Consider the following 72089-nt stretch of genomic DNA (forward strand, 5'->3'; position numbering starts at 1 on the left):
AGCACTAAAATTATCAGTAACAGATAGTTTTGTGATAAGGTAATTTGTAGCGAGCAACAAGTAACAAAAGTAAATAAGTGCATAAAGGTGGCCCAATCCTTTTTGTAGCAAAGGACAAGCCTAGAAAAACTCTTATATAGAGAAAAGCGCTCCCGATGACACATAGGAATTATCGTCAAGCTAGTTTTCAACACGTTCATATGATTCGCGTTTGGTACTTTGATAATTTGATATGTGGGTGGACCGGTGCTTGGGTGCCATCCTTACTTGTACAAGAATCCAACTTATGATTAACTCCTATTGCAAGTATCCGCAACTACAAAAGAAGTATTAAGGTAAACCTAACCATGGCATGAAACATATGGATCCAAATCAGCCCCTTACGAAGCAACGCATAAACTAGGGTTTGAGCTTCTGTCACTCTAGCAACCCATCATCTACTTATTACTTCCCAATGCCTTCCTGTAGGCCCAAATAATGGTGAAGTGTCATGTAGTCGACGTTCACATAACACCACTAGAGGAGAGACAACATACATCTCATCAAAACATCGAACGAATACCAAATTCACATGACTACTAATAGCAAGACTTCTCCCATGTCCTCAGGAACAAACGTAACTACTCACAAAGCATATTCATGTTCTTAATCAGAGGAGTATTAATATGCATATAGGATCTGAACATATGATCTTCCACCAAATAAACCAACTAGCATCAACTACAAGGAGTAATCTACACTACTAGCAACCTACAAGTACCAATCTCAGACTTAGAGACAAGAATTGGATACAAGAGATGAACTAGGGTTTGAGAGAAGATGGTGCTCGTGAAGATGTTGACGGAGATTGGGCCCCTCCCGATGAGAGGAGCATTGGTGATGACGATGGCGATGATTTCCCCCTCCCGGAGGGAAGTTTCCCCGGCATAACAGCTCCGCCAGAGCCCTAGATTGGTTCCGCCAAGGTTCCGCCTCGTGGCGGTGGAGTCTCGTCCCGAAAGCTTGCTTATGATTTTTGTTCGGACGAAAGACTTCATATAGCAGAAGATGGGCACCGGAGGGCCACCAGGGGGCCCACAAGGCAGGGGGCGCGCCCAAGGGGGTAGGGCACGCCTCCCACCCTCGTGGACAGGGTATGGGCCCCCTCTGGTATTTCTTCCACTCAATATTTTTTATTAATTCCAAAAATGACTTTCGTGGAGTTTCAGGACTTTTGGAGTTGTGCAGAATAGGTCTATAATATTTGCTCATTTTCTAGCCCAGAATTCCAGCTGCCGGCATTCTCCCTCTTTATGTAAACCTTGTAAAATAAGAGAGAATAGGCATAAGTATTGTGACATAACGTGTAATAACATCCCATAATGCAATAAATATCAATATAAAAGCATGATGCAAAATGGACGTATCAACCCACGCCTTCATGTTCTCAATACAATTATCGCGAATCAAACCACCACAATTCTTTGTTATTATTGTTTTTCATTTGAACTTTTTGTGTGATGGTAAGCGGTGCATGTTAACAACATACAGGGGTTCGCTTAATTCACTAGAGTTTTGGGATGGATTGAGAGTACAGGGATACAAGCACAACTGTGCAAAAAAATGAAAGAAATAGGAGGAAGAAAGGTTGAGAGCCGGAGTTGGGAGAGGAAGTCGCCATGCCATTTTGTCCTGATCCAACTAGAACGTGTTGGTCGCTGCCTTCGGGGAGTATTTGTGGCTGTCCTCCTGTGCTTGCAATTGGGCTAAGCCCATTGACAAAGAAAACACCAACCTAGTAGGGGCCCAGGATAGGCTCCCTAACACTCCACCCTGCTTGAAACTTGGCTTGACCTCAAGTCGACGTCGTCCCCTCGATGCCTGGGTCCCACGACACACGGCATTCCTTGGTATTGATATCGTCATAGTGGTAGCTGTTGTAGAGGTAGACTTGATCAAGGTCGAAGGAGGCGGCATCATGAAGTTGGTCATCGTTGCCGCTAGGGACCAAGTCAAAGTAGAACTTGTGGTCAACAGGAACTTGCTTGAAGGAACAAGTGAGGTCAAAGCAGAAAACTAGTGGTCACAATAGGCTGCGGACTTGTTGTTTATCCCCCCTTTAGTTTCGGTCTTTATGAAGATCCTCGCCACCATGAAAAGGAATATCCAGACTGGTATGTTCATTCCTCTCTTGAGCTCCGGTAAATTCTGCTCCAAGAGGAATGACATATACCTGCTCGAGTAGGATGGCTAGAGCAATGACAACCCCCCTCCTTGCAAATATTCTTGATCAAAACAGGTAGCAAACATACCATCCATTCACTCTGTGAATTTTAAAACCAAACCAAAAATAAACCGAATCGAACCAATTTTATGGTTTCTGCTTTCAGTATGGTATGAAGTTTCCATACCGTTTTGAATTTTAGTTTTTATGGTATATATCAAAAAAACTAGATGGTTAACCGAATAAACCAAAGTAAAATATTTATTTATATTTCTTGAGGCAAACAATTATACAAGTTATAATTTTTCTTGTACAGGAGCCAAATTGCCTGCTAAGCACGTTCATTTCTCCTGTAAAGTAGTCATTTCTTTCTCTTAAAAAATGCTAAGCATGTCCATAACTATCAAGCCATGAATATATGCATGCAGGACTAGATCCGCGATGGATCCGTGCCCGCGCCGCTGCCCGGGAGCCAGCCCCACGCGCAGCCGCCGCGGCCTGGCCGTCTGCCCGCGCCGCCGTCTGGCCGCCATGCCGCCCGACGCGCCCTCGCCGCATCAGCACCAAGACTCCGTCGTGCCGCTGCATCTCGCGCTACAGCCGCACGCCGGGAGGATAAGAAGGGCCCTGCCACCGCCGACACACACCGAGCTTCGCCTGGCGGCGCCTTCTAGCGGCGGCGAGGGGAGGAGATGGTGCAGGAGCACTACAAAAAAAATACACTTCCGTGATGATACGTGTTTGTCACAGTAGGTTGCGTTTTCTATCATGCATGTACATCCATGACAAATTTATGACAGAATCAAGATAGTCATACATGTGCTGTCGTAGAAGTGTTCCATGACATTACCAAAATTATCATCATGGAAGTGTCCACTTCCATGATGATAAATCGCGCGTCACAGAAGTGCTTTCGTCAAGGGTGACCGACACATGGCATCCACCGTAACGGGACGCCGTTAAGCTATCGGGTCGGGTTTTGGATCCGATAACCCGTTAACAGCCCCGACCAATGGGGATTTTCCACGTGTAAAATCATCATTGGCTGGAGGAAACACGTGTCGGCTCATCGCTGGGACAGATGTCATCCACTCATTGGACAAAAGGCGCCTATGATACGTCGACACGTGGCACGGCCCAACAGAGGCCCATTCCTATGAAAAGGCCGGCCCATTTGACTTGGTCAAAAGGTGGCGGGCCGGCCCATGGAAAGCCTGTTAACGGCATGTTCGCATATAGCCCATTTACAGCCCGCTAACCCAAGGCCCATTACATCCTATTCCAATTAGGCCCAGTAGCGTCATCTGGGCCATCCAATATGATTCCAGCCTGTTTTCACTTCTGGCCCATGTATGGCCCATGACGTCTTTCGGCCCATATGAGGCCCTATGTAACTCTTGGCCTATTAACGGTTCGCGATGAAACTAGCCCGTAATGAACAGTGTATCACTTTACACCCATTAACGGCCCGTGGTGAAACTGGCCCGTAAAGAACAGTGTATCACTTTATACCCATTAACGGCCCGTTATTCCGTTGGGCCGTTTCCAGCCCATGTTATCTTTCGGCCTTCTTAGAGCCCATTTATTCTTGGACTATTTTCCAGCATTCGTTTACTTACAGCCCGTTACTGTCATTTTCTGCTTGTGGGCCAAATTCATCTCGTGGTTACAGTCGGCCCGTTTGTGGTCCGTTAATACGTTGGGCCATTTTCATAGCATCATCAAATACGGCCTATTAACGATGGCCCGTTATGGTCGGCCCATGAACGGACGATTCCAACTCTAGCCCGTTTATGGCCAGAATGCGGTCTGTTTGTCCCATGTTTGGCCAATCGATCATATGGCCCGTATAAGGCCCATTGATGATACGGCCCGTAGAAAGCCCATTGTTTCTACGGCCCGTAGAAGGCCCATTGTTTCTACGGCCCATAGAAGGCCCACTGTTTCTACGGCCCGTAGAAGGCCCACTGTTTATACGGCCCATAGAAGGCCCACTGTTTCTACGGCCCGTAGGAGGCCCAGTGTCACTACAGTAAATATTAGCCCATGGTTATTGTGGCCTAGTTTTAAAAAATAGGTTATTGCAGCCACTAGCAAACCGCAAAAAAAGAACTGCACTGACTACAAGCAAACAAATAAACAAGACAACAAGGAAATAAATAAGCAATCAACTTACACTAGACTATCACGGCTATTACACATATTACATCCACTGGGCATCAAAGTTCGCCACCAGTGCAAATATAGGGAACACAGCAGCATATAATCGCCGCAGCAAAACAAGTCCAGAACTGAAACCACTTTAGAAGAGCTCAAGAAACAATATCCTGGGTACCCATGATGCTGGCAAGATGCTTAGCAAGCTTATTAACTTTCTCTTGTTAGGCGCTTAAGTCCTCCAGTGCTTGCTGTTGCACCAGAAAGTATGCATCTGAATTCTGCAGGGACTTCCTCAGTCCTTCGGCTTCCTGTCGCATAACATCTGATCGATGTATTTCAACTTGAAGTTGAGACTCAAGAAGCCGAACTGATTCAGGCAACGAGTTCGAAGAGCTGGTGCCAGCAGTGGTAGCCAGTAACTCGAACACTACATCAAGACAGGACTTTGGGGTTGTCTCAGTGTCTTCAATATAGTTTTTATCAACTTTCTTGGAGACCAACAGGGATGTCTCACTATCTTGAACCTTATCTGCATTACTTCCTTTACCATTGCATAACAGGGTACTCTTCTCCAATATTTTATCCGCGTTCTAAAAGAGAAACAAACAAACACATCTCAGGTTTACAATGTAGTATATGAAACTCATTTTGGTAAACCAGTTCAGTAGTAAGGTGGACAGGATAACAGCATGAAACAAACATATATCTATGTAGTATGGTCACTGTATGGTCTATATCATTCTAGTTTATGTTGCCAAATCAAGATAGATACAGTTCGAATCATATCTATTTAAGACAAAGCAGCATAGACAGAATATAAGTGTGGGAAACTACACAGCAATAACAACACTTGTAATGTGCATGGCATGAGAACATAAATGTTTATTCAATTGAAACTGAAATCAACATAGAGCAAGTTACAACAGCAAACAGCCAAACACGTTAAAGAAATAGGTTTAAAACATACCTGTTGCGCCATTGGAGTTTCAATTGCATCCTTCAAATTTGAAATTAGTTGGTATCAGTAAATAAAGTGATGCAAGAGCAAAGTAGTATGAACCATAGCTACGGAACCTGACCTGAGAACAATTCTTCTTCTGCTTTAAGCGTTGACTTCAGGTTCGGAGTGGTGGTCCTCGTGATTTGGGCACTGCAGTTGCCTTACTAACTGCTCGTGTTTGGGTGCTCTGTGGTGGAGACGGTGTTGTGTCAACGGGAACTGGGTGTCTATCTGCTGGGGTTGGGGTTAGAAGGGGTGTAGCTGGTTCTCTGTCCAACTGGGTAGGGGTACAATCTGCATGAGTGTGGGTTATGTGTGGTGGGGCTGGTTCTTGGGCAAGTACAACCGTGGTTCTATCTGCATCGACAGGTAGCATGATCTTTTCTGAAGACCGTGTTTTTACTCCCACAGATACTGCCATCACTCCCTCCAATTGAAATGGCTGATAAACAAGAAAAGTAATTGAATGTACATACATTGTAAGATAGACAGGTGCAATGGATAGTAGGGAAGAAAACAGGGCATGAAATAATTCACATTTATGTTGTCTAAGCAAACAGAATAGCAGGACATAATTTCACATATATGATGGCTAATTAAACAGGATAGCATGACACAATTTCACATGTATGATGGCTAACTAAACAGGATAGAATGACATACTTCAAAATATGATGACTATGTAAACAGGATGACATGATATAACTATACGATGTGTCTATTAAAGTGGTTGGCATGCCATAAATCACAAACATGCCGTCGATGGAAACATGATGGCATGATATAATTCACGGATAGAATGACATAATTTAAAATATGATGACTATGTAAACAGGATGAGATGATATAACTATATTATGTCTTTAGAAAATGGGTTGGCATGCCATAATTCAGATACATGCTGTCTATGTAAACATCATGGCATGACATAATTCAAATATATGATTTATATACTAAGGAAGTGAGCAGAGGGCAATCGCATATATGATGTGTCAACTAAGGAGATGGCATTCAATATTGTGTATATGATGTAAAAACTAAGCATTGCAATACAACATATGCATTATATGAGTAATATAACCCTGCCAAGTTTGAGCATACACCTCAAGGGGATAATAGGACTGGTCGTCTGCCTCTGAATCCTCCTCTGAAGAGCTATCTGTAAGCAGCAAGATATCTGCTTCAGCAGGTAGCATTGTCTGCTCTGAAGACCTTGTTTTCACTCCAGATTTCTCCATCACCAATTCAAATGGCTGATGCACAGGAAGAGCAGTTGAATATACAAACATTGTCGACAAAAGCAATGAGAAATACAAAAAAAGGACGGCATGATATAATTCACATATATGACGCTTGCCTAAACAGCATGCATTGCATAATTCACATACATAATGCCTTGCAACAAGATAACATTGCATAATTCACATATATAATGTCTTGCAACAAGATGGCATTGCATAATTCACATATATGGTAATTAGACACTAAACAGGTGGAATTCACACAAAGCATCTCTAAACTGAGCAAATGACATAGCAATGAAAGATACCATACGCACGATATGAGCAACATAACCCTGCCAAGTTAGGGCATGCACCTCGAGGGGGGGGGGCGATATGACTGGCCATCTGTCTCTGAATCCTCCTCCGAGGAGCTATTGGTAACCAGCAAGACATGCGCTTCGTCAGATAGCATTGTCTACTCTGAAGACCTTGTTTCCACTCCAGATTTTTCCATGACCGTGTCGAATGGCTGATGCACAGGAAGAGTAATTGAATGTACTAAAATTGTTGACAAATTTAACACGCAATAAAAAAATGATGGCATGATATAATTCACATATAAGATGACTGGCTAACCAGAGTGGCATTGCAAAATTCACATATATGATGCCTGGCTAGACAAGATGGCATTGCATGATTCACATATACGATAAAGAAACTAAACAGATGGCATTGACACAAAGCATGTCTAAACTAAGCAGATGACATCTTTAATGTATACAGTAAGCAATGCAAGGCACCATATGCATGATATTACCAACATCAGCATGCCAAGTTAGAGAGAAGACCTCATGGGGTAAATAGGAGTGGTCTTCTCCTTCTGAATCCCCCTCAGAACAGTTATCTTCCTCTTGATTATGATCCGAAATGGGTGGAGAGGGGGCTGCCTTTGCGCCCACCATGGAACGACGTCTGCATGAAATTATATTGCCACGCAAGGCTCGTCTCTTTTGGTCTACATGATTAGTTCCATTGTGTACAATAACCGGCATGCATAGGAATAAAACATAGTGAGATTATGTAAGGAGTGCATGCACAAATCTAGAGTGATGGTAGCAAACTGTGGATAGACCCAAAACCAATGATAGCAGGCAGATAATAGTTTTAGTTAAAAAATACAGATAATGGCTCCTTTAATGTTTGTTTGCACCTAACATGAAACTCATAGTAGACACCGGAGATTAATCAGATAGTAGATAGATAGTACTGATTGCTGCCCCAATATGTACCCCACAACCATTTAAAAACTCAAGTTTCAACATTAGTTTGGACCTGACTTGGAGTCTAATAGGTGAACACGATGATAATGTAGCATGTCATCATATTAAGCAATGCATAACGTAAGCAGACATGGAAGAGTGCGACCTCTCTTGCGGCCCGTGTAGTCCTCAAGGTCATCTGCTCAGTTGATGATGGTAATGCAGTTGTGGTGGATGCCGGCGGTGGGGAAGAAGATCTGAGGCGGCGAAAGACAGTCTGGAGAGCGGATCCCTGCTATGGTGAACCCTTCCGTCGTTGGAGCAGCTGAGCTGGGGTGGAACACAGCGCCGCAGGAGCAGGACAAACCACATAAGATTTTCTTTGACACATATCTGTAACAAAAGTAATTGAGTAAGGGCTTGTTTGAATTTGAGGATTCTAACAATGCAGGGATAGGAAATAGACAGGAATAGGATAGGAATGCACGTGCAAAACAGAGAATTTAAAAACACAGGATTTCTGCCAATCTGGGTGTTTGATTCACAACAATTGGAAGATCACAGGATGCAAAAAAGCATTGTGAGATTAAGTCAAACCACAAGAAAATGTACGGTTATAATGCTATTATGCTACTATCTCTTAGTCTTGTGCTTGATGAATAGGAATATGAAAAGGAGGAGAAGTGGAAATTAGAATTCCTACGGTTTTTCTTTCAAGGAGACACAAAAGGAACAAATCCTACAGTTTTCCTTTGCTCCATTCCTTTGCACCAAATTCATGAAAAGTAGTACCATAGGAAACTTTCCAATTCCGATGTTTTTCATTCACTTTTCCTTTCAAGCACTGGCGATTCTAGTAGGCAGGCTTGAGCAAGGAAAATCCTACACTAAAAAAATGTTTTTGTGCTACTTCTATTACTTTGGACCCAGGCCACTGCCATACTAGCTCAACTCCCAGGCCCATCGACAAATGCACAGCTCAAACGCGCAGAGATAAATAATGATGGCGTTCAAGAGAGTCCATCACGGATAGCTAAGTTGCATGCTACCTCACTGCTTGTCATATAGTAGGATAAAATAATCGTATTTCCCGTTACTACGAGTGCTTAGTGGACAATATATATAACATGTAGAGTAAAAAAGAGATGCAACAAGTGTACAACCTCTTTGGCGAAGCCATGTCGATCTCAGCGTGATTGGGTTAGCCAGTGAGGATGCTCTGGATGACTTTGCTGTCGGAGGAGGGGAAGAAGATCTTAGGTGTCTGGAGATGGAGCCCGAGGTACTGCTCCGCTGTGATGGAGGGTTTCGTCGTTGGAGTAGCTCCGGTGAGTTGTACAACGCCGAGGCTGAAGCAGGACAAGAGAGACAACGAACAACGTTAACCAGAGTGGAATTCTAATAGCATATCCAATACATGACGTAAAATACATAACCACAAAGTGCTAGATGTAAAATAATAAGCCGCTCATCTCTGAACTTAACTGTCAAAACTGAACTTAACTGTCGAAACTGAATTTTGTTGTCGAAACTGAATTTTGCTGTCGAAACTGAACACACTAGCAAGGTGAGGCTACACGTCGGTCGACTGACTTTTTCATCTCTGGTCAGTCGATTTTGCAGCCATTGGATACGAAATCAAGGGCCTGCGGTTCATATTCAACCTCCACCCCCCTGAGCCGCCAGCCACCACCGGCCAAACAGCAGCCCCCCGCCGCCCGTGGTCGGCGGTGCGCCGCCCCGCCCCCTGAAAACACTCCCCACCGCCGGTCCGCCGCCGCCCCGGCCATCCCTCTAGCCCCCCCCCCCCCCGTGCCGAGCTTTTTCTCCGGCGATCCCCACGCCACCGCCCCGCCAACACCCCGCCACCACCGGCGACCACCGCCCCCACCCTGAACCCTAAGATATAGTGGGGTACCTCTCCAGCGAGCCCCCCTCCCTGTTGAGGCTGGTTCTTCCTTCACCCCGGTGAGCCCCCCCCCACCCCTGAAAATCGACTGACCCAAAAGTCGATTCAGTCGACTGAAGTGTAGCTAAATCGGTGCAACATCGCAAGCAAGAGCAAGAGCGAGAGCAGCAGCGCGAGCAAGAGCAATAGCAAGAGCAGACCAGGCAGGGGACCGAGAGCAAGAGTAGAGCACCAGCGCGAGCAAGAGCTAAAGCAGCAGTAGCTCCTACCGATGTGGACGTCACCGCCGAGGGAGCGATGCCGTGGAGGAAGTAGCCGGCGACGCCGCCATGGATGGAGTCGCGCCGTGTCGGCTCGGGACCGAGCGCCGACAGCACCATGAGATCGAATCAAGAAGAAAATGCGGCGATTAGTGTACAACCTCTTTGGTGGCACCGATTAGGCTGCAGCTTCATCCGAGGAAACGGTGATGATGATGCTCTTCCGGTGGTGCAGGTAAAGACGGCGGTGTGGGAATGGAGGTGGCGCAAAAGACGAGGGGAACATCGGGGCAACTCCTTGGAGGTGGAGGACGGGGTGGCTGAACCGGCGGGATGATGAGATCGACGACGGATCCTCATCCAGAACGGTGGATGAGGGACGTCGAGGTGTTGATGTGGACGACATCGTCGGGGAAGAGGCTCCGGCTGGGTGGCGGGCGGAGCAGGGTGTGGGGTTTCCTCGCGGGTTTTCGCGGCCTCGGTGTATGAATGGGTGGGCGCATGGGATGGCAGTGGGCAACCATGGCTTAGAGACGCGCTTGTCCGAAATGTGGGGTAAGTTACGAAAGTACCCCCACCGATTTGAGGCGGTTCTTTCGGTTCAGGGGTACCACGGGCATTTCGCGTGTCGGGATTTCGCAGGAGGTGGGAGTTTTCGCGCGCGTTGTAATTTCGGAATAGCAAGGCGCGGATTGAGATGGAGGGAGTTGTCGGAGCACAATGAGACAAAGATATATCTTAAATATTTCGGGCTAGCAAGGCGCGGGTTGAAGAGGCGGGAGTTTCGCAGCACGATAGACAGAGACGCTAGCTTGAATTTTTGGCATAACAAGGCGCGGCTTGAAATTTCGAAAGAACAAGCTTAACGTGTACCCAAAAAAGACAATTTTCACCTCAACACGCACAACACACACACAAACACCATTTAGACTAGAGTAAGGTACACGTGCATTGCACGCATGAGATTTGGCAACCAAATTATGAATAAATACCACATTATAGCATGCAAGCTTTGAGGCATATATGCATGATGTAGATGTTCGTTTAATTCTTATAGTTCATTTCATTCAAAATAATCTAGTTTTTATAAGAAAGCTAATCTATTTTAAGATTCATGGAATTGTGCGTCGTAAGACATAAAGTAAAAACAAATAATGGCAAATCATGTAGAAAAACATTTGGGCAATTCTGATACGGAAGATTCTAGAACAAATAAGAAGTGTTTGTGTTTTGATGTTTGTGCATTATGCTTAAGTTCAACCATGGAGTCTTCTAGATTATACATGTGGCGAAATCTGGTGGAATCTAGATGATATCCAACGGCCAGTAGTGCTCAAATTTGCCATCTTTGGACCATCGGATTCGCCTCATCCAACGACCATCTTTCAAAGTTAAAGTTACCCGCACACAATATAAAAAAATATAAAATATAATATATATATAGGGGTATAGATATAGATATGTGATGCGAAAGCCGCCCATCATCTCCAATTATAATAGTGTGTCCATGCACGGATGCGATGTGGCCAAATGATGTCTGCCATCGGTATCTCAAATTCAAATCAGTCTGACCTTGTTCAATGTGTATACATTATAGCATGCTCATTTCCAAACCACACCGCACAGATCTCCGTTATATTCATGCATGCATGGGTTTCAAACATCAGGATCTCTTATTCAAATATTTGAATTCAACTTTACATTGATTATGACCTCACCTATTATTTTACACCCACACAGTATTATTCTCTTTATAATTGTACCACTAACTTTCCCTCGTGCATGCATGCACACACACTACCAGTCGGCATTATCCATCGCACGCATGCAATCTTTTTCTTTAGGTCGGTCTCCCATGAAGGCACACACCCACACACATCCCCCTCTCCATCATATCGGGCATTCTTTATCTCTCACGCGTGCATGCGCAACGATCGATGTTCCCCTATGTATGTGTGTATATAGCTAGGTCATTCATAGTTTTCCACACAAACCGATCAATCGATATATCCAGTGAGGTCTCACCCTCTTTCCCACGTCCACATCGATCAATCTATACCTCTCTATATAGGATTAACATATATAGCTAATACACCCACATTAATTATATATCCAACGTCCCCCTCTCATCATCCATGCCTTCCGCTTCATCTCTCATACGTGTGCACAATGGCGAAGACAGGGGGCAGTAAGGGCCATGCCCCCCTCCCCCCTAACATCACTATATATCGAGGCTAATATGAATGTGATCATTAGACAATTGCTGCTACAAATGGTTTAAGTTCATGAATTGACCCTCCTCGTAAAGGATTAGCATTGCTTGGCCCCCTAGCTCATTTATTTTTCATGGCTCTGCCACTACGCGCAACAGCGCACATGTTTGCCCCCTCTCTCTAAATATCGATCTCGCACTTGTGCATTCCTTCATAGTCTCCCTCCACTCGGCCCCTCGCACCATCTTCTAGCCCCCCACCGGATTTTGCCACATGTACAATCTAGCAGACTCCATGGTTGAACTTAAGCATAATGCACAAACCTCAAAACAACAGTGGTTCTCTTCTATTCTAGAATCTTCCGTATCATAACTGCCCAAACTTTTTTCTAGTTGAATTGCCATTATTTGTTTTTACTTTATGCTTTACAACGCACAATTCCATGAATCATAAAATAGATTAAGGGCTTCTTTGATTCAAAGTATTCTCAAAGGAATTTTGGAGGATTCTAATCATTATGAATTTTTCCTATCTTGGTTGTTTGATTCGTAGGATTGTAAACCATAGGAATTTTTCCATATGATTCATTTGCACTAGATTTCATAGGAAACATCCCATCCACTCAAACCTCTTTGAAAGAATTCCGCGTTTTTTCTATGCACAATCAAACACTCGTACAATCCTGTAGGATTCAAGATGACATTACACTATAATCCCATGTTTTTCATATTCCCGTGTTCTTAGCTTTTTTTATAAAAACTAATTGATTTTGAATGAGATGGACTATAAGAATTAAACGAAGGGCTACATCAGGCATATATGACTCAGAGCTTACATGCTATAGTGTGGTATTTATTCATAATTTGGTTGCAAAATCTGATGCATGCAATGCACGTGTACCTTACTAGTGCTTCGAGTATGTGCAAAACACGTAAATTAGAATACCAATGGCACGCTACACAGTGTCTCTCTTACAGTTCATGAAGCCACATGGCACATGTGGAGGCGTTGTCGCGACCTCCTTGTGTGGATTGATCACAGTGACGTGCTGCTGGTTCTAGAAGAATGTACTCGTCCTCCCTGAGCCATACTGGCGGTACATGCACGAAGCGAAGATGTGCACGCACGCCACGCACACACTCATTCCCTCGCACGCACACGCGGGTACACGGGCGGACGCAATTTTGTACCAAGATCCACCCCATGTGATAATTTGACGCGTGTGAAGTCGTTCACTTCATTGATGGTCAATTAATGCAGCGCATGCAAATTGAGTGGACGTGAGGGCGGAAGAAAGACATTATTACTCCACTACGCGCATGCGAGTAGTTAAATCGTGGGTTGCTAGTAGTACTTCCATTGGTCTCCTTCGTATTTTGTGCCAATTTTTTATAGTAACATAATATTTACGCATTTGAGCAGTGTAGTACTTGAAATTTATGTTCCGCTAAACTCACCGGGAGCCGTTTCGGGCCTCGAAACCAAAACCATCAATTAATCTTTACCTTGTTCCCATCACATTCGAAAGCCTGCTCACACCTACTAGTACGTACCAAACCTGAACGTGTTCCCACTATGCAGGTATTAGTACTAGTGCTAGTACTTAGGTTATAAAAAGGGGGACTACCTAACCGAAAATTACTCCACCTTTCCTCATAAGTGCTTCTTCTTCGTCCGTCGTTGCCATGGCCGATAAGCAGAGCTCTAGGTCGAGAACTACTTGTAACAAGGGAGCGGCAACCAAGGCTGCGGAAAAAAAGAGGGCTCGCCGCCACGCAGAACCTCGAAAGATCTCTCACGGGCAGGCGATGGCTCCCAGGAGCGCCCTAGCCGCGGAGGCGAACATGCCGAGCCGGCGGAGCTGGAGTCGTTATCCCTCGACGACATGCCCGATCAGCTCAATAAGCACCTCAATAAGCAGAAGGGGTTCATCCAAGGCTTGATGGAGTTACTGAAGGAGAGCCTCGATGACATGCCCGCTGAGCTCAATCAGCAGGGGGAGTTGACTGCCGGCTTGGTGATGCTGCTAAAGAAGAGCTTTGCCTCAGAGAAGAAGGCAACCGGCGAAATCCTGCGACTTCAGGAGGACAAGGCGAAGCTCTGCCACGAGATCGACCTGTTGAAGGAGAAGAACGCCGGCTGGAAGAAGCTACATGAGAATAGTAGTTCCTCGATGAAGATGCTGCAGGCCCTCGTCATGGAACAGAAGGAGGAGTTGGCGAAGCTCCGCATCGAGCACCCGGCTGCTGTCAAGGTACATAATGTGGCCGTGGAACAGATGATGAAGGCTCGCGTCGAGAAATCCCGCGTCATGGATTAGAATGAAGAAGATGGCGGAGGAGACGTGCAAGGAGATGGAGGTCGTGGAGGCGATGAAGAAGCAGTTACGACTCCGCGGCGAATCAAATCATTTGGGGTGATAATCTTCCTTCTTCTTTTGCTCCTGTGTTTCATCTTTTGCTTCGGGTGTTTCGCCAGATCTAAATACGACAGCGGTGGCCACTCTCTCTCTCTCTCTCTCTGCTCACCGCTGGTCACAAATCCAGCCGGATCCTCTCCGCCGGGGAAGGTGAGAAGGTGAAATGTTCACGCGGTCGTCCTCAGCGACGGCTCTTACCCACTATTGGGCGCGTCCCGATCAGCCTGCCTTGTCGTTCTCTCCCAAGCACCGCTGGCGAGGGAGGGCCTCCGACCCCTTCTTCCTTGCTGTCGTAGTGTGGGCAAATCCGGCCTCCCGCCACCCACCTAGCGACATCCCGGTGACCATCAGGTATAACTTCCTTCGAAACCGGCCTTGCTCTACTTCCCGAGCTCCTGACGTCGCTGCATTTGTATCTTTTACTATTTCTCAGGCCCCCTCATAGATAGGATCGATCGGCTGTTCGAAAACCACCTAATTTTTTTACGTTTAAGAGGTAAAACTAGTTCATGCACTCGAATCTAGTACTACTTGGTACAAACAAGGAAGAAAGGGGGTGGGGGTGGGGGAGGATTTGTTACCTGAATCTAGGACTTGGTCGAAAGAGGAAATAATGGGGGTGAAAAGTAGCACAGACTGGCTATCCAACTGGTCTCTAGGTCTAATAGGGAAATAAAGGGAAACGCAGTACAAACTCAATATAAACCCGATCTATTGGTTGAAAAAGGAAAGAAAGTGGGGACTGGGGGACAAGTCAATAGAGTAAGTCCAGCACTAGATTTGCTAGCCTCACACAGTATAAGGTGGCTATACCGAACAAAAATGGGACCAACCCAGATATCCTGTTCTGATGTTTGTTGCCCCGAGCCACTCTTATGTAATGCCACTGGTAAAATGTAGCAGTCGCACTATTAAAAGTAAGGACACGTTAAACCAATGTTGTTTTCAATGTAATGCCTCCAGTAATATGAATCAATGGCACTTCTTTACATGTCCTGCTAAAATTTCCCATTAAGATAAGTTGGTTCTTTTCGTTAGAAATGCAACTATCCTGGTCTGCCTACTCTCCCGTGCCCAAAGTAATGTCGTATTTAACGGTTGTCATAGTTAATCCTAATGCCCACACTAATATCTAGCAATGCCAGTGCTTTAGAAATTGCTACTGTCCTTGTAGGATTGCCATTCAGATAAGGAACATGCTTCTTTTCATTTGATGCATGTTTCATCACTTGTTAGTAACCCTCCTTTCCACCTTTTTTGTGCTCGATCTTAGTTGAACTGCACAGATGATATCCAAATTATAGTTGAGCATTCCAGGAGCTTCACAACCAACCTTGATGTTGCTCAATTTTATTGCAACTAATGACGAAGAAGCTCTGTGGGTTTCGTTTTCTGATGGAAATGAAACTGGGGCTGGAGCCCTTTTCTTAAAAAAATTGAAGAAGAAGCTGCTAGCTCACGGGACATTGCTTCATTTTAGGTGAACTGCACCAAAAGGTCCCATGAATTGAATCATCCATGTTGCTGACTGAAAGAGCCAGCTTCAGCATCCCAGTCTAAGCACCCCCGGCCTCCATCCTTGCGACGCACGGTACACCTTGTTTGCCACCTGCTCGACCCTAGTGTCACTGATAAAATGAAGTAATAATACAGTTAAAATAGAGCGAGTGTCATCTCTATCATTTCATTTCCAGTGTAGATAAAGAAAGTGCTTCTCTTTGTTAATGTATGTTTCATCAACTAGTCCCATTGTTAATGTTTAAGCGTTTCTGCAAACTGGGGTGCTTAATTTTAGTTGATATGTACAAAAATAGAGATTTGAATGTCTCAAGGCGCCTCCTTGTACTACCGCTGTACACTGATGTTCATCACTAGCAGAAGGTGTATCTGGGAGACTTGGGACGATGTCCAGTATGAGGCGTACCGTATGAGGCGTCGCAGGGCCCATCTCGCCCTCGCAGCATGGCATACTATGATACTATCGCAATATTTTCTTCTATTTATTTTGTGTGTTTCATCAACTAGTGCCACTATAATGTAATCACGCTTTTTCATTATCTGTGCAAACAGGGTTATTCAGCTGCATTTTGGTGGAACTGCACAAATGTACGTATGGAACCGGCATATATGCAGAGTGCGAGGTGTGCCAAGTAAAAATTACCGACACCAACCATGCTGCATGCACGCATTGGCATCCACCACCACCAGTGGGATGTGTGGCGCTCTCTGTGGACGGATCTTTCTCGGCAGCAAATCATCTAACCAAATACTAGTAGCTTATATTGGCAGTTTTCTAGGGAGTACTCTTTTCTGAAAGAAGCACCAATCTATTTTTCTTTATTTGTACACTGTGTCACAACTTTGACCCAAAGGTCCAGAGCTATTTTAGGGTGATTGGCGTAGTACTCGGAGACTGGTTGTAAGCATGATTTTCATTAGCTGTCACACTGATTGTAAGCATAAGCAGGTGGAAGATTAGGTTAGTGTGAAGCTTACCTTAAACCCTACCGCTGTCGTTGAAACAAGGCAAGCATCAAGGGAACCGTGGAGAACGGCGGGGAAGCGACGTCACGCCATCCGGCCTCCTCTTGCGGTGGGAGAACGAATACTCATGTGGCTCCGGCTGGCTCTGCACCCTCACGAACGGCACACCATACTCGATCAATTCGTTATCCTCTGGGTGCTCGACCTTCGACCTATACGCCCACCACCTCCGCCTGACTGTCGCCTCGGGCGAATCTGTCTGCTCCATCGCCCAGAGGAGATACTCGATGAACTCAGAGGACTGCGGCGTGACTGCCGCCGAGGAGTACATGTACATCGCCGCCCTCATCGCCGTCGTCTCGCTCTTTTGCATACATTGCCACATGGCCCACACCGTCCTCGAAATCTCCCACTCATTGTCAAACCAACTAAGGATCTCCTTCAACCTGGCTAACTTTGCCTGGTCGCCACTGGCGATCTGCCTGATTCGCTGCTGCATCCTCTCCATAGATGTCCTTCTGAGTGGTCTGCTAGCTTTGGAAGATGGGAGGAGAGACGGTGGTCTTGTAATAGAGAAGAGGGAGAGGCGAGACGGTGGTTTTGGAATGGAGATGATGGAGAGGAGAGGAGGTGGTTTTGTAATGGAGAAGATCATAAGAGGGAGAGGCGAGACGGTGGTTTTGGAATGGAGATGATGGAGAGGAGAGGAGGTGGTTTTGCAATGGAGAAGATCAGAAGAGGGAGAGGCAAGATGGTGGTTTTGGAATGGAGATGATGGAGAGGAGAGGAGGTGGTTTTGCAATGGAGAAGAGGGAGAGGATTGTGCGGCAGCGATTTAGGATTGGATGAGAGGGCCGGCGCGCTGTGACTGGATCAAAATCAAAATCAATTTACCCTTCAGTTAAGAAAGCGACCCCACATTAACTAGCCTCCCTTTTATTCTGGGTCATAATTGACCATGATTTTCGCACATAAAATATATGTTATACGTTGCAAAAATAATATAATTTGAAAGTACATTCAGATACGAACCAAACGATACAATTTTTGGTGACATGCATTCACATTTTGCTTGTCAAATACCATACGTGGTCAAACTTTGACCCAAAATACGCAAAACAACAAAAAAATACTTCCAAGACCAGCGCCGCTCTTCCGCTCTTCTCCTCTTAAACCACAGCCGCTCCTCTCATGTTCCAATCTAAATGCAGCGTCGCTCCTCTCCTCTTCCATTTCAAAACCACCGCCCCTCCTCTCCTCTTCCAGTCCAAAACCAGCATCGCTCCTCTCCCATTCTAATCCAAAACCAGCGCTGCTCCTCTCCTCTTCCATTCAAAAACCACCGCCGGCGAGTGAAGGTGCTGTGGAGAAGTAGATCGATGGAGGAGTACAACCGATACGTGAGGATCGCAGACGGCGACCCTGTGAAGCTAGCTAGGATGTTGGAGATACAGTCTTGGTTTGACAACAAGGACCAACTAGCGGCGACGGCGACATCCATGGCCAAATATCTGCAACAGAGCGAAAAGGCGGCGATACTCCCGGAGGGAGTCGCGCCGGAGTACATAGAGCTGCTCCTCTGGGCCATGGAGCAAACAGATTCACCGAATCCGATCGTGAGGGAGCGGTGGTGGGAGTATCGATCCCAGATGGAGCATCCACCAGAGATTGAAGGATCGAGCATCTACAGGGTGCCGTTTGTGAGGGTGTCCTGCCAGAGCGAGCCGGTGGAGTCTTCGTCGACCGAACCCAACTGCAAGAGGAGAAAAGCAGTTGGCCCGACGACGCTTCCCCGCCATCGTCTCCCTCGCCGTTCACATCGTCTCACGGGGCGGCTGTCTGCCGCCGAGGAATAGGAGGGGGCTGCCCCCCCCCCAGCCCAATAGTCGGGCAGGTTGTGAATTGTCAGGAGGAGCTTAGGGTTGTCAGTATTTGCAGGTTGTGAATTGTGTTTTGTGTTGTGTATTTTGAGAGTACTTTCAGATATGAATGTCTTTTGAATTTCAGATTTGCAGTATTGAGCATATGAAGTATTTTATGAATTCTAGAGATCTATTTTTAGCACTTAAAAAATGTAGTTTCATAGGAGTATAAAAGTGCAGACAATGTGATTCTCAGAGAAGAAACTGCAAGTTTCAGTTTCAGATAAGAAACTGCAAGTTCAGTTTCAGATAAGAAACTGCAACTTTCAGAGGCAGAGCATTTATATTAACACGGCCTTTTCAAACAGGGTTAACATCATGTTGGAAGTTTTATTCATGGTCGAAAATGGAACTACCAGCCAGTTAACATCATGCTGATCAACATTCATGCATAGCACATCTTCATATGATGCACAGTCAAAATGCCCACACAATGTCGAGTGTGCGAAACACAGAGAAAACGAGGGACGAAGTTTTGGCAAGTGTTGGACGTGGTTTTGGGCTGCCCCGTCTAGGCTTTCATTTTTAACATGCGCAGCCCACGACCTCGGATGGGAGGTCCATAGGCCTGTTTGTATTTTCTTAGGGCCGTCATGTATCGACCGGCCTATGGACCTCCCATCCGAGGTTTTATTTTTGGCAGCCCAATTTATGTATTTTTTTGAAGAAAACGCAGAGGTCTGTTCTATTTTTCTATATAAGAATAGGAACGCCAGGTCCAACTTATGTTTCCCTTCTAACTATATTATATATATTTAAATTATTTTATATGTTATTATATATTATTTTTATTGTCATCATATATTTAACAGATACTTACATATGTAAGAAAACAATATCCCACATCTTATTAACTTATAAAAATAATTTCTTAACAAATAAAATCCTGGATTGTTTTGGCACGAAAATCCTAGTGATTGTGTACAAAAGCTTGGTAAGATTTAAGGACGAATGTAATAATATCACTTATTATTTAAATATATTTATAACAAAATGCTCAGCCCCTTTTTATTTTTTGATAACATTGCTGGCCCAACCCAACATTATAATTAGAATCAGCCCAGCAAAATCGTGTATTTCGAGAAAGTGCAAATGGCCTGTAATTTTTTAGGAAATAAAATAAATGGGCCGCATGGACGCTACATTATTTGTTCACCCAGCCCAGCTAATGGACTGTAATTCAAAAAAAAGATCAAATTGACTGTAAATTCTACCGCGCAAAAAAAGACTGTAAATTCTGAAAAAATGGGTTGAATATGTGCCACATTTTTGGAGGCTGAAATGTGGGCCAATAGGTCGAAGCCAACGCAAGTCGTTGTCAATTTAGTCAACAAATGATTCTGACATGTTAGCCGTTGGATTTACATCCAACGACCGGCATCCATCTTCAATCTCTCGTCTTCTTCCTCCAGCGCCGCCGGGACCACCTCCCGCCTCCTGCTGCTAGCAGCTCTGCTTAGCACGCTTCGCTATGAAGCGCTACTCCACCGTTGGCCAGGCCATCCCTCCACCCCTCCACACCTCCTGTTCTTCTCCACCGACTGCCGAACCACACCGCACTAGAACCAGTTAACCCTCGTACACCTCTCCGTCTGCGACTCTACTCCCGCGTCTTCCCATCTCCGGCTCGTTGTTGTCCGGGGCCTCGCCGTCGTCCACCACCTTGGATGCGCTCGGCGCGGCGTGGTCAACGTGGTCAACGAACGACACCATCGGAAGTAGACTGTGCATGGAGAGGCTGACAGCTGGGTCCACGGCCGCACACAAGGAAATGCCTCCTTATTACACGCAAAATAATGAGTCCTCCACCTGACATCTGGGACCCATCGGAAGGGCCTCTGTATTTCGCGAAAATAACGTGCCCCCCGCTGACATGTCGGACCCACCAGCTATCTTCGCACGTAAGGAAGTGCCTCCTTATTACGCACAAAAAATGAATATTCCCCCTGCCAGCTGGAACCCAGCATAGTGGGAGGCTGACTTGTGGGCCTACCAAGTTAACGGGGACGGAGGGCTTTGTCAACTTAGTCAATATGAATGATTCTAGCTCCTGTTACCGTACGATGTTCATCCAACGGCCGTAGTGCTTCTTCAACCTCTGGTCTTCTTGCTCCAGCCGCCCAAACCAGCGCCGGTCGTGCCGTGTACTCCTGCCTTCCGTGGTCGGCTGTGATGCCGCGGAGGCCTCACCGCCCCCTACTACACCCACCGCTGGCCAGGCCATCCCTCTACTCACCCACACCCCCTGTTATTCTGCGGCGATAGCAGCCTCACACCGCTGCCGAACCAGTGAACCCTCGTACTCTCTTCGCGTGGGCATCCACTGTTGCGTCTTCCCCGGCTCCGAGTCTTCCCCTTCCTATTCCTCGCCGTCATCCACCGTCGTGGTGCTCTCAGCGCGGCATGGTCAACGCGGTCAAGGAACGACTTCTATCGGATGTGGACTATACGTGGAGAGGCTGACAGTTGGGTCCACGGCCGCAGCAAGGAAGTGCCTCCTTATTACGCGCAAAATAATGACTCCTCCACCTGACAGCGGGGACCCACCGGACGGGCCACCGTATTTCGCGAAAAAACGTTTCCCCCTGACTACTTGGACCCACCAGCTACATCTTCACAAGCAAGGAAGTGCGTCTGGGCAAAAAAAACGATTCGCCCCCCTGACTGCTGGAAACCCACCAGCTACATCTTCGCACGCAAGGAAAGTGCGTCCGGGCAAAAAAAACTGATTCGCCCCCCTGACTGCAGGGACCCACCAACTACATCTTCGCACGCAAGGAAGTGCCTGACAGTCGAGACCCACCTGGTCGAAGCGTACATAGGGTTGTCATTCTGGTCGCGAACGTGTACGTACATATATACTGGTGGATGTAGAGGCGCGCACGTGTCGTAGTAGAGGCGCGCACGTAGCATGTACACGTACGTACAGCGGCCAGGGTGCAAGAAAGAAAATACGGCCACGTATGTGTACATACGGGCTGGGTATCGAACGCCTACTCGCGCATACGTATGGCGAGGGCTCGTTGACATGGCTGGGTCGGAATGGAGAAATAGTGTCGTCGTCATGTTCATGGGGAGGCAACGGAATGCAACGTGTTCATGGGGAGGCAATGGAATGTGTCGTGTTCATCGGGAGGCAACGGAACGCGTGGGAGCCAACCGGCTGGGTCGGAACGGAATGCGTGGTCGTGTTCATCGGGAGGGCTTGGACGGAACAGGCGATGGAAACGAGGCCTGGCGTACCGCAGAACGGAGGAAACGGCCTTGTGTTCGACCGGCCACGTTCGAAACAGAATCCTGTTCATCGGGAGGGGTCTGGCGTACCGCAAAACGAAGGAAACAGACCTCCTACGGTCGAAACAGGGGCCCTGTTGATTGGGAGGGGTGTGGTGTACCGCAAAATGGACGAAACGGACCTCCTACGGTCGAAACGGGGGTCTTGTTGATCGGGAGGGGTGTGGCGTACCGCAAAACGGACGAAACGGACCTCCTACGGTCGACACGGGGGTCCTGTTCATCGGGAGGGGTGTGGCGTACCGCAAAACGGGACTCCACGGGATACTGTTCATCTCCACCATCGACCTCCTCCAGCCTCCACGGGCTCCTGTTCATCCAGCCTCCACCGCGTGCTACTCCACCGGCTACTGTTCAACCACCCCTCCACCGTCTACTATTCATCCAGGCCTCCACACCACGGGGTCCTGTTCAACCACCCCTCCACGGGCACCCCTCCACCATCTACTGTTCATCCAGCCCTCCACCACACCACGGGGTCCTGTTCATCCAGAGGCAACGCCACCGCTCACTATTCATCCAACCCCCCCCCCCGCAACACTCACTATTCATCCCAGAGGGAGCATCGATCGGCTTCAGTTAGCAGCAGTAGCGAAGGAATTGCTCGATCGGGTGCAGTTAACAGCCATCGATCGATCGCTCGGGTTCAGTAACGCGTAGCCTGCAGTGCAATCACTCGGGTTTAGTTAGAGCCCAACGCCTCGCTCGGGTTCAGTTAGAGCCAACGCCTCGCACACACGCGCGTACGTGTACGAGAGAAACGCGCATCGCTCGGCCCCCGACCTCCCACCGTAACCGGGAACTCCCCGAAATTTTCCTCCCCCTTGCTTCTACCACGGTTTTTTCCGTCATGGACGGCCCAAAGAATGTCATGCAGCTACGTCTCCGGCCCGCCCAGGACGAAAAGCCCATTTGCTGTCATGATTTTTTGTCATAGAAGTAGGAGCCCACCACATATATGATGATACTGGGTTTTGTCACAATTATCATCATAGAAGTGTCATATGTATGACAGAAAAAAAATTCGTTTGGCCCAAAATGTCACGGATGTGTCTTTTTTTTGTAGTGGAGGCGGGCGCGGGGTGGGGGCTAGGGTTCCCCCCACCCCCCGCCACCCGCGAGAGCGACGCGAGAGACGCGAGGGACGCGATGTGACATGGTTGGTGAAGATATCGTGCTTTTGGATGCACAATGGCACTGCAGTCTGCTACTCTTGATCGACCATCAAGTTCAGATACTTGCCAAGATAACCCTTAAAAATATGGTACTGGAAATATGAGCAGATAATTTGAAGGAGCTGCATTTTTCTAGCAGTAGTACCAACTCCCGTTTGTTTTGAAGAGAGTGCAGCACAAATAGGGGATGGAATGCTTCCAGCCTGAACCGGAACATCGAAATTTTATAGTACTAGGGCGTTTCCTCACTCTTGCATCAAGGTCATACCTCACCTTGTTGTAATAGAGTAGTGCTGCAGGTCCACACGTTTATACCAGTCCATGACCTTGTTTCCTTGGAACTCATTAGAACACTCCTAAGTGGTACTACTCATGTAAGAGAAACTCTAGTTGATCTCTAAAAAATAAAGGAGTATCTGATCAAGTAATCTTAGTGGAGTATTTTTTACTCCACTAACTTTTGGCTGGACCTAACCGATTTTGTAAATTTAGTAGAGTGAAAAGGCAATTTTTGATAAGATGAACATAAATCCGATTTAAACAAAAAATTTAACCGAAATTCGACACATAATTTACATTACCATCCACCGAAACATAGTCTAGTCAAACCGATACCAAAACTTACCTTAAACATAAACTAAAACTTAAAGCTAATCGGAATTTAGTCGTTATCGGACTTTGAGAGGCCAGCCTGTCCACCCTAGACATCCCACCATCCAAGGGGTCAAGCGGGGAAGATCCTTCGCCACTCTTCAACGTCGAAGCCGTCATCGTTGCCACCTCCAATGCCGCCGTCGTTGCCTCCTCGTCACTTAAGAGGACGATGACCTCTGCCCTGCCACCGGGCGTGCGCCCCTCGTACAGGAGGTGCTCCACCTCCGCAAGCTCGGGGTACTGGCGTCGAAGGTCCGCCATGTACGCCTCGTCGACGGCCTACACCATGAGTCATTCCCTGGCCTCCCGGTCCTCCCTCGCCAGCCGCGCGTTGACCACGCACGCCCGGACCGGATCGAGTAGCAGCATCTCACACCACTCGAAATTCTGGCAGCCCACGGCGGTGTGCAGTCGGATGGACCGTATGGACCGTATGTCCTACTCATGGGTGGCGAGCTCGGTGGTGTGGAAAGATCTGGGCCACATATTTGTGTGGGTCTCGAGGTCGGTAATCTCCGTGACCCACGTCCTCCATGCCCGCTGCTACACACCGAGGTACCACCTCTGTGGCGGCGGTACGGGGAAGTCGACAAAGCCGGAGAGGCGGTCGGATGCAACGACATCGTGAGGAGAATGCGCTTGCGCTAGGCTCGTTGTGGCACGGATCCGTGACAGCGAGCAGCGGCCACAAGAACCGACCATGGCGGCAGCAGTGGAGGCGTGGGAGTGGTGGGGAGTCGCCGGCGAGGGGATTTTAGGGGAGGGGGAGCAGAGCAGAGGAGGGTGCGATGTGGTGGGGAATTTTTACTCCGAGCCCAAGTGGTGGAGTACTTTTACTCCACTGAAGTGGTGAGAAGTACAATCTATACTCCGTTATACGGTCTAAGAGATCGGCTAGATGCCGGTTAGAGGGGTAAAATTGAATTTTTACTCCTCTAACTGGTTTTAGGGGATCAGCTAGTGTTGCTCTAACAACCATTAGCTTACGAACTGTCCAGTCACAAGCATATGGATGCCGCAGAAAATTCCGGTGAAAGGATGCCCAACTCTCACGTGGCCTGTTCAAACTGCAAGAATCTTGCACGCCACAACATATGAGCTTGTTTGGCTTAAGTAACTGTCATTGTCAAATTCACTGTGATGTGACCTGAGTGTTCGTATGCAGTAGTGCATCCCAAGGGATCTTTTGTATGTAACTGTGTGCCTTGTTGATCCCAAGAATGGCAAAAGAAATGTAAGAAAAAATCTCATATCCTTTCCGAGGACTGCATTTCTCAACATGTTGGAAATCTCACATCCAACATCTGCTGGAATATGAAATATGATAAGCAAAAAAGAAGGAAGACTGAAACTACTCCCTCCGTTCCAAATTACTCGTCGTGGTTTTAGTTCAACCATGATGAGTAATTTGGAACGAAGGGAGTAGTTCTTTGTTGACTTACAGTAATTAGGAACAAAATGTGTGCATCACTCTTCCCAAGTATTATAGATGTAGCGTTACTCTTCCCAAACCAGCTGGAAATTCTCGCTTCATACTAGCGGCTAGTGAAAGGACATGCGGTGCCCCCATGTGTGGTTTTGGTTATTGATGACATTCTCTATGGACTAATGGTTGCATTGAGTTATATTTGAAGGATTTGTCCATAGGCTTTTCTTGAAGTCCATGTGTTGGTTTCAAGGAGTTTATGTGTTGACCAAGGTGCTATTAAGGAATTATCCAAAGATTGGTCATGTGAGTGTTGAGCTTATTGCAAGCATGTCTTGAAGAAGAAGAGTGTGTGATCATTCATGTTTAACTTCAAGACATCATCCAAACAAAGAGAGTTGGAAAGATTCAAGGTTGATCAAGATTAAGTCAAGAGTGAATCAAGTTGATCAACTCACAAAGCATAAAAGATGTACCGAGAGGGATCAAGTGATCTCATGGTATGGTAAGCATTGTCCATTGCACTTTGTGTACTAACCCATGGTCTATGTGAGAGTTCTATGTGGGGTTAGGTACGTGTCCATGGGCTTGCGTCAAGAGGAAGATATCATACAACCCATGGAAAGGATGTCATCAAGTGGTGATCGTCATCAAGATTGCCTTGTGCAAGTTCAAGTGGAGCATCACGAAGAGATCAAGTTCTTGAAGCTTGTCATCCATTGTGGTGTCAATGGACTTGTGAAGATGTGCCGAAGAGTGGCTCACCCATAGTGGAGTATGGGGGAGCAATAATCTAGCCTCCATCGACCCAACGCAATCAAGAAAGGTGGTCCAACTTGAGGGAGTCAAGATCGTCATCATCTAGCTCAAGTGGACCATGTGCAAGGCAAAGGTTTGCCCTTGATAGGTTTTCTATTTTACCGGTGTCATGATGGTAGTTGGGAGACCGGGTTATAGGATCGATTGCCGTACTATCAAGGGGGGCTCTCGATGAGTAGCTTGATCGTATCACTCGTAGAGAGCTCAAACCATTGCATCCTTGCATCATCTTTCTTGGTTCTTGTTTGCTTCACTTTGTGAGTTTTGGAGCTTTTGGTCATCTTGTTGACAAGCTCGAGTTCATCGAAAACGGAGTTCACATGCATCTTCTATGATGTTTTCGATGTTGGAGGTTCTGTCGGTTCTTCTCTGTTGGAGGTTTCTCTCCTCTTTTGTTAGGCATACCTCCCCTGCCTCTTCTTACTATATCCAGTCATTGTTTTGATGCTACTCATCGTCTTGTGTCCAACAAGCTTGAGTTTGCTCAATTCAGAGCTCATTTGCAGAATTTTTGGCAGTTCTGGTTTTCCTTGGAGTATACTTGTTTTCGTGGTAGTGGCATAAGGATGGTGCCAGCGGTACTACCGCTGGGCCAGAGCGGCAGTACCGCGTATCACCACAAGCGGTAGTACCCCTGTCCCATAGTGGTAGTACCGCCCATGGCCATAAGCTGTAGTACAACTCCGGTTCCGCGCTGGTACCGCCTTGACTCGAGACGTGGTTTTCTCGTGTCGGGTTCAGCGGCAGTAGGAGCGGTAGTACCGCTCGTGTGCGGTAGTACCGCGGCTACCACCGCCCCTAGTGTCGCTCAATGGCCCTCCTCCTTGTTCCTTCTCCTTGTGCTCGTGGTAGGCGTTGTGCGCAGTCCCAGCGGTAGTACCACTGGGCCAAGCGGCAGTACAGCTGCGGGAAATGGTAGTACCGCTGGCTCCAGCGGTAGTGCCGCTCTTACGGCTCTGCCTCGCCCTTTGTTTTGCTCCGCTCTCTGTGTTCTACCTCCCGGGCGATAGTACCGCTTCCCTGAGCGGTAGTACCGCTCATGCGCGGACTGAGCACATAACGGTTGGATTCAGGAGCCCCTATAAAAGGGGGTCTTCTTCCCCATTCAACCTTATCTCTTGAGCTCGTGTTCTTCCCTCATGGTTGACCTTCTTCGAGCTTGCTAACTCTCAATCCCTCCAATGATTCTTGCTAGTTCCTGAGGGAAAAGAGAGAGGAGATCTAGATCCACGTTTCCACCAATCACTTTCTCCTCTAAGTGAGGGGAACCCCTTGGATCTAGATCTTGGAGTTCTTTGTGTTCTTCTTTCGTTCTTCCTCTCATTTTCCTCCCTGGCATTAGTTGCTTTGGTGGGATTTGGGAGAGAAGGACTTGGGCACTCCATGTGCCCTTGCCATTGCATTTGGTGCATCGGTTTGAGTTCTCCACGGTGATGCGTGGAGGTGAAGTTTGAGAAGCTTATTACTCTTGGGTGTTTGGGCACCCTAGAGCTTGTTCCTCTTGGGTGCCTTGGCACCCTAGACAGTTGGTGGCGTTCGGAGCTCAATCATTGTGGTGTAAAGCTCCGGGCAAGCGTCGGGGTCTCCAATTAGGTTGTGGAGATCGCCCCGAGCAATTTGATTGGTTTCGTTGACCGCCCCCAAGGGTTGCCAAAGTGTACGGGTTCGGTGACCGCCCCCAAGGGTTGCCATTTGTACGGGTTCGGTGACCGCCCTCAAGGGTCCCTTAGTGGAATCACGGCATCTTGCATTGTGCGAGGGCGTGAGGAGATTACGGTGGCCCTAGTGGCTTCTTGGGGAGCATTGTGCCTCCACACCGTTCCAAACGGAGATTAGCATCCGCAAGGGTGTGAACTTCGGGATACATCGTCGTCTCCGCGTGCCTCGGTTATCTCTTACCCGAGCCCCTTTACTTTTGCACTTTACTTTTTGATAGCCGTAGTGTTCCTTGTTATATATCTTGCTATCACATAGTTGTTTATCTTGCTTAGCATAAGTTGTTGGTGCACATAGGTGAGCCTAGTTGTTTTAGGTTTTGTGCTTGACAAATTAACCGTTAGGTTTATTCCGCATTTGTTCAAGCCTAAACCGTAATTATTTTAAAGCGCCTATTCACCCCCCCTCTAGGCCACATCCACGATCTTTCAGCTAGTATTATTGGTTATGTGCTATGCAATCGTTTATAAACCATGACAAACCTTCATGTGAACCATTAATTCTGTAATTATTTTTTGTTAGAGACGCCACCATTAATTCAAGCAAGGGCTTATATGCCTTCGTTTGACTAGATTTTGGGAGGCCGCCACGTCAGCACTGTTTATTGGTTGTTTCGCACCTCTACCTGTTATGTGTGTTGTGCATGATAATTTTTGTAATCAAATGAAGCAAATGATTGTCTTTATTGGTGAGAGCGCTGCTATTTATACAAAGCCAAGGGACGCTTCTCAATAGGCCCCCATACAGGAGGATGCGAGCAACCGTCATGACTGTTGCCAAAAGACAACTGCTGTCGGTTCTTATAAAGCAGGGATTAACCCATTAATTAACACATATTAATTAATCCTAACACTCCCCCTAATCACAACTTGTACTTTGTGAGCATCACCATCTTCTTAAAGACTCCTCCAAAAACCCTGTGGAAAAAATGTGAGGAGCAAAGTGTTTGATATGTTGTGAAAACTCCTTCAAACCCGGTGGGAAAAATAAGGAGAAAATGATGCAACATATAATGATTATTGTCTCTTTTAACTCAATACAAGAAAGCCCATAGAGTTCAGAGGACAATAAATATGTCGTATATACTTCCTTAAAAACCCCTGTGGGGAAAACAGAAAAATATGACATACGGTCTTATGTTGATATTACCTCATTAAAAACCTTTATGAGAACCTATAAAGTAAACTCATGAAGGAAAAAAGAGTGTAATATGATGCTTTTAATAGGAACAATTCAGGAAGATATCCCCCCTGATTCTTGCATATTCCAAAGCCGTCAAATACCAACTCCATGAACATATTTATGGAACGTATAAGTTGGTAGAGACTTGGTGACCAAATCAGTCGCATGATTTGACTTGCAAGATATGCAATATAGCAATATTGCTTATTATGTAACATGTTTGCATCCGGGCAACACAAGAAACATTATCGTTGAGATAATGGTTGGTGGATGTAGCCATGAGGTCTGTTTTGAAGACTCTTCATGAGAGGGCAACCACACCAAGTAGGAACACTAAGCTTGTCTACGATCTGACATAATGGAGATCTGATCGATGTATCCAATGATATCGGTGTTCACATTTCTATGAAACTGAAAAACCAGGAAAAGATGTTTGATGCCTTTGGAGATATCGATAGATATTCTTGAGTCCCAACTAATTGTGTTTGGTGGATCCAATGGCATTATGGAACATTAAGTCCCAATATCTCATTTCCATCATCTTTCGATCAAAATAGATCATTCCTACGTCTAGAGAATGAACTACCATGAGAGTTAACGATGGATAAGATTTGTCCACAATGAATTTCTCCAATATATTATGGATATATACACTATAGTATACCATAATGTATGAATAAAGGTGCTCAAGTTGTAGTAACGAGCAGTATTTTGGTTTACCCAAATCCTTCATTTTGAACTCCGTCATTTAGAGATTACATGTGTCATCATTGCAAACATACAAACATGGATAATCATCATTGTAGGAGAAATCCTTGTGTATAAGGATCTCACTACATCGGTTGTACCATATGTACCGACAACAGTAAGCCGTATGGTGGCTTACCGATTTTACACAATGTATGTTGCATTTTGTTTTCGATTCAGAATTGAGATTCCATCGGAAAACAATCATATATGTCTGAATCTAGTGATCTACATGGCTATGTAATCACTACATCTATCAACTGCAGAGATAGATGATTTTTAACTGCCAATGATATAAGTTATCGGAATGAGATTCCACCTCTAGAGAATAGTTGGGTGTCTGCGTGAACCCCTATGCTACAATACTTGCTCTTTGTTTCACCACCTCGTTGTTCTCAATTATGTTTTCAGAAGAAAACTGGTGTAGGTATTGCTTATGAATACCTTCTCATTATTGAGCAAGATCATTTCTACCTAGATTATACCCTTTGCTTGAGTTCAGTCCGAGTGTTGTTCACACTTTGCCATGGCCATGGTATTTGGATTTGAATCACTTGAAAGGTTTTTTCAATCTAGTTGAGAAATGTATGTCGACAATTGTAGACTTCCGGTTATATGTTTCTCCAGAATTTATATATCAATATATAGTTGATGGAATATCATTACCCATGGTGACTGCTCGTGATTTCCCAATGCGATTGAGTCGGGTATTCCGATGTCCCGGTCATTGTGTGCACTATGACCTGGGTTGGTGGAGGTTTCCCGTCCACTGAGTGTATACTACCCATTAGGTGTCTGTCAACGTAAAATTGACTTGCATTTACTGATTCAGAGGCCTTGATATCCTTGCTTGCAAGAAGCTAAATCCTGATGTACTATTGTCGTACTTCTTCCCCTGTTGCTTTGAACGGGGATTTGAGTGGTTTTAGTTGCTTGCAAGAAGCCAACTTCAGTGCACGACCCCATACCGTCCGTCCTAGTCCGTTTGGGGTAGAAAGGACGAATAGCACGGCCCAATGTGCGGCCCAAATGGACAAATATCCAGATTTCATCCGTTTTCGACTCATTCCCGACCCAAACTTGCGTCGCGTTTGGGGTGAAACGTACATCGCGCGGACAGGCTGGCCCTTGTCCTCCCCATGGCCCGCCTGTCGAGGACACAAGCACTCCATTCGCCCCCAACGCCTCTGCCCGCTCTCCCCCGCCCCACCCCGCTGTCGGCGCCGCTACTAGTCTCCGGCCGCCTCCTCACTGCTCACTCTCCCCTGTTCATACCAAACCACGTCTCGACATGGCCGCCACCACGCCCGTGCTTTCGTAGGGGCATGTTAAAGCATGCACTGTCATATTAGAAGCTGTGGCTTCGCAAGATCTTTGCATATGGCACTCTTCCTTCAGCATGGCAGGTTCTCACAATGATATCAACGTGCTGCAGCGTTCTTCGGTATTCGCAAGGCTTGCAGAAGGTCACTCCCCACCTGTCAACTTTGAGATCAATGGCCACCAGTACAACAAGGGATACTACCTAGCTGATGGTATACATCCTCAGTGGTCAACTTTTGTGAAGACAATCTCGAACCCTAAGGTGAGAAGAGACAGAGATTTGCCCAAATACAAGAGAGTGCTAGAAAGAATGTGGAACGTGCTTTTGGTGTGCTTCAATTCCGATGGGGTATCATTCAAAACCCTGCACTGACATGGGATGAAGGGAAGTTTTGGGAGGTGATGAGTGCTTGTGTGACCATGCACAACATGCTCGTCGAGGATGAGCATGATAACAACATCTTCGACCAAGGATTTGATTTCAAGGTGAAAATGTTGAGCCCCTGCACCAAGAACCGGCCAAGTTTGAGCAGTTTGCCCAATTTAATCGTGAAATGCGTGATTGACACACTCATTTGGACCTTCAAAATGACTTGGTTGAGCACATGTAGGCTCACGTTGACAACCAATAAATGTATTGGTCCATTATGTTCATTAAAGACAATTTAGATTTGGTTGTAAAACTATTTTATCAGAGACAATTTCGATTGGGCTGTAAAATTATTTTTATTTCCAGACAATTAATATTTGAACATGCAAACTACTCCATCCGTTCCTAAATATTTGTCTTTCTAGGGATTTCAACAAGTGACTACATACGGAGAAAAATGAGTGAATCTACACTCTAAAATATGTCTATATACATCATATGTGGTAGTCCATTTGAAATCTCTAAAAAGACAAATATTTAGGTATGAAGGAAGTAGTTTTGAACATTGAAATATGAATAAATGGGCATTTTTGGCCGCAGCGGACAGGATGGGGCCAACACGGCTACCCCATCCCAGGACAGGCCCGGACACGACCCTATTGCCCTACTCGAACAGACAGAATTTAGGCTAAACAGACGTCCGTTTGGAGTTGTGCGCTGGAGTTGGCCTCACAAGGCCCGCTGAAAGTTCTGTGATGCTCGTCAGAAGCATAAGCAGGTAAACTTGTAAGACTCGTACCGTCAAACTGGTGCAGACTGCTGTTAAGTTTAGAAAACAAGTGCAGACAGAAACAGTGGGCGTAGTGCAACACCTTCCTGCATGCAGGGGCGGGCCCACCTCAATTCAAGGGTATTCAGTTGAATACCCATTATTTTCACCAAAAAACTAGATATATATACTGTATATCATGTGTATGTACAAGAAAAAATGAAACTGATGCACTAAACGTGCTAGCTAACCAATTCAGCCCTTTCGTCAAAAAAAAAACCAATTCAGCCCAAAAACAGAGGCTAGCCCAGCTTGCAATTCTCCCTCACTACCCACCCCATGGCCCATAGGCCCAATTGGGCCCACCTCAATTCAAGGGTATTCAGTTGAATACCCATTATTTTCGCCAAAAAACTAGATATATATACTGTATATCATGTGTATGTACAAGAAAAAAATGAAACTGATGCAATAAACGTGCTAGCTAACCAATTCAGGCCAAAAATAGAGGCTAGCCCAGCTTGCAATTCTCGCTCACTACCCACCCCATGGCCCATAGGCCCAAACTGCTTCAGGTTGCACCGTGCGCGCACGCTATGCATCCAGGGAGCTCCTAATTGGCGCTGCAGGCGCCAGTTCGCCCACTGCCGCTCACGGGCACTGCAAGCTGGGCCGGCCCATTAAGCTCAAAGATCGCTAGGTCGAAGTCAGATAGCTCATCGCGATTATTTTCTTGGCTTGGTCGTTTCGTTCCAGAATTAAAAAAACTTCAAAAAATTGGGAAAAGTTCACAAAATTTAAATAAAGTTCATCAATTTTGGAAAAAAAAATCACCAATTACGAAAAAAAGTTCATTGAACTTGAAAAACATTCATCGAATTTGAAAAAAAATCATCAAAATCTAAAAGAGTTCATAGATTTCGAAAAAAAAGTTCACGGAATTTGAAAAAAGTTCATCCAATTTCAAAAAAGTTCATCAAATTTTTTAAAAATTTCATCGATTTTGGAAAAAAATTCATTGAATTTAGAAAAAGTTCATCAAATTTGAAAAAAAGTTCATCGATTTTTTTATATTTTCGTAAATTTAGAGGAAAGGTTCACGAAATTTGAAAAATAAACACGCATTAAAAAACAAAAAAGAAAGAACGGAATAGGATAAAAAAACAAAACGAACTGAAGAACTGATAAAAGAAAGGCTTGAAGTACTTTGTCATGAGCAGAGCGATGGCCCGATGGTACCAACGTAGCCCTCGTAGAGAACAGGTCGCGCGTTCGAACCACCGTCCATACATCTATCGCTGGTTCAATTACCTTCCCTGTTCCCAAATTGTATTGATCTTTGCACACATCGGTCTTGAATTTTAAATCCCTAGGCTCACATATCAGTACATATGATATGTTCATTGAAATTAGATGTATTCACCTTGCTAATTAGATTTTGGTTATTGATTTCTCTCTGTATCTCATGCTTCTCAGCTTGTTTCTAAATAGTTCATTGAAGAGAATATCCTCTAACAGACTAGCAAACTAACATTCCTTCAGTGTTAAACATGCAGATTCTTAGTTAAACTAAACTCATTTTTAAAGCATCAAGGATAGGATTGTCATCCTGTGATTCTTAGTTAAACTAAATAGTTCCCAAATTGTACTGATCTTTGCACACATCGGTCTTGAATTTTAAATCCCTAGGCTCACATAGCAGTACATATGATCTGTTCATTGAAATTAGATTTACCTTCCCTGCTCCCAAATTGTACTGATCTTTGCACACATCGGTCTTGAATTTTAAATCCCTAGGCTCACATAGCAGTACATATGATCTGTTCATTGAAATTAGATTTACCTTCCCTGTTCCCAAATTGTACTGATCTTTGCACACATCGGTCTTGAATTTTAAATCCCTAGGCTCACATAGCAGTACATATGATCTGTTCATTGAAATTAGATGTATTCACCTTGCTAATTAGATTTTGGTTATTGATTTCTCTCTGTATCTCATGCTTCTCAGCTTGTTTCTAAATAGTTCATTGAAGAGAATACCCTCTAACAGACTAGCAAACTAACATTCCTTTAGTGTTAAACATGCAGATTCTTAGTTAAACTAAACTCATTTTTAAAGCATCAAGGATAGGATTGTCATCCTGTGATTCTTAGTTAAACTAAATAGTTCCCAAATTGTACTGATCTTTGCACACATCGGTCTTGAATTTTAAATCCCTAGGCTCACATAGCAGTACATATGATCTGTTCATTGAAATTAGATGTATTCACCTTGCTAATTAGATTTTGGTTATTGATTTCTCTCTCTATCTCATGCTTCTCAGCTTGTTTCTAAATAGTTCATTGAAGAGAATACCCTCTAACAGACTAGCAAACTAACATTCCTTCAGTGTTAAACATGCAGATTCTTAGTTAAACTAAACTCATTTTTAAAGCATCAAGGATAGGATTGTCATCCTGTGATTCATCAGCTTTTTTATCATTATTTACTTTCCATCTCTATATATCTTAGATGTTGCGACTTCGATCTTTGAACAATTATGATCAATTATGTTGCGACCTGTTATTGATTTTCTATAAGATGGAAATTTGAAATTATGATCAATTCTATGAATATATTATATTCTGCGATATCCATAGGTATTACCCAATTTTTGTAAACTGGTACTAGAATCCGTCATATATGCCAAAACAAGGATTTAGACTTCCAAAAAAACTGCCTTTGAAATTTTGAATACACACTCTTGAAATCCTGGGGCCGCCCGCATGGCCTTTGGTCCTTGGAATTTTGAGTCGACCTATGCTCTGAATCCCGGATGGCACTTTAAACCAGTGATGGTCGTGTGCAGGCACTGGTAATCGTTTGCTTCTGCACCAATGAGGGAGGCTGCTTCCAGGATCAGGACACGCTTGCCTCTGGAGCTTCCTTCCTCGCCAACAAAGGATGGGCTCCGTACCAAATGTATTGTCTCCCTAGCCGATTGGAACTCTATTTTAGAGTTTTCTTTTTCTTTTGAGATGTTTATTTAGAGCTTATTTATAGACACTTTTGGCGCGCAATTATTTATATAGACATGACTTGTTATTGCTGAATTGAGGAGAAGAGAATCGGTGCTCTCTGTGTTTGAATTTGTTGTGCCGGCCTCTACTTTCTGTGTATGCTCTTGTGAATCTGTGATAGAGAAGAGACTTGTTCGGCGCTAACTGCTGCAATCTGTTCATGACAAGAACAGTTTTAAAAGCATTCTTTGTCTGAAGCTACTTGTCCCTGATGGAGCAAATAATTACACCATCCATATCAAGTGACAAGCAAATTCCCACCGTTCAGATTTATGAGATGATGAAATGAATCGAAAGTTGTTACAACTTCATGGAATTTCATCATCAGAATCTCCGAAGATACAGTCAAGCCACCAAAGTCAGGCAACCAACACAGCTATAGTTAAAAACACAGACCTAAAGCACACGGACAATGACACAACTAGCAACACATTTCAAGTTCAAAGTTCAGACCATACCAAGCAGTTTGGGGTATATGTTCTACCGGACCAAGTTCAGACAATACGAAATAGTTTGTATATATGTTTCTACCCGACCAAGACCCTAAGCAACACCGGGTGAAACGCCAGCGTCAGATGAAGAACATGTTGTCCTGAAGATCCACGTGCAGCATCGGGAAGTTGCTGAAGTCAGAAGCACCCGCCGCTGCGGAGGAGGCCGAGGACGACGAGCTGCGCACCTGGGGCTGGGACGCCAGCATGCCCTCATAGTAGAGCCTGCCACGGTATGCCGCCAGGTCAGCGTAGTAGACGGGCGTCGCCAGTGATACGGGCTTGGTGCAGCGCGCGAACACGAAGCAGAGGTTGTACACCAGCCTCTGCAAGTCGTCCGACCCGTAGCCGTGTTCGTCCATCAGGTTGTAGTAGTGCGTCGGCCGGCTGGTCCCTATCAGCCCATTGTGGCTGCACAGGTAGAAGTCGTACGTCACAGGGTCGACAATTCTGGTGTCCACCACCGTGCCAGGGAGCACATTGCCGTTCTTCGTCTGCAGCGGCTCGTTGTGCTCCTTGGGGAACAGCCGCGTGTGGTGCCGCTTCTTGGCCACAATCACGGTGATCGTCGGCGAGTAGCCCTTCACCTTGATCACCTTCTCCATGTCTGCAAGCTCCTCGTTAAGGACCATCTCGAACTGCCCATCACTCACGCCATCACGGAAGTAAATGATCTTCTGAGGCTTTACGCCGGCCTTCTTCTCAAAGACACCGATGAGTTCTTGGACAATCTCGCCGAGGTTCTTGATCACCTCACAGCGGTGTGGCTGGGCGCGGATTCTAGGCACGTACTTGGTGGCGCCCCTATTCATGGACGCAACCACAGCTGCTATCGACGGGCTTTCCACATTCCCGGGTGACGGGTGGTTCACGTCCGCGCCGATGAACATGTAAGGAACACCGTTGTCCAGTGGGAGCTTGTCCTGGAGCTGGACGTTGATGCCCCCAAGCTTGCTGTTGATCTTGAGAGCAAGGTTGGACATGTACTGGTCCTGGCCCTGGGTTTTGTTTGCGAGGTGGCTCAAGAAACACTGGGTTTGGATCCCCAGCTGCGTCTCGCAGATCAGCTTCAGTGTCTTGTACCCAGGATGCTGTTCAGACATCGGGCAGAAGAGGAGCTGCAGCTTCTGGTTCTTCTTCACCGCAGCCTGCTTGGCTTTGTTCAGCTCCTCGTACAGTTGGTGTGGATCTGATAGCACTGACATTGTCGATAGATGCACAAAACATGCTGTCTTGTTCATCTGAATGCCAAGGTCACAGCACTTCCTGACGATATAGTTAATAAACATGTTCCCATCAAGCGCTTGCTGCTTGTTGTGAGATGGCCGTGCACTGAAGTCCACAATGCCCCAGCACTGAAGTGCTTTGCCTTCTACCAGCTTCTTCCCCATGAGGTTCCACTGGCAATTAGATGGAGTGATACTTAAATTGCCAGGGGCTCCTCTGGAGGAGCCGAGTGTCAGCATGGGAGGAGAAAGGACCCTGCCAGTGACTTCCATCATCTTCACATCCAAAGAAATCCCAAACTGTTGAGCTATTTCTCCCCTGGAAATAAAATGGTGATTAGTACCTGATACAAACATTTTTTTTCATTTTTCCACAAAAAAGATAAAGATCTGTTACTGAGTTCATATTGTCCCTTTGCAAAAGAAATAAGACAGAGAAGGGCTTAAATATCAGGAACACAAACAAGCAAATGAGAACATGAGTTGGCAAATATATACTGATTACATGGTTACAATCTACTTTCTCTACCAAGAATGTAATAGCATCCGTATTAAGTACTCTGTTCCATAATACTTGTCGTGGTTTTAGTTCAAATATTATGGAACGGAGGGAGTAATGTGGTAGAGGTACTTTTGTAAAAAAGAGCATCAACTTATCATTGTACCAGTTAAATACTGCAACATGTCAGTTTCCTATGACCAAAATACTAACAGATGGTTATACATTTTTGACACTACACTAGTGTAAAAAACGCTCTTATATTATGGGACGGAGAGAGTAGTTTCCTATGACCAAAATACTAACAGATGGTTATACATTTGCAAACCATATAAATTGATTCAAACTCAAATAGTTACCTGCAAGGCCCATCTTCAGCTTTGACCGCAGTCTCAATCTCCCACTTCCGCTCAGCTGCCTTAATTAAAGCCTTGCCTTTCAGTGCTCTATCAGTGTCCTTATTCAAATTTGCCATTGGATACCTCTGTCCTTCAATAAGCTTACAAAGCTCAATGGGCACATAATTTGGTTTGTCTTTGCTCTTGCTCAAATCCAGGCATGGAAGCATCTGATACTCAATCACCTTGCCATACTGCTGAGCAAAATAGTCAACAAGTTTCCTTGACTGCCCTGATTCCGAATCTAAAAAGGTGATCTGGCTGGCTGGCAAATCAGTGAAGCCTTGAATAGTGTACTTCTGCTTAGTCTTCCGGTGGGACACATTAACACGCTGGCCTTTGAGCTCATACACCAACTTTTCCCGATGAGTCTTGTTCAGTGCTGTCCTGTAGTCGAGGGGAAGGGGCTTTATAAACTGCCGCACGATATCCAGAACAGGTCCATCTCTGCGAAATGGCATAACTGAATAGTCGACACATAGGACCAGTCCCTGCTGAGTGTGTTTAAGGGTCTGCTGGGTTCCTTTCATAGATACAACACCTGACCCCATATCCACTTTGCTTTGTGGTGAGTAAAATCCATGACCAAGTATAATCTTGCTCCAGCTAGAAGCCTCACGCACAATGACATCAAGACCCTGTAAGATCTCCCTAGCCACAGGCAGCTCCGAGAGTTGGCTTAGAGGAAGCTGCTTCTTGAACTCTACTGATACAATGTAGGTCTTTGAACTAACTCTGACACGGAATAAACCTTCTGGCAGTTGTGCAACAGTAAATAGGTTTCTCTTTCCATCATAAGCAACAGCCGATGAAAGCTGCCGAAAGCTGTCATCCTTGAAAAGCTCGGCCTTTGCAGAAAGAAAATCTGCATTGGAGAGCTCCTTGCCAGAAACCTTTGAAGACGCTGGATCAAACTTGATATCTATGTCATAGTGGAAAAAGGTTGACAGCTTTGGGTACTTGACTATGAAGTGGTTTACCAAAAGCTGGACCCTGGCTTGACATAATGTTCCACCACCATCAGGTCTTTGCATTGGCACACGTATGCCATTGGGAGACACAGCAACTGGGGGCGCTAGTGGTTCTAATTTTGCCACTTCTTTGGAGCTGATGCGTTCTAGTGAAAAAGGAAGATCAGTTAGAATTAGAAACAAGGTAAATTTGCACGAGCCAAATACTCAACAAAAATATATTTTTTTCTTTCCAGCTTATGTTCTAATATGATTTTTTCCCAAGTCAACATAGGAAAAATTGCTAATCATTCAGAAATTTGGGTAAAATTAAACAGTGTCTGAATCTTCTCAAACTGCAAGCTGGCAAACAAAATAAGGCTACCTGAAATCCTAGTTTTCCCCTTTTCACAAGTGCTCTGTATCCTCTGAAACAAATAACTCTCATGTGGAAACAGTGGAATAAAAATTGCAAATGATTCAAAATTAGTAATTTATGTGTGTGCCTAAACAAGGCATTGCCACAAATTCCTCTCGCTTGTTTTGCATAACACGATAGTAACAATCTAATCATCCTAAAATTAAATGCTTCCTCCAGATACAAACTTGATATAATCACTAACAGGTAGGAGTATGAGCCAAGATCTAGTGGAGATTATCATACAGATAGATCTCATCTATAATTATTTGTTCAATCCATACCGAACTCAAAATTATATGAAACCTAAGCTAACTCGAGGAAGATGATATTACGATATAATCACACAATGCTACGATGGTACGAAAATTAATCTAGCATCTCAAGGACGAAGAATAGTGCACAAATCTGCAAGGGCCGAACAAAATAGATCGCACCCCCATCATTCTAGTCAACGATGAGAAGTTCCCTGCTATACCATCGACACAGAGGCGATAAGGAACGCCTTGATCAATCGCACAAACAAGTGGAACCATACCGTATAGACTCAATTCACCGTCACAAATCCCTAGATTACTTGACAAACCGTCAAGGTATTGAACATTGCTTAGGAACAGAGTATGCTAAGTTAAGCAGGACAGGGGAAGTGCTTACCGACGGATCCAGATGAGCGCCCCGCCTCCTCGGACTCAACCCTCCTCGCCGCAGACGCTGGCGCCGGCGCCCTCACCGGAACGTATTCCCCGGGTCCTCCGGCGGGCCCTCTCCCAGGCTGCGCCCACGCGTTCCCACCACGCCCACCGCCGGGGCCGTACCCACGCCCACCGCCGCCAGGACCACGCCCTCCCGGCCCGCCTCCGCCGTAGTCGCCTCCGCGGCCCTCGCCGCCTCCCTGAGGACCATAGCCTCGTCCGCGGCCCTCGCCGCCCCCGCGAGGAGCGTACCCTCCGCCGCGAGGCGCGTAGCCGCCCCCGCGGCCCTCCATGCCCCCTTGGGGCGCGTAGCCTCCGCCTCCTCCGTATCCTCCACCGCTTCCCTGAGCGCCCCGGCCTTGACCGCCTCCTCCGTAGCCTCCGCCGCCTCCTTGAGGCCCGTACCCACCGGGCGCCCCGCCACGCCCGCCGACGCCGCCGCGAGATCTCCCGCGGCCGCGGCCAGCGCCGCCGCCTTGCTCGTAATCCATCCCCACGCTAAACCCTAACGGCGAGACAGTCTCTAGATCAAATGGCTAAGGAAAGTTTTGGATCAAAATTTTCTCTGATGCTTCGGCTCGAAGCAGAGGAATGGCAGTTCCCCGTTGGAGCGGTTTATACTAGGAGGGGAGTCGTGGGGTTCGTGAGCGCGAGAGCCGGGGCGGGCAGTTCCAATTCTACCCCCTGACGGTTTCGTGGATAAGGAGTTGGAGCGGGTAAAGCCGGCGGTGTGCGCAGGGGTATAACGGGAAACATCAGTCAATGCAAGTCAGGCCGGCGCGTGCCACGAAGCTGCCGGGCGACGCGTGGGGTCGTGGTCTCGGTCGTCTGCCTTTTTTCTTTTTCTTTCCGCTTATTAGATCTCGCTTTTGCAGTTCAGTGCCTACGCTTTGTGGCCAAATTTCGTGTTTTGACCTTTTTGTCAAAAATAAGCGAGATCTGACCCATATTCGAAATCTTTTGGAATTTGACCCTTTTATCTACCGCCAATGATCAAGGCGATAGGCAAATGCAGGCTACCACCACAGGGAGAGAGCGGCGGTAGCCCACTCATCCACGTCAGCCTCAAGTAGACGGAACAGTATCCTGCCCCCCCCCCTACCACCAGAGCCCACGGCGGTAGGCTATGTAACCCTACCGCTGTAGACTCTGGCGGTAGGTGCTGAAACCTTATAAGCCCGCGAGGCCGGCTCGTGGGGCCCGCCCACCAACCAGCCCCCATCTTCTTCTCCTCAGCCGCGCGACGCCGCAAGAACAGAGAGCACAAGCTCTCTCTAGTCCCCTCCACTCCCCCCCTCCGATCTTCTTTGTTTTGCCACCATTTTTGCGGATCGAGATGGCTCCGAAACGGGAAAAGTAAGCTCTCTCAATCCCTCCAATTAGTTCTACTCGAAACGCTTTCGATTCGATGCATTATTTGGTGCAAATAAACCCTATTTTCTTACTTTGTGTCTATCCTAGGATTGCTTAGGTTGATTCTATATGATGTATATGGTTGAATATGAACTCTAATAACTAGTTGTGGAAATTATATGTAGTTTTGATATGAACCCTAGTTCATCACGAAGGTAGTTGGAGATTAAAATTATTTTTGAACAAATGGTCATATGATTGATGTTGGAGGGATTGTAAGTAGTTGCCTACATATGATTGAATTATGTATATGCATTTTTTTGAACAAATGGTCATATGATGGATTTTGGTGAATAGTGTATATGCAATTTTCTTATAAATATTGAATAAACAAGTGCATGAGTGATGGTGGAATGTTGTTGAATGAATTATGTTGGTTGAATATGATTCATTTACATTGATCATTTATATTGGTTGAACATATGATAAATAATGAATGTTGGTTGAATATGATTCATTTATATTTGGACTTTGATATGTTCATGTTTGTTCAAAAGGATACAAGTTGGTTGAAAATGACATCATTTCCAATTGTTATCGGCGCCCCCCCCCCTGCGCCAGAAATCGGCGTGAAGTACACCATGCTTGATCATGCTTTCGACAATGGTCACCGCGTCCGTTTTATGGAGAACGGAATGGTAATGTCTATCGTCAATTTGCTGTATTGTTTATTATGACAAAATTAGTTACTAACAATTCCGTTTACACTTTGACAAATGCTCCCCTATTGCAGATGAGGGGCCACACAAAGGCCGTGCAGATGCAGTACGACGAGCGCTACACTCCGTACTTCAGGAGAGCACGGATGTTGGGTATCATTCTTCAGTTCAAAAGACAGACGTCGGTGCTCGTCCAATCAGCTCTTACGGCATTGATCGACCGGTGGCGCCCCGAGACGCATAGTTTCCATCTCACCTGAGGTGAGATGATAGTGACTCCTCCAGGACTTCGGCATGATCACGACCCTGCCCATCCAGGGCCATGCTCGGACTGGGCGAGTGGAGAGGGCCAACTGGCAGCAGAGGGTGATCGCCCTGATCGGCGACTGCTCTCCCATGAAGGGGAACAGAACATCCGGTGTGTGGCTCAAGTGACTCCTGGAGAACCGGACCGTATGCCCGCAAGATGCCGATGAGCGGACCGTGGAGCAGTACCCGAGGGCCTATTTGTGGTACCTTCTGACGGAGGTCGTCTTTCCAGACTGCTCGGGGGATTGATGTGATAGCCTAGCTTATTAGGGATGATAGACTACTCATATCAATAAGGAATTCCTTCTTTTTCGGGAGCCCATTCGAACAGAACTCCAAAGTTAAGCGTGCTTAGCTTGGAGTAGTTTCAGGATGGGTGACCGATCGGGAAGTTGCTCCCGGGTGCGCACGAGTGAGGACAAAATACGCAGAAAAGACTAGTATTGATTTGTGGGGCTAGTCTAGATCCCGCCAGGAGTAATGACCACCAGCGGGTGTGTCCGGGGCATTACAAGTTGGTATCAGAGCCGACCCTCGCGGTTACACAGATATTTGCAGATAGGTGCGTGGTCATGTTGTGCATGACGTTTGTGACCCATCGTGGCACACGGCATGGCACATGTGCTGGATTGGATGCACAAACGTATGTGCCAAGAGGGAATGTTCCTGTGGCCCGACGAGGACGTCGGTTCCTCTGAGTGGGGGTGTATGTGATAGGGTGGCTTATTAGGGATGATAGACTACTCATATCAATAAGGACTTCCTTCTTTTCCGGGAGCCCATTCGAACAGAACTCCAAAGTTAAGCGTGCTTAGCTTGAAGTAGTTTTAAGATGGGTGACCGACCGAGAAGCTGCTCCTGGGTGCGCACGAGTGAGGACAAAGTGGGCAGAAAAGACTAGTGAGTAACGACCCCCGACGGGTGTGTCCAGGGTGTTACAAGTTGGTATCAGAGCCGACCCTTGCGGTTACACAGATGTTTGTGGATAGGTGCGTGGTCATGTTGTGCATGATGTTTGTGACATGTCGTGGCACACAGCATGGCACATGTGCCGGACTGGATGCACAAACATATGTGCCAAGAGGGAATGTTCCTGTGGCCCGACGAGGACGTCAGTTCCTCTAAGTGGGGGTGTATGTGATAGCCTGGCTTATTAGGGATGATAGACTACTCATATCAATAAGGAATTCCTTATTTTCCGGGAGCCCATACGAACAGAACTCCAAAGTTAAGCGTGGTTAGCTTGAAGTAGTTTCAGGATGGGTGACCGACCGGGAAGTTGCTCCTGAGTGCGCACGAGTGAGGACAAAGTGCGCAGAAAAGACTAGTATTGATTTGTGGGGCCAGTCCAGATCCCGCCAGGAGTAACGACCACCGGCGGGTGTGTCCGAGGCGTTACAATTGCGCCCTATGGATAAATCTCGGCTTCCTGGAGGACTGGGATGAGGGGTACAACCGGGGGTCCGCCGACCTAGCTTACCTATACCGCTCAGTACGATAAAATCTCAATACTCGTTTTTCCACCAATGTATGTTGTTTTAGATTGTGCTATCTGCTCATCATCACTTCATATTTGTAGTTGGACGACGCAACACGGAGGACCGAAGAGACCTCCGGCATGTGTGGATTTGTTTCGGCCCTTTTAATTTGGATGTGGGAGCGGTTGCTGGTCGGCCGTCCTGAGAGAGTTCGCTCGCGTGCATGGACGGGTTTGAAGGAAATATGCCCTAGAGGCAACAATAAAGTTGTTATTTATATTTCCTTATATCATGATAAATGTTTATTATTCATGCTAGAATTGTATTAATCAGAAACTTAGTACATGTGTGAATACATAGACAAACAGAGTGTCCCCAGTATGCCTCTACTTGACTAGCTCGTTAATCAAAGATGGTTAAGTTTCCTGGCCATAGACATGTGTTGTCATTTGATCAACGGGATCACATCATTAGAGAATGATGTGATGGACAAGACCCATCCGTTAGCTTAGCATAATGATCGTTTAGTTTTATTGCTATTGCCTTTTTCATGACTTATACATGTTCCTTTGACTATGAGATTATGCAACTCCCGAATACAGGAGGAACACCTTGTGTGCTATCAAACGTCACAACGTAACTGAGTGATTATAAAGATGCTCTACAGGTGTCTCCGATGGTGTTTGTTGAGTTTGCATAGATCGAGATTAGGATTTGTCACTCCATGTATCGGAGAGGTATCTATGGGCCCTCTTGGTAATGCACATCACTATAAGCCTTGCAAGCAATATGACTAATGAGTTAGTTATGGGGTGATGCATTACGGAATGAGTAAATAGACATGCCGGTAACGAGATTGAACTAGGTATGATGATACCGACGATCGAATCTCGGGCAAGTAACATACCGATGACAAAGGGAATGACGTGTGTTGTTATGCGGTTTGACCGATAAAGATCTTTGTAGAATATGTAGGAGCCAATATGAGCATCCAGGTTCCGCTATTGGTTATTGACCAGAGATGTGTCTCGGTCATGTCTACATAGTTCTCAAACCCGTAGGGTTCGCACGCTTAACGTTCGATGACGATTTGTATTATGAGTTATGTGATTTGATGACCAGAGTTTGTTCGGAGTCCCTGATGAGATCACGGACATGACAAGGAGTCTCTAAATGGTCAAGAGGTAAAGATTCATATATTGGAAGGTTGCATTTGGACATCGGAATGGTTCCGAGTGGTTCGGGCATTTTTTCGGAGTACCAGGAGGTTACCGGAACCCCCCGGGGAAGTTAATGGGCCTTAGTGGGCTTTAGTGGAGAAAGGGAAGAAGGGCCACAAGGTGGCGCACGCCTCCCCCTGCCCAAACCGAATTGGAAAAGGGGTGGGGGCGCAACCCCCTCCTTCCTTCTCCTTCTCCCCTCCTTCATTTCCCTCCAGTGGAAGAAAGGAAAGGGAAGGTGGCGAATCCTACTTGGACTAGGAGTCCAAGTAGGACTCCTCCCTTGGCGCCCCCCTCCTGGTCGGCCTCCTCTCTCCCTCCCTCCTTTATATACGTGGCCAGGGGCACCCTAATAGCACAACAGACAATCTCTTAGCCGTGTGCGGTGCCCCCTCCACAGTTCAACACCTCAGTCATATCGTCGTAGTGCTTAGGTGAAGCCCTGTGCCGGTAACTTCATCATCACCGTCGCCACGCCGTCGTGCTGACGGAACTCTCCCTCGGCCTCAACTGAATCAAGAGCTCAAGGGACGTCATCATGCTGAACGTGTGCTGAACACGGAGGTGTCGTACGTTCGGTACTTGAATCGGTTGGACCGTGAAGACGTTCGACTACATCAACAGCGTTACTAAACGCTTCAGCTTTCGGTCTACGAGGGTACATGGACACACTCTCCCCCTATCATTGCTATGCATCTCCTAGTTAGATCTTGCATGATCGTAGGAATTTTTTTGAATTACTACGTTACCCAATAGTGTCATCCAAGCCAGGTCTATGTGTAGATGTTATATGCACGAGTAGAACACAAAGAGTTGTGGGCGATAATAGTCATACTTCTTACCACCAACGTCTTACTTTGATTCGACGGTATTGTTGGATGAAGTAGCCCGGACCGACATTACATGACCGCGTTCATGAGACTGGTTCTACCGACGTGCTTCGCACACAGGTGGCTGGCGGGTGTCTGTTTCTCCAACTTTAGTTGAGTCGAGTTTGACTATGATCGGTCCTTGTTAAAGGTTAAAACAACACACTTGATGAAAAATCGTTGTGGTTTTGATGTGTAGGTAATAACGGTTCTTTCTAGAAGCCCATAGCAGCCATGTAAAACTTGCAACAACAAAGTAGAGGACGTCTAACTTGTTTTTGCAGGGCATGTTGTGATGTGATATGGTCAAGACGTGATGAGATATAAATTTTTGTATGAGATGATCATGTTTTGTAGAAGTTATCGGCAACTGGCAGGAGCCTTATGGTTGTCGCTTTATTGTATGAAATACAATCGCCATGTGATTGCTTTACTTTATCACTAAGCGGTAGCGATAGTCGTAGAAGCAATAGTTGGCGACATGAAAACGATGCTACGATGGAGATCAAGGTGTTAAGCTGGTGACGATGGAGATCATGACGGTGCTTTGGAGATGGAGATCAAAGGCACAAGATGATGATGCCCATATCATGTCACATATTTTGATTGCATGTGACGTTTATCCTTTATGCATCTTATTTTGCTTAGTACGGCGGTAGCATTATAAGATGATCCCTCACTAAATTTCAAGGTACAAGTGTTCTCCCTGAGTATGCACCGTTGCTACAGTTCGTCGTGCTGAGACACCACGTGATGATCGGGTGTGACAAGCTCTACATTCACATACAACAGGTGCAAGCCAGTATTGCACGTGCAGAATACTCGGGTTAAACTAGATGAGCCTAGCATATGCAGATATGGCCTCGGAACACTGAGACCGAAAGGTCAAACGTGAATCATATAGTAGATATGATCAACTTAGTGATGTTCACCATTGAAAACTACTCCATCTCACGTGATGATCGGACATGGTTTAGTTGATATGGATCACATGATCATTTAGATGACTAGAGGGATGCCTATCTAAGTGGGAGTTCTTAAGTAATATGATTAATTGAACTTTAATTTATCATGAACTTAGTACCTGATAGTTTTTGCATGTCTATGTTGTTGTAGATCAATGGCCTGTGCTACCGTTCCCTTGAATTTTAATGCGTTCCTAGAGAAAGCTAAGTTGAAAGATGATGGTAGCAACTACATGGACTGGGTCCGTAACTTGAGGATTATCCTCATTGTTGCATAGGAGAATTACGTCCTGGAAGCACCGCTAGGTGCAAGACCCGCTGCAGGAGCAACTTCAGACGTTATGAACGTCTGGCAGAGCAAAGCTGATGACTACTCGGTAGTTCAGTGTGCCATGCTTTACGGCTTAGAATCGGGACTTCAAAGACGTTTTGAATGTCATGGAGCATATGAGATGTTCTAGGAGTTGAAGTTAATATTTCAAGCAAATGCCCGAGTTGAGAGATATGAAGTTTCCAAAAAGTTCTATAGCTGCAAAATGGAGGAGAATAGTTCTGTCAGTGAACACATACTCAGTATGTCTGGGTACCACAACCACTTGACTCAGCTGGGAGTTAATCTTCCTCATGATAGTGTCATTGACAGAGTTCTTCAATCACTGCCACCAAGCTATAAAGGCTTCGTGATGAACTATAATATGCAAGGGATGGAAAAGACAATTCCCGAGCTCTTCGCAATGCTAAAGGCTGCGGATGTAGAAATCAAGAAGGAGCATCAAGTGTTGATGGTTAACAAAACCACTAGTGTCAAGAAAAATGGCAAAGGGAAGAAAGGGAACTTCAAGAAGAACAGTAAACCAGTTGCTGCTCAAGGGAAGAAGCCCAAGTCTGGACCTAAGCCTGAGATTGAGTGCTTCTACTGCAAAGGGACTGGTCACTGGAAGCGGAACTGCCCCAAGTATTTGGTGGATAAGAATGATGGCAAAGTGAAAGGTATATTTTGTTGGGTTTCATAGTAATTTCAAAAAATTTCCTACGCACACGCAATATCATGGTGATGCATAGCAACGAGAGGGCAGAGTGTTGTCTACGTACCCACGCAGACCGACTGCGGAAGCGTTGACACAACATAGAGGAAGTAGTCATACGTCTTCACGATCCAACCGATCAAGCACCGAAACTACGACACCTCTGAGTTCGAGCACACGTTCAGCTCGATGACGATCCCCGGACTCCGATCCAGCCAAGTGTCGGGGAAGAGTTCCGTCAGCACGACGGTGTGGTGACGATCTTGATGTACTACAGCAGCAGGGCTTCGCCTAAACTCCGCTACAGTATTATCGAGGACTATGGTGGTTGGGGGCGCCGCACACGGCTAAGGAATAGATCACGTGGATCAACTTGTGTGTTCTTTGGGGTGCCCTGCCTCTGTATATAAAGGACTAGAGGGGGGAGGCTGGCTGGCCAAGGGAGGGCGCGCCAGGAGAGTCCTACTCCCTCTGGGAGTAGGATTCCCCCCCCCCCAATCCTTGTTGGAATAGGATTCCTTGAGGGGGGAAAGAGAGAGAGGGGGCCGGCCACCTCTCCTAGTCCTAATAGGACTAGGGGAAGGGGGGAGGCGCACAGCCACCTTGGGCTGCCCCTTTCTCCTTTACACTAAAGCCCACTAAGGCCCATATAGCTCCCGGGGGGTTCCGGTAACCTCCCGGTACTCCGGTAAAATCCCGATTTCACCCGGAACACTTCCGATATCCAAACATAGGCTTCCAATATATCAATCTTTACGTCTCGACCATTTCGAGACTCCTCGTCATGTCCGTGATCACATCCGGGACTCCGAACAACCTTCGGTACATCAAAATGCATAAACTCATAATATAACTGTCATCATAACCTTAAGCGTGTGGACCCTACGGGTTCGAGAACAATGTAGACATGACCGAGACACGTCTCCAGTCAATAACCAATAGCGGGACCTGGATGCCCATATTGGCTCCTACATATTCTACCAAGATCTTTATCGGTCAGACCGCATAACAACATACGTTGTTCCCTTTGTCATCGGTATGTTACTTGCCCGAGATTCGACCGTCGGTATCCAATACCTAGTTCAATCTCGTTACCGGCAAGTCTCTTTACTCGTTCCGTAATACATCATCTCACAACTAACATGTTAGTTGTAATGCTTGCAAGGCTTATGTGATGTGCATCACCGAGAGGGCCCAGAGATACCTCTCCGACAATCGGAGTGACAAATCCTAATCTCGAAATACGCCAACCCAACATGTACCTTTGGAGACACCTGTAGTACTCCTTTATAATCACCCAGTTACGTTGTGACGTTTGGTAGTACCCAAAGTGTTCCTCCGGTAAACGGGAGTTGCATAATCTCATAGTTATAGGAACATGTATAAGTCATGAAGAAAGCAATAGCAACATACTAAACGATCGGGTGCTAAGCTAATGGGATGGGTCATGTCAATCAGATCATTCAACTAATGATGTGACCTCGTTAATCAAATAACAACACTTTGTTCATGGTCAGGAAACATAACCATCTTTGATTAACGAGCTAGTCAAGTAGAGGCATACTAGTGACACTAAGTTTGTCTATGTATTCACACATGTATTATGTTTCCGGTTAATACAATTCTAGCATGAATAATAAACATTTATCATGATATAAGGAAATAAATAATAACTTTATTATTGCCTCTAGGGCATATTTCCTTCAGTCTCCCACTTGCACTAGAGTCAATAATCTAGTTCACATCGCTATGTGATTAACACCAATAGTTCACATCTTTATGTGATTGGTTCACATCTCCATGTGACTAACACCCAAAGGGTTTACTAGATTCAATAATCTAGTTCACATCGCTATGTGATTAACACCCAAAGAGTGATCATGTTTTGCTTGTGAGAGAAATTTAGTCAACGGGCCTGCCATATTCAAATCTGTATGTATTTTGCAAAATTCTATGTCTACAATGCTCTGCACGGAGCTACTCTAGCTAATTGCTCCCACTTTCAATATGTATCCAGATTGAGATTTAGAATCATATGGATCAGTGTCAAAAACCTGCATCGACGTAACCCTTTACGACGAACCTTTTTGTCACGTCCATAATCGAGAAACATATCCTTATTTCACTAAGGATAATTCTGACCGCTGTCCAGTGATCTACTCCTAGATCACTATTGTACTCCCTTGCCAAATCAGTGCAGGGTATACAATAGATCTGGTACACAGCATGACATACTTTATAGAACCTATGGCCAAGGCATAGGGAATGACTTTCATTCTCTTTCTATCTTCTGCCGTGGTCGGGCTTTGAGTCTTACTCAACTTCACACCTTGTAATACAGGCAAGAACTCTTTCTTTGACTGCTCCATTTTGAACTACTTCAAAATCTTGTCAAGGTATGTACTCATTGAAAAAACTTATCAAGCGTCTTGATCTATCTCTATAGATCTTGAAGCTAAATATGTAAGCAGCTTTACCGAAGTCTTTCTTTGAAAAACTCCTTTCAAACACTCCTTTATGCTTTGCAGAATAATTCTACATTATTTCCGATCAACAATATGTCATACACATATACTTATCAGAAATGATGTAGTGCTCCCACTCACTTTCTTGTAAATACAGGCTTCACCGCAAGTCTGTATAAAACTATATGCTTTGATCAACTTATCAAAGCGTATATTCCAACTCCGAGATGCTTGCACCAGTCCATAGATGGATCGCTGGAGCTTGAATATTTTGTTAGCACCTTTAGGATTGACAAAACCTTCTAGTTGTATCATATACAACTCTTCTTTAATAAATCTATTAAGGAATGCAGTTTTGTTTATCCATTTGCTAGATTTCATAAAATGTGGCAATTGCTAACATGATTCGGACAGACTTAAGCATAGATACGAGTGAGAAACTCTCATCGTATTCAACACCTTGAACTTGTCGAAAACCTTTTGCGACAATTCTAGCTTTGTAGATAGTAACACTACTATCAGCGTCCGTCTTCCTCTTGAAGATCCATTTATTCTCAATTGCTTGCCGATCATCGAGCAAGTCAACCAAAGTCCATACTTTGTTCTCATACATGGATCCCATCTCAGATTTCATGGCCTCAAGCCATTTTGCGGAATCTGGGCTCACCATCACTTCTTCATAGTTCGTAGGTTCATCATGGTCAAGTAGCATGACCTCCAGAACAGGATTACCGTACCACTCTGGTGCGGATCTCACTCTGGTTTACCTACGAGATTCGGTAGTAACTTGATCTGAAGTTACATGATCATCATCATTAGCTTCCTCACTAATTGGTATAGGTGTCGCAGAAACAGTTTTCTGTGATGTACTACTTTCCAATAAGGGAGCAGGTACAGTTACCTCGTCAAGTTCTACTTTCCTCCCACTCACTTCTTTCGAGAGAAACTCCTTCTCTAGAAAGGATCCATTCTTAGCAACGAATGTCTTGCCTTCGAATCTGTGATAGAAGGTGTACCCAACAGTCTCCTTTGGGTATCCTATGAAGACACATTTCTCGGATCTGGGTTCGAGCTTATCATGTTGAAACTTTTTCACATAAGCATTGCAGTCCCAAACTTTAAGAAACGACAACTTTGGTTTCTTGCCAAACCACAGTTCAGATTGTGTCGTCTCAACGGACTTAGATGGTGCCCTATTTAACGTGAATGCAGCTGTCTCTAATGCATAGCCCCAAAATGATAGTGGTAGATCGGTAAGAGATATCATAGATTGCACTATATCCAATAAAGTACGGTTATGACGTTCGAACACACCATTATGCTGTGGTGTTCCATGTGGCATGAGTTTGTGAAACTATTCCACATTGTTTTAATTTAAGACCAAACTCGTAACTCAAATATTTGTCTCCGCGATCAGATCGTAGAAACTTTATTTTCTTGTCACGATGATTTTCCACTTCACTCTGAAATTCTTTGAACTTTTAAAATGTTTCAGACTTATGTTTCATCAAGTAGATATACCCATATCTGCTCAAATCATCTGTAAAGTTCAGAAAATAATGATACTTGCCGTGAGCCTTAACACTCATTGGACCGCATACATCAGTATGTATTATTTCCAATAAGTCAGTTGCTCGCTCCGGAGAACGGAGTCTTAGTCATCTTGCCCATGAGGCATGGTTCGCAAGCATCAAGTGATTCATAATCAAGTGATTCCAAAATCCCATCAGTATGGAGTTTCTTCATGCGCTTTACACCAATATGACCTAAACGGCAGTGCCACTAATAAGTTGCACTATCATTATTAACTTTGCATCTTTTGGTTTCAATATTATGAATATGTGTATCACTAGACTTGTTTCATTGGGTGTATGACCATCGAAGGTTTTATTCATGTAAACAGAACAACAATTTATTCTCTTACTTAAATGAATAACCGTATTAAAATAAACATGATCAAATCATATTTATGCTTAACGCAAACGCCAAATAACACTTATTCAGGTTCAACACTAATCCTGAAAGCATAGGGAGTGTGCAATGATGATCATATCAATCTTGGAACCACTTCCAACACACATCGTCACTTCACCCTTAACTAGTCTCTGTTTATTCTGCAACTCCCGTTTCGAGTTACTAATCTTAGCAACTGAACTAGTATCAAATACTGAGGGGTTGCTATAAACACTAGTAAAGTACACATCAATAACATGTATATCAAATATACTTATGTTCACTTTGCCATCCTTCTTATCCGCCAATCACTTGGGGTAGTTCCGCTTCCAGTGACCAGTCCCTTTGCAGTAGAAGCACTTAGTCTCAGGCTTAGGATCAGACTTGGGCTTCTTCACTTGAGCAGCAACTTGCTTGCCGTTCTTCTTGAAGTTCCCCTTGTTCCCTTTGCCCTTTTCTTGAAACTAGTGGTCTTGTTAACCATCAACACTTGATGTTTTCTTGATTTCTACCTTCGTCGATTTCAGCATCATGAAGAGCTTGGGAATTACTTTTGTCATCCCTTGCATATTATAGTTCATCACGAAGTTCTACTAACTTGGTGATGGTGACTAGAGAATTCTGTCAATCACTATTTTATCTGGAAGATTAACTCCCACTTGATTCAAGCGATTGTAGTACCCAGACAATCTGAGCACATGCTCACTAGTTGAGCGATTCTCCTCCATCTTTCAGCTATATAACTTGTTGGAGACTTCATATCTCTCAACTTGGGTATTTGCTTGAAATATTAACTTCAACTCCTGGAACATCTCATATGGTCCATGACGTTCAAAACGTCTTTGAAGTCCCGATTCTAAGCTGTTAAGCATGGTGCACTAAACTATCAAGTAGTCATCATATTGAGCTAGCCAAACGTTCATAACGTCTGCATCTGCTCCTGCAATAGGCCCGTCACCTAGCGGTGCATCAAGGACATAATTCTTCTGTGCAGCAATGAGGATAAACCTCAGATCACGGATCCAATCCGCATCATTGCTACTAACATCTTTCAACACAATTTTCTCTATGAACATATCAAAATAAACATAGGGAAGCAACAACGCGAGCTATTGATCTACAACATAATTTGCAAAATACTACCAGGACTAAGTTCATGATAAATTTAAGTTCAATTAATCAAATTACTTAAAGAACTCCCACTTAGATAGACATCCCTCTAATCCTCTAAGTGATCACGTGATCCAAATCAACTAAACCATAACCGATCATCACGTGAAATGGAGTAGTTTTCAATGGTGAACATCGTTATGTTGATCATATCTACTATATGATTCACGCTCGACCTTTCGGTCTCCGTGTTCCGAGGCCATATCTGCATATGCTAGGTTCGTCAAGTTTAACCCGAGTATTCTGCGTGTGCAAAACTGGCTTGCACCCGTTGTAGATGGACGTAGAGCTTATCACACCCGATCATCACGTGGTGTCTGGGCACGACGAACTTTGGCAACGGTGCATACTCAGGGAGAACACTTCTTGATAATTTAGTGAGAGATCATCTTATAATGCTACCGTCAATCAAAGCAAGATAAGATGCATAAAAAGATAAACATCACATGCAATTAATATAAGTGATATGATATGGCCATCATCATCTTGTGCTTGTGATCTCCATCTTCGAAGCACCGTCATGATCACCAACGTCACCGGCGCGACACCTTGATCTCCATCGCAGCATCGTTGTCGTCTCGCCAATCTTATGCTTCCACGACTATCACTACCGTTTAGTAATAAAGTAAAGCATTACATCGCGATTGCATTGCATACAATAAAGCGACAACCATATGGCTCCTGCCAGTTGCCGATAACTCGGTTACAAAACATGATCATCTCATACAATAAAATTGAGCATCATGCCTTGACCATATCACATCACAACATGCCCTGCAAAAACAAGTTAGACGTCCTCTACTTTGTTGTTGCAAGTTTTACGTGGCTGCTACGGGCTTAAGCAAGAACCAATCTCACCTACGCATCAAAACCACAACGATAGTTTGTCAAATAGACTCCGTTTTAACCTTCGCAAGGACCGGGCATAGCCGCACTTGGTTCAACTAAAGTTGGAGAGACAGTCGCCCGCAAGCCACCTATGTGCAAAGCACGTCGGGGAAACCGGTCTCGCATAAGCGTACGCGTAATGTTGGTCCGGGTCGTCTCGTCCAACAATGTCGCCGAACCAAAGTATGACATGCTGGTAGGCAGTATGACTTATATCGCCCACAACTCACTTGTGTTCTACTCGTGCATATAACATCAACATAAATAACCTAGGCTCGGATGCCACTGTTGGGTTTCGTAGTAACTTCAAAAAAATTCCTACGCACACGCAAGATCATGGTGATGCATAGCAATGAGAGTGGAGAGTGTTGTCTACGTACCCATGCAGACCGACTGCGGAAGCGTTGACACAACGTAGAGGAAGTAGTCGTACGTCTTCATGATCCAACCGATCAAGCACCGAAACTACGACACCTCCGAGTTCGAGCACACGTTCAGCTCGATGACGATCCCGGGACTCCGATCCAGCAAAGTGTCGGGGAAGAGTTCCGTCAGCACGATGGCGTGGTGACGATCTTGATGTACTATAACAGCAGGGCTTCGCCTAAACTCCGCTACAGTATTATCGAGGACTAAGGTGGCTGGGGGCGCCGCACACGGCTAAGGAATAGATCATGTGGATCAACTTGTGTGTTCTTTGGGGTGCCCTGCCTCTGTATATAAAGGACTAGAGGGGGGAGGCTGGCCGGCCAAGGGAGGGCGCGCCAGGAGAGTCCTACTCCCTCTGGGAGTAGGATTCCCCCCCCCCCAAATCCTAGTTGGAATAGGATTCCTTGAGGGGGGGAAGAGAGAGAGGGGGCCGGCCACCTCTCCTAGTCCTAATAGGACTAGGGGAAGGGGGGGAGGCGCATAGCCACCTTGGGCTGCCCCTTTCTCCTTTCCACTAAAGCCCACTAAGGCCCATATAGCTCCCGGGGGGTTCCGGTAACCTCCCGGTACTCCGGTAAAATCCCAATTTCACCCGGAACACTTCTGATATCCAAACATAGGCTTCCAATATATCAATCTTTACGTCTCGACCATTTCGAGACTCCTCGTCATGTCCATGATCACATCCGGGACTCCGAACAACCTTCGGTACATCAAAATGCATAAACTCATAATATAACTGTCATCGTAACCTTAAGCGTGCGTACCCTACGGGTTCAAGAACAATGTAGACATGACCGAGACACGTCTCCGGTCAATAACCAATAGCGGGACCTGGATGCCCATATTGGCTCCTACATATTCTACGAAGATCTTTATCGGTCAGACCGCATAACAACATACGTTGTTCCCTTTGTCATCGGTATGTTACTTGCCCAAGATTCGATCGTCGGTATCCAATACCTAGTTCAATCTCGTTACCGGCAAGTCTCTTTACTCGTTCGGTAATACATCATCTCACAACTAACATATTAGTTGTAATGCTTGCAAGGCTTATGTGATGTGCATTACCGAGAGGGCCCAGAGATACCTCTGCGACAATCGGAGTGACAAATCCTAATCTCGAAATACGCCAACCCAACATGTACCTTTGGAGACACCTGTAGTACTCCTTTATAATCACCCAGTTACATTTTGACGTTTGGTAGTACCCAAAGTGTTCCTCCGGTAAACGGGAGTTGCATAATCTCATAGTTATAGGAACATGTATAAGTCATGAAGAAAGCAATAGCAACATACTAAATGATCGGGTGCTAAGCTAATGGAATGGGTCATGTCAATCAGATCATTCAACTAATGATGTGACCTCGTTAATCAAATAACAACACTTTGTTCATGGTCAGGAAACATAACCATCTTTGATTAACGAGCTAGTCAAGTAGAGGCATACTAGTGACACTAAGTTTGTCTATGTATTCACACATGTATTATGTTTCCGGTTAATACAATTCTAGCATGAATAATAAACATTTATCATGATATAAGGAAATAAATAATAACTTTATTATTGCCTCTAGGGCATATTTCCTTCATATTTGATATACATATTATTGATGTGTACCTTACTAATGATCGTTAGTAGCGCCTGGGTATTTGATACTGGTTCTGTTGCTCATATTTGCAACTCGAAACAGGGGCTAAAGATTAAACAAAGATTGGCTAAGGACGAGGTGACGACGCGCATGGGAAATGGTTCCAAAGTCGATGTGATCACCGTCGGCACGCTACCTCTACATCTATCGTCGGGATTAGTTTTAGACCTAAATAATAGTTATTTGGTGCTAGTGTTGAGCATGAACATTATATCTGGATCTTGTTTAATGCGAGATGGTTATTCATTTAAATTAGAGAATAATGGTTGTTCTATTTATATGAGTAATATCTTTTATGGTCATGCACCCTTGATGAGTAGTCTATTTTTGTTGAATCTCGATTTAGTGATACATATATTCATAATATTGAGGCCAAAAGATGCAAAGTTAATAATGATAGTGCAACTTATTTATGGCACTGCTGTTTAGGTCATATTGGTGTAAAGCGCATGAAGAAACTCCATGCTGATGGGCTTTTGGAATCACTTGATGCTTGGAAACCATGCCTCGTTGGCAAGATGACTAAGACTCCGTTCTCCGGAACAATGGAGTGAGCAACTGACTTATTGGAAATAATACATATTGCTGTATGCGGTCCGATGAGTGTTGAGGCTCGTGGCGGATATCATTATTTTCTGACCTTCACAGATGATTTGAGCAGATATGGGTATATCTAGTTGATGAAACATAAGTCTGAAACATTTGAAAAGTTCAAAGAATTTCAGAGTGAAGTGGAAAATCATTGTAACAAGAAAATAAAGTTTCTATGATCTGATCGTGGAGGTGAATATTTGAGTTATGAGTTTGGTCTTCATTTGAAACAATGTGGAATAGTTTCGCAACTCACGCCACCTGGAACACCACAGCGTAATGGTGTGTCTGAATGTCGTAACCGTACTTTATTTGATATGGTGTGATCTATGATGTCTCTTACTGATTTACCACTATCGTTTTGGGTTTATGCTTTAGAGACGGTTGCATTCACGTTAAATAGGCACCATCTAAATCCGTTGAGACGAACACCATATGAATTGTGGTTTGGCAAGAAACCTATGCTGTCGTTTCTTAAAGTTTGGGGCTGCGATGCTTATGTGAAAAAGCTTCAACCTGATAAGCTCGGACCCAAATCGGAGATATGTGTCTTCATAGGATACCCGAAGGAGACAGTTGGGTACACCTTCTATCACAGATCCAAAGGCAAGATATTCGTTGCTAAGAATGGATCCTTTCTAGAGAAGGAGTTTCTCTCGAAAGAAGTGAGTGGGAGGAAAGTAGAACTTGATGAGGTAATTGTACCTGCTCCCGAATTGGAAAGTAGTTCATCACAGAAATTAGTTCCAGCGATTCCTACACCAATCAGTGAGGAAGCTAATGATGATGATCATGAAACTTCAGATCAAGTTACTACAGAACCTCGTAGGTCAACCAGAGTATGATCCGCACCAGAGTGGTATGATAATCTTGTTCTGGATGTCATGTTACTTGACCATGACGAACCTACAAACTATGAGGAAGCGATGATGAGCCCAGATTCCGCGAAATGGCTTGAGGCCATGAAATCTGAGATGGGATACATGTATGAGAACAAAGTGTGGAATTTGGTTGACTTGCCCGATGATCAACAAGCCATAGAGAATAAATGGATCTTTAAGAAGAAGACTGACGCTGACGGTAATGTTACTGTCTACAAAGCTCGACTTGTTGCGAAAGGTTTTTGACAAGTTCAAGGAGTTGACTATGATGAGACCTTCTCACCCGTAGCGATGCTTAAGTCTATCTGAATCATGTTAGCAATTGCCGTGTTTTATGATTATGAAATTTGGCAAATGGATGTCAAAACTGCATTCCTTAATGAATATCTTAAAGAAGAGTTGTATATGCTACAACCAGAAGGTTTTGTCGATCCAAAAGGTGCTAACAAAGTGTGCAAGCTCCAGTGATCCATTTATGGACTGGTGCAAGCCTCTCGGAGTTGGAATATACGCTTTGATAGTGTGATCAAAGCATATGGTTTTATATAGACTTTTGGAGACACATGTATTTACAAGAAAGTGAGTGGGAGCACTATAGCATTTCTAATATTATATGTGGATGACATATTGTTGATTGGAAATAATATAGAATTTATGGATATCATAAAAGGATACTTGAATAAGAATTTTTCAATGAAGCTGCTTATATATTGGGCATCAAGATCTATAGAGATAGGTCAAGATGCTTAATTGGACTTTCACAAAGCACACACCTTGATAAAGTTTTGAAGAAGTTCAAAATGGATCAGTCAAAGAAAGGATTCTTGCCTATGTTACATGGTGTGAAGTTGAGTCAGACTCAATGCCCGACCACTACAGAAGATAGATAGAAAATGATGGTCATTCCCTATGCCTCAGCCATAGGTTCTATCATGTATGCAATGTTGTGTACCAGACCTGATGTGTGCCTTGATATAAGTTTAGCAGGGAGGTACCAAAGTAATCCAGGAGTGGATCACTGGATAACGGTCAAGAATATCCTAAAATAGCTGAAAAGGACTAAGGATATGTTTTTCATTTATGGAGGTGACAAAGAACTCATCGTAAATGGTTACGTCGATGCAAGCTTTGACACTGATCCGGATGACTCTAAGTTGCAAACCAGATACATATTTATATTGAATGGTGTAGTTGTCAGTTGGTGCAGTTCCAAGCAGAGCATCATGGCGGGATCTACGTGTGAAGCGGAGTACACAACTACTTCGAAAGCAGCAAATGAAGGAGTCTGAATGACGGAGTTCATATCCGATCTAGGTGTAATACCTAGTGCATCGGGTCCAATGAAAATATTTTGTGACAATAATGGAGCAATTGCCTTGGCGAAGGAATTCAGATTTCACAAGAGAACCAAACACATCAAGAGACGCTTCAATTCCATCCACGATCAAGTCAAGGAGGGAGATATAGAGATTTTCAAGATACATACGAATCTGAATGTTGCAGACCCATTGACTAAACCTCTCTCACGAGCAAAACATGATCAGCACCAAGACTCCATGGGTGTTAGAATCATTACTATGTAATCTAGATTATTGACTCTAGTGCAAGTGGGAGACTGAAGGAAATATGCCCTAGAGGCAATAATAAAGTTGTTATTTATATTTCCTTATATCATTATAAATGTTTATTATTCATGCTAGAATTGTATTAACCGGAAACTTAGTACATGTGTGAACATAGACAAACAGAGTGTCCCTAGTATGCCTCTACTTGACTAGCTCATTTATCAAAGATGGTTAAGTTTCCTGACCATAGTCATGTGTTGTCATTTGATGAACGGGATCACATCATTAGAGAATGATGTGATGGACAAGACCCATCTGTTAGTTTAGCATAATGATCGTTTAGTTTTATTGCTATTGCTTTCTTCATGACTTATACATGTTCCTTTGACTATGAGATTATACAAGTCCCGAATACCGGAGGAACACCTTGTGTGCTATCAAACGTCACAACGTAACTGGGTGATTATAAAGATGCTCTACAGGTGTCTCCGATGGTGTTTGTTGAGTTGGCATAGATCGAGATTAGGATTTGTCACTCCATGTATCGGAGAGGTATCTCTGGGCCCTCTTGGTAATGCACATCACTATAAGCCTTGCAAGCAATCTGACTAATGAGTTAGTTACGGGATGATGCATTACGGAACGAGTAAAGAGACTTGCCAGTAACGAGATTGAACTTGGTATGATGATACCGACAATAGGATCTCGGGCAAGTAACATATCAATGACAAAGGGAATGACGTATGTTGTTATGCGGTTTGACCGATAAAGACCTTCGTAGAATATGTAGGCACTATTGTAGGATGCTGCTAACGTGACACTACGATCAGAGACCCTTCGAGAAACTGTGTGCGATGCAATAATCACAAACGGTGGTGTATGAAAACCGTTAAAAAAGGTGCAAAACGTTTGCGATGGAGGATGCATCAAACACAGTTCAGATTTAGTTGTGTGTGCGATGAAGGGCATACTGTTTAGTTCAATTAACTGTTTGCGATGAGAAGGAACAAAAGAAATGGGCAGCTAGATGAAGGCGTGTGCGATACACAGCATACAGTTCACTCGGATGAACTGTTTGTGATTAGGCAATACAAAAGAAACGGGTAGCCAGATGAAGGTGTGTGCGATATATGGCATACGGTTCACTCGGATGAACTTTTTGTAATTAGGCAACACAAAAGAAACGGTCAGCCAGATCAAGGTGTGTGTGATATACGACATGCGATTCACTGCGATGAACTATTTGCGTTGACACAAGAGAACAGAAATGGTTCAACTTAACAAGACGTGTGTGTTGTGCGATGGGATTGCATGCGGTTCACTAGGCCCTTGTTGTTAGTGTGTGACCTCTGTGGCAACCGTTCGCTCCCCAGACGCCTCTTCGTGTACCGTGGCAACCGTCCACCGACTGTTCACCTTTCCCTCTCGATTTGGAACTGATGTTGCATGCTAGCTCTTCCTCCCTCCTCCATTTGCCTTCACCCTTCCTTCTGCCATCATTTGATCGTCTTCTCCATGGAGGCAACAAGACGAAAATGACCCCATTATTCTTGCCCCAATCTGAATGATGACGCGGTGGAGGAACTCATTGATCTGTGCAACGTCATCACCTCGGCTAGCATGGCAGGTGTAACGCCCTCGATGCGGCTATATCTCCCACGCGTCGAAGCATGACTTAGAGGCATAACCGCATTGAAAGCAATGTCGCAAGTGAGGTAATATTCACACAACCCATGTAATACATAAGGGAAAAAGATACATAGTTGGCTTACAATCGCCACTTCACACAGTTACATGAATAAAGCATTACAACATCCCAATACAATCAAGGTCCGACTATGGAACCAAAATAAAGAGCAACCCCAAATGCGACAAGGTCCCCCGATCGACCCCAACTGGGCTCCACTACTGATCAACTAGAAACAAAACAAGACAAAGGACAAGATCTTCATCGAGCTCCTCCTTGAGCTTGTTTGCGTCACCTGCTCAGCAACATCGACACCTGCAAACTGGTTTTGGAAGTATCTGCGAGTCACGGGGACTCAGCAATCTCACACCCTCGCGATCAAGACTATTTAAGCTTATAGTTAAGGTAAAAGGTATGAGGTGGAGCTGTAGCAAGCGACTAGCATATATGGTGGCTAAACATACGCAAATGAGAGCGAGAAGAGAAGGCAAAGCACGGTCGAACAACTATGATCAAGAAGTGATCCTAGAACAACCTACGTCAAGCATAACTCCAACACCGTGTTCACTTCCCGGACTCCGCCGAGAAGAGACCATCACGGTTACACACGCGGTTGATGTATTTTAATTAAGGTCAACTTCAGGTTTTCTACAACCGGACGTTAAAAAATTCCCATCTGCCCATAACCGCGGGCACGACTTTCGAAAGTTCAAATCCCTACAGGGGTGTCCCAACTTAGCCCATCACAAGCTCTCACGTCAACGAAGGATATTCCTTCTAGCGGGAAGACCCAATCAGACTCGGAATCCCGGTTACAAGACATCCTCGACAATGGTAAAACAAGTTAACAATCTGCCAGGATTCACGATATAGCAAAAGTAGAGCTCAATTGACTCAAGCTAGGGTGCTCCATAAATGCAAACAAAGACATGGATGGATAGAGCACCACAATGTTAACAAAACATCCTTACTAATCATCCTCAAAATAGGCACGGATCACTAGGAAACAACATGAACATATGGCCAAACGACAAAATCAGGACAAGGACTTAGTGAAATTCTAAGTCCCTGAAATCAGCATTACCGATTACGCTACTTTGCAAGCTTGTGCTAGTCACCACAAATATCACAAAAAAACATGGCAAGCACCACTGTAAATATGGCATGGCATATACAAAACACATGTAGAGCTCAGGATCATAGCATGCACACATTAATCATGGCAAAAATGACAAAATGCCATTTGCTGAAACAGATCTGGCAAATTACTCACATAACCCTCTTCCAACAGCATTTCGGTCATCAAGATGAGCTCAAATGAAAATGATGCAATGAGATGAAATGATGTACTCGTCGAGATGAACATTTTGATATGCCACATGCTCAAAACGGAGCCACGAATGATGAATTATGATGCGATGAATATGGGCACATGAATCTAGAAATTTCGGGGACTTAGTGAAATTTTACCTCCGCGAAAAGTCAACGCGGGACAGAGGGATCTGGGATGACGAGATCCGGGACGCGGGGGCGGTGTTTGGTTCGTCTCCTGGTGGATCTCATCCAACCGGAGCAGATCCGGCCGGAGTTGACTCCGGCGAACTCAAGGCCATCTCTGGCGAGGCGAGGAGCGGGGCGGCACACTCCGGCGAGGGTCAGCGCGAGCTCCTTGCAGGCATGGGGCGGGGGCGGTGCGCGGCGCGTTTGGCGGCGAGCGGCGGCGCGGTCGCCGGCGAAGGTGAGGTGGTGGGGCGGCGAAGAGGCAGCGGCGCCGGCAATGGTCGGCGGCAGCGGGGCGGCGTGCTGCAGTCGGCGGGGATGGATGGCGCGCGACGGGGCGCTTGGGATGGAGGTGGCGGCGAGATGGAGAGGCGCGGGCGGCGCTCCGGCACTGGCGGGCGGTGGCGCTGGTGGCGGAGCTCCCGGGAGGCGCCGGTCGCCGGCGGGCGGCACGGGGCCGGCGAAGAGAGGCGGCGGCGCGAGGTGCCCTCGAGGCGCGCGGCGAGACGGGCACGGCGCGGCCCGGTTCGGCCCCGGGGTGGGCCGGATCTGGGTCCCGGGTGGCCAGCGCGGTGGGAGGAGAGAGATGATTACGTGGTGGCGGCGGATTCGTCGGGGACGGCGGCGCGGACATGTCCGGCGTGGGAATTTTTGTCCGGCGGCGAGAGAGGGTTGGATCTAGGGTTTGGACTGCGCGAAAATTCGGGGAGAGCCACATATATATAGGTAGAGGGAGGTAGGAGAGTCCAAATGAGGTGCGGTTTTCGGCCACGCGATCGTGATCGAACGACCGAGATGATGGAGGAGGTTTAGGTGGGTTTTGGACCACTTTGGAGGGGTGTTGGGCTGCAACACACACGAGGCCTTTTCGGTCCCTCGGTTAACCGTTGGAGTATCAAACGAAGTCCAAATGACACAAAACTTGACAGGCGGTCTACCGGTAGTAACCCAAGGCCGCATGACAAGTCTCGGTCCAATCCAAAAACGTTTAACACCCGCACACGAAAAGAGGTAGAAAGGGACACCGGATGACATAGGAGCACCGGATTGCAAAACGGACAACGGGGAAAATGCTCGGATGCATGAGACGAACATGTATGCAAATGAAATGCACATGATGACATGATATGCAATGCATGACACGCAAGAAAATGACAAAGCAACAACCACGAATAACTGGAAGACACGTGGCACATCGGTCTCGGGGCGTTACAACACTCCACCACTACGAGAGGATCTCGTCCCGAGATCTAGAATGGCACCGGAGGGAAAAACGGAGGAGGAAGTTAAGCGGTAAAACTAAGTTGCTCCTTTGACAAACGAGTGAAACCAAAGAACCTTGAAAAGGTTAAGCCATTTCGAGAAAAGAATACAATGGAGATAAATGAAGTTGAAAGCACTCCGTTAGCAAAGAGGGACAAGGAAGAACAACTTTGGCAGCACTCCGGTAGAGAAAGGGATGCACAAGGAATGATAAAGCGAAAAGAACTTGAGCAAAAGGGCACAACACTCCAGTTAACTGGATAGGCATGAAAAGAACATGATCTTTGACAAAACGAGATGATGGGTTGAAAAGAGCAACACCACAAGGCCTCCGGAACAAAAGAATAGAGGATAGATAATTGAAATAGAAGAATGGAGAAGAAAATGCCAATTTATGCCACAAAATAGCTTGAACATGCATCCTTAGGGGAAGGCTCTAACGGAGTTGTTGGAAAAAAACACCAGCGAAACAATAAGCTCGATATGGTCTTATGGAATACATCTCAAATTATGAGGTGACAACCTGCCACTCACGGAAACGATAGATTGGATTGATATCAACAAGGAGATGAGACTCTTATATCACCGGAAGGATAAATGAAGCACTTGGATCATTTATAAGCACCATAAATAGCAACAATCCTTAGGGAAAGGTTTAGGTGGAATATAACCCAAGATAACTCCAATGAAGAGATTGATGGATTTAAAATACCTCATTCTTAATAACATGTGAATCATGAAACATGAACTCAAATTATCAAGAATGACATAATACCACCTCCAACGATACGGAAAAAGAATTGCACTCTGGATAGCAAGATGGAGAATGCTTGAGCTCCTCTGAATAGAATCTTGATGAACACTTCGAGAAGGAATTAAATCCTTGACGAAACCATCATGTAGAACCTTCATGAAGAACTCCGGTAACAAAAGGATGATCAAACAAAAAGGAAAGAGAAGTTGAAAACACAAGGTGAAACCTTGTAATGATTTGCATGGACCTCCGTGATAATTAGAGCTTGGAACTCCGGGAAAGAAAGACGAGCACTTGAAACCAAGAATTTAATCATCGTGAACAAACTCTGGAAGAAAAGATTAACATATGGATGAAACAAGAATAAGAATTACATTATGCTTAACCTTCACCAATTAAATTGATGCCAAGCAACGGATTTGGCATACTACTTATTCTCGTAGAAAGGATTAAGATAGATATAGCGCAAACTTGAGAAGGTCTTCAATGAACCACCGGTAGGATGAAAGAACGAATGAATCGATACAATAACAAAGGAAGAGAAATCTTGAACGAGCCACTGGTAAGAATTGAAAAAGAACAATGAAAAAAAATATAAAGAAACACCGGAAAGAATTAGCAAATGAATGAAGAAGCTTGAAGGGATTTAGATACATGAGAACGAAGAGATCAAGAACTGATTAGAGGATATTTGATCGATGCACCGGTAAGATTTGGCGAATGTGAGCTGCCAGTTGAAATGAATAATATTTGAAAAGATGGCCTCCGGAGGAAAGAAATGGAAAACAAATCAAGAAATGCTCTAGATGGGTGAAAAGAATTCTCACAATCAAAACAATTATGAGAGGATGGCCTCGAATTAGAACCACGAATCTCTGAGAGAACGGATAAGATATAGAGGTAAAACTCTTCTTCGGTCTTCAAATGTTGAGAATGACGATGAGAAACACCACCATGAATTGTTGAGATTCTCTGGAATGACGAATGGAAAGGTTGAGCCAACGATGAAAAGAATTTGGAAAATCTTGGAGAAAGACATTTGACTGATGTCAATTCATTCTTACGTCAAACTTTGAAATGTATTTGAAAAACTCCGGGAAAATAAGAAGAGTCAGGTAAGATCCTGGGAAAAAACCTGTGGGTTAGGGCCCACTCAAAAGAAACACCGTAGAATGATTTAGAAGATAGATTGCGCCGGTTGAAATAAATGGCTTGAATGAGGTAACATCCTCGAAAGATCTTGAATGAATGTAGAGTGGAAACATGAATCTTAGGGATATCTTGAGCACTCCGGAACAATTAAATAGCGAGAAGTGGATGATTACGAGGTGCACCGTCATGAGAAAGCATTGGAAACAAGGGAAAAGGGATATGATCAACACCAAAAGCTTTAATTGAAACCACCGGAGATGAAAAGAATGAAGAATGAAGAACTTGAAGCTCAGTTAGAATCTTCATGAGAATCACCGGATAAGAACATTGACGGAAAAGAATGGAGAGACTTCCCATCAATAAAAGGATACTTGAATAAGAAATCTGAGTCCTTGAAGAAAAAGGGTGGGTGGGCAGGAAAAACAAAGGCAGCTTGGGACGAATGAAATTAACACCGTTGAGAGGACTTGAGTTGATCTTGCGGATGTTGACAAAGATTGGATCCACTTGAAGAGAAACACACCGGTTAAAAAGGATTGACAAAACAATCTCGATGATCAATAGGGATTAGTATTCACATTGGAGTATGAGAACACCATTTAGGAAAGGTATGGAATCAACACTTGACATTGAAGAAACTCGAATACCACAACTCAAAACAAAAACAAAGGGTTGGCTTGCAGAATAAGCCGGAACAAACATATGATAGAGATTTCGTCCGAAGTTTTCGTGGTGGGGCCTACACGGGCTCGATCGTACAGGACCATCATCTACAAGGCAGTGCACATGACATATGAAGCGTCCCCGAGTCGGCAAAGCCAAGGACTCTTTAAGACACAACGAGACCACTGTAAAATCAACCGTGGATAGGCGGACCACTAGACGTCGAACCTCAATTTCATATCATACATCTGTCGGAAAGATATCCTAAGAGCTACTTGAATTCCCACTTATAAACTCCCGAAATCTTCCCGATTCCCCAATCTGAATGATGACGCAGTGGAGGAACTCATTGATCGGTGCGACGTCATCACCTCGGCTAGCATGGCAGGTGTAACGCCCTCGATGCGGCTATATCTCCCACGTGTCGAAGCACGACTTAGAGGCATAACCGCATTGAAAGCAATGTTGCAAGTGAGGTAATCTTACATAGTTGGCTTACAGTCGCCACTTCACACAATTACATGAATAAAGCATTACAACATCCAAATACAATCAAGGTCCGACTACGGAACCAAAATAAAGAGCAACCCCAAATGCGACAAGGTCCCCCGATCGACCCCAACTGGGCTCCACTACTAATCAACTAGAAACGAAACAAGACAAAGGACAAGATCTTCATCGAGCTCCTCCTTGAGCTTGTTTGCGTCACCTGCTCGGCAACATCGGCACCTGCAAACTGGTTTCGGAAGTATTTGTGAGTCACGGGGACTCAGCAATCTCACACCCTCGCGATCAAGACTATTTAAGCTTATAGGTAAGGTAAAAGGTATGAGGTGGAGCTGTAGCAAGCGACTAGCATATATGGTGGCTAAACATACACAAATGAGAGCGAGAAGAGAAGGCAAAGCACGGTCGAACAACTATGATCAAGAAGTGATCCTAGAACAACCTACGTCAAGCATAACTCCAACACCGTGTTCACTTCCCGGACTCCGCCGAGAAGAGACCATCACGGTTACACACGCGGTTGATGCATTTTAATTAAGGTCAACTTTAGCTTTTCTACAACCGGACATTAACAAATTCCCATCTGCCCATAACCGCGGGCACGACTTTCGAAAGTTCAAATCCCTGCAGGGGTGTCCCAACTTAGCCCATCACAAGCTCTCATGGTCAACGAAGGATATTCCTTCTAGCGGGAAGACCCGATCAGACTCGGAATCCCGGTTACAAGACATCCTCGACAATGGTAAAACAAGTTAACAATCTGCCAGGATTCACGATATAGCAAAAGTAGAGCTCGATTGACTCAAGCTAGGGTGCTCCATAAATGCAAACAAAGACATGGATGGATAGAGCACCACAATGTTAACAAAACATCCTTACTAATCATCCTCAAAAGAGGCACGGATCACTAGGAAACAACATGAACATATGGCATAACGACAAAATCAGGACAAGGACTCAGTGAAATTCTAAGTCCCTGAAATCAGCATTACCGATTACGCTACTTTGCAAGCTTGTGCTAGTCACCACAAATATCACAAAAATACATGGCAAGCACCACTGTAAATATGTCATGGCATATAACAAAACACATGTAGAGCTCAGGATCATAGCATGCACACATTAATCATGGCAAAAATGACAAAATGCCATTTGCTGAAACAGATCTGGCAAATTACTCACATAGCCCTCTTCCAACAGCATTTCGGGCATCAAGATGAGCTCAAATGAAAATGATGCAATGAGATGAAATGATGTACTCGTTGAGGCGAACATTTTGATATGCCACACGCTCAAAACGGAGCCACGGATGATGAATTATGATGCGATGAATATGGGCACATGAATCTGGAAATTTCGGGGACTTAGTGAAATTTTACCTCCGCGAAAAGTCAACGCGGGACGGAGGGATCCAGGACGACGAGATCCGGGACGCGGGGGCGGTGTTTGGTTCGTCTCCTGGTGGATCTCATCCAACCGGAGCAGATCCGGCCGGAGTTGACTCCGGCGAACTCGAGGCCGTCTCTGGCGAGGCAAGGAGCGGGGCGGCACACTCCGGCGAGGGTCAGCACGAGCTCCTTGCAGGCATGGCGCGGGGGCAGCGCCGGTGAAGAGGGGGCGGCGCGCGACGCGTTCTGCGGCGAGCGGCGGCGCGGTCGCTGGCGAAGGCAAGGCGGCGGGGCGGCGAAGAGGCGGCGGCGCCGGCGATGGTCGGCAGCGGCGGGGCGGCGCGCTGCAGTCGGCGGGGATGGATGGCGCGCGGCGGGGCGCTCGGGATGGAGGCGGCGACGAGATGGAGAGGCGCGGGCGGCGCTCCGGTGCCGGCGGGTGGTGGCGCTGGTGGCGGAGCTCCGGCGAAGCGCCGATCACCGGCGAGCGGCACGGGGCCGGCGGAGAGAGGCGGCGGCGCGAGGTGCCCTCGAGGCGCGCGGCGAGACGGGCCCGGCGCGGCCCGGTTCGGCCCCGGGGCGGGCCGGATCTGGGCCCCGGGTGGCCGGCGCGGTGGGAGGAGAGAGATGACGAAGTGGCGGCGGCGGATTCGTCGGGAACGGCGGCGCGGACATGTCCGGCGTGGGAATTTTTGTCCGGCGGCGAGAGAGGGTTGGATCTAGGGTTTGGACTGCGCGAAAATTCGGGGAGAGCCACATATATATAGGTAGAGGGAGGTAGGAGAGTCCAAATGAGGTGCGGTTTTCCGCCACGCGATCGTGATCGAACGACCGAGATGATGGAGGAGGTTTAGGTGGGTTTTGGACCACTTTGGAGGGGTGTTGGGCTGCAACACACACGAGGCCTTTTCGGTCCCTCGGTTAACCGTTGGAGTATCAAACGAAGTCCAAATGACATGAAACTTGACAGGCGGTCTACCGGTAGTAACCCAAGGCCGCATGACAAGTCTCGGTCCAATCCGAAAACATTTAACACCCGCACACGAAAAAGAGGTAGAAAGGGACACCGGATGACATAGGAGCGCCAGATTGCAAAACGGACAACGGGGAAAATGCTCGGATGCATGAGACGAACATGTATGCAAATGAAATGCACATGATGACATGATATGCAATGCATGACACGCAAGCAAATGATAAAGCAACAACAGCGAATAACTGGAAGACACCTGGCACATCGGTCTCGGGGCGTTACAGCAGGTTCATTCAAGACCATTCTCGACTCAACTAATAACATCATTACAAGGAACCCAAGGGTCCAGGAGTGGTTTGATTTCCCCTATCTTCTTTGTCGTGACCCTGCTGATTGGTGCGGGGACGAGGGAAGCCTCGCCTTGTGTAAGTTGATGCCACTTGATAATGATACATATGATGTTAAAATGCCATCGCTTGAGGGCAAGGCTTGGGCAGGAGCAAATGGAGATTGGGTTGTTTATATTGGGTACAACTGTGAGTGGGAACTTGTGAATGTGTACACTCGTCACCGGGTTCCACTTCGAAAAATCTCAGACGACTGCCCGGAGGTTGAGTACACCGGTATTCTACGTGAGTTCAAATACGATCATGCTGACTATCGTCTACGGAAGATAGCAATTTGTCGAGTTCCCAACCGCTCTTGGGGTTATAGGAATGCTTTTCTTGTCGCTATCTTCGACAATCTTGTTGCCGTCCTTCATGGTTCGACTCGATGTATATTGCTCAAAAATCAGTTTCTATACACGGATGAGTACTGTGATGCAATTTAATACGAGGGTCTTGTGTTTGCTGCCACCACTCGTGGCACTGTTTTTGCATGGAATCCTTATGATTTCGGTATGTTTGTCTTCCATCGTAATTGTAATTGTTTCATCCACATGCATGCGGGTTAGCTAGTTTCCCTTTACTAATTAACCTTCTCGTGTTTCCAAGTCATGTGAACATTCCACCACCTATACTTGAAAATTTTATTCACGAGCATGAGGACGAGCATGACCCATATACTCAGTGGCGCCTGGCAACTTATTTCGATGGATCACCTCGTCTTGTCTATATATAGGGCACTGTTGATGTTACTAAGGAAGCAGGTGTTGTCTCGTATGGTTGCACTCTTCGGACCTATTCCGACATCCGTTGAAGGGTATTTGGGTGGATACTAGTGTACTAGCGCCAACACCTTCTCCCTGGTTCAGTATTGAAAGTCTTGGAGGAAACTCGCTCTTCCTTGGACAAAACAATCCAATGATGGTGGAAGGCGATCCAGCTGCTGTTGACACAACGTTACTACCATTTATGAGAAGCAACTGTATCTATACCTCAGACATTACTATGCTTCCCTACCGTCCCAATATGGCTCCTGACATAGGCCGCTTCAGCCTCAATGATCAGTCTTGCATTGGTCTCGAGATTGACAGTAGCGAGCCCTTCTCAGAGAATCACTTCTGGTTCAAAGCAAGCGTTTCCAACACCGACGAGTGGTTGAGCTGAAGTTCATTTCATCGCTTTGTTATTTGTTGTGTGAGAAAAACTTTACTAGAATGTTTTGTTGGAAATGATCTATAATCCAACGTGTATCCTCGTTGTCATTGTGGGTTGATGACTTGTTGTATGTAATCAATAGTACATTTGCATATGCGTCCATGAACTCACGCCTGCTAGTGGTGTCCATATGAACAGTGCTAGTGATTTTAGTTGCAAAAATTAGATAGTGCTAGTGATTTGTAGCTACATATTTTGACAAATCACAGTGTTACAAGGTCAACAGATGGCAATGTTACTAGATAAACAAATGTCAATCTTTCCAGTTTGAGAAATGGCAACATACCCAAAATGACAGATATGCAAATCTTACCCAATTGTTTGTACGTGGCTACACATGGGTCATGCAAAACAACCGTTTGCATTGAAGAGATGCAGAAATCCTGCTCGCCACATTTTCCCTTGGCTTCCTGGGGAAGTTGTCGGTTTGCATACAGATGTTCTAACTAAAACATTTGCGATGAGTGTTTTATATTTAAAAACCATTGACATTTTTTAAAAAGAAAATCATTTGATAAGTCTGTACATTAAGAGAGAAAGACACAAGTTCATTCAAACCTTATCTTTCATTCAGTCACACTACAAATTTTTATTCATATGATCGAGAATTCGAGATACAGTATTAAACCCTAAAAAAACTATTTCCGGCGGCAGCAGAGGCGACGTGCCGCGCCGTCATTGTCGTTGTCGTCCTCCGGGATGCCATTGTTGAAGTCTTCAAGGTAGCACAAAATGTTCTTCACTTGTAAATCAAACATCATGTCGTAGCGCGATCGACGGGCAGGGCGCGGGAGGACGACAACTGGCG

General features: G+C 45.5%; 1 protein-coding gene across 1 annotated transcript; it reads right to left on the reverse strand.

Annotated features, from left to right (window-relative positions):
• Window positions 1–36019: 36019 nt before the first annotated feature.
• LOC123190168 (protein argonaute 2) lies at window positions 36020–40860 on the reverse strand. Its single transcript, XM_044602763.1, has 3 exons — window positions 40224–40860; window positions 38163–39318; window positions 36020–37623 (listed from the first exon to the last, which is right to left on the reverse strand). Exons 1-3 carry the CDS (start codon window positions 40750–40752, stop codon window positions 36159–36161), a joined length of 3150 nt encoding a protein of 1049 aa, XP_044458698.1. The 5' UTR covers window positions 40753–40860; the 3' UTR covers window positions 36020–36158.
• Between the last annotated feature and the right edge of the window lie 31229 nt (window positions 40861–72089).

Source organism: Triticum aestivum, chromosome 2A, assembly GCF_018294505.1.
Source record: "Triticum aestivum cultivar Chinese Spring chromosome 2A, IWGSC CS RefSeq v2.1, whole genome shotgun sequence".
Classification (NCBI taxonomy): domain Eukaryota; kingdom Viridiplantae; phylum Streptophyta; class Magnoliopsida; order Poales; family Poaceae; genus Triticum; species Triticum aestivum.

Coding starts and splice junctions, on each gene's coding strand:
- LOC123190168 (XM_044602763.1), bottom strand. CDS start 40,752: ATGGATTACGAGCAAGGCGGCGGCGCTGGCCGCGGCCGCGGGAGATCT. Junction 39,319..40,223: donor GCGCTCATCTGGATCCGTCG/GTAAGCACTTCC, acceptor CTTTTTCACTAG/AACGCATCAGCTCCAAAGAA. Junction 37,624..38,162: donor GCTGAAGATGGGCCTTGCAG/GTAACTATTTGA, acceptor TTTTATTTCCAG/GGGAGAAATAGCTCAACAGT.